At 58.2% G+C, this 69,543-nt stretch overlaps 2 protein-coding genes across 3 annotated transcripts; one reads left to right on the top strand and one right to left on the bottom strand.

The window, feature by feature from the left end:
* Positions 1 to 16,634: 16,634 nt before the first annotated feature.
* Positions 16,635 to 25,275, top strand: LOC144260242 (cytochrome P450 11B, mitochondrial-like). The gene is made up of 9 exons (XM_077808798.1): positions 16,635 to 16,888; positions 18,512 to 18,667; positions 19,276 to 19,475; positions 20,160 to 20,363; positions 21,249 to 21,403; positions 22,659 to 22,825; positions 23,325 to 23,403; positions 24,353 to 24,544; positions 25,162 to 25,275. Exons 1-9 carry the CDS (start codon positions 16,635 to 16,637, stop codon positions 25,273 to 25,275), a joined length of 1,521 nt encoding a protein of 506 aa, XP_077664924.1.
* A 16,097-nt stretch (positions 25,276 to 41,372) lies between these two features.
* Positions 41,373 to 68,289, bottom strand: LOC144260834 (TBC1 domain family member 20-like). Of its 2 annotated transcripts, none has more exons than XM_077809641.1 (8): positions 68,208 to 68,289; positions 59,794 to 59,982; positions 58,321 to 58,401; positions 56,477 to 56,663; positions 45,670 to 45,771; positions 44,501 to 44,642; positions 43,575 to 43,759; positions 41,373 to 42,770 (listed from the first exon to the last, which is right to left on the bottom strand). In XM_077809641.1, exons 1-8 carry the CDS (start codon positions 68,278 to 68,280, stop codon positions 42,521 to 42,523), a joined length of 1,209 nt encoding a protein of 402 aa, XP_077665767.1. In that variant the 5' UTR covers positions 68,281 to 68,289; the 3' UTR covers positions 41,373 to 42,520. The 2 variants fall into 2 exon arrangements, with proteins under 2 accessions (XP_077665767.1, XP_077665768.1); XM_077809642.1 differs by lacking the exon at positions 68,208 to 68,289 and adding an exon at positions 63,806 to 63,947.
* Positions 68,290 to 69,543: the final 1,254 nt, after the last annotated feature.

Below are 69,543 nucleotides of genomic sequence, written 5' to 3'. Positions count from 1 at the left end.
CGGAGGGACAGCCCCGCGCCCACCCTGTAAACCGAGCACCCTGAGTCCAGAGCCTCCAGCCCTCTGGCGGAGCTGGCCGGGGGTACTCTTCCCTCCGGAGCAAGTGGTAAGCTGGCAGCCCCCCTTGCCTGGGTCGTCTGCCCCTCGTCCAGCTGGGTCCCTACCCAGTTAACCCTGGGTAGGTTGGGTCTGCTCAGTCTGTCCCTGAGCCTGGGGCACTGGGTCCGTACATGGCCTCTCTGGCCACAGTGATAGCAGCTCAGGTCACGTTGGTCCCCTCAAGCAGGTCGGAGGGTCCCGACGCCAGGCGTTCCCCTTTGGAGGGGGTTCTCCCTATTTCCCCACTGGGAGGCCCCATGATGACTCTCTCTCTGCATCGGGGGGGGCCTGTTCTTTTGGGACTCCTCCCGGCTACCCCCTGACCGACTGTTCACAAACTCGTCGGCCAGCTGCCCTGCGTGCTGCGGGTTCTCTAGCTTTTTGTCCACCAACCACAGCCTCAGGTCGGAAGGGCACTGTTCATACAGTTGCTCCAGTACGATTAGGTCAAGCAGGTCCTCTTTAGCTTGGGCCCCAGCTGTCCACTTGCCGGCATATCCCTGCATCCGGTTGACCAGTTGTAGGTAGGTGACCTCAGGCGTTTTACGCTGACTCCGGAACCTTCTCCGGTACATCTCGGGGGTCAGCCCAAACTCACGGAGCAGGGTCTGTTTGAACAGTTCATAGTCCCCTGCCTCCGGCCCTGTCATCCGGCTGTACACCTCCACGGCTTTGGGATCCAGTAAGGGGGTGAGGAACTGGAGCCTGTCTGCAGGGTCAACCCTGTGCATCTCGCAGGCATTCTCAAAGGCCGTCAGGAAGCTATCTATGTCCTCCCCCTCCTTCCGCTGGGCCAGGAAGCACTTATCAAAGCTCCCTGCAGTCTTGGGTCCCCCCGCACTCACTGCAGCCGGGGCCCCACTGCTCCTCAGCCTGGCCAGCTCCAGTTCATGCTGTCTTTGTTTCTCCTTCTCCTGACGTTCCCTCTCCTTCTCCTGACGTTCCCTCTCCTTCTCCTCCTGCCCATGTTGACATTGTTTCTCCTCATGTTGACGTTGTTTTTCATGATCCTCCAGCTCCCTCATTTTCATCTCCCTCTCCCATTCCAGCCACATCCGCTCCAGGGATGGGGAGCTCCGCTGGCAGGATCCCCTGCTGGCTGCCGGGGTCAGGGTGCCCTCGGTATTCGCCGGGCTTCCCCCAACCCCTCCCCCAGACATAGGTAGGAAGGGTCTCGGGATGTCCTCGGCAGCAGTCTGACCCCTCCCAGCCCGGTCAGGCCCCAGGGCCCACGCTGCGTCCACTGGGCGGCTTCCCTCAGGGGCAGGGATCGGGTCATCCAAGCGATCCCTCTCCTCCAACTGGGCAATCAGCAGTTCCTTGGTGGAGCTCCCGATGCGCAGCCCCCTATGCGGGCACAGCTCCACCAGGTCGCTCTTAAGGCGTTTAGCGTACATCTCCCTGCTGGCCACTCGCAGGCCGGGCAGCTTTCCACGGTTTCCAGAAAAAACCCCGAGGGTGCCAGTCCTTCTTGAGGTCACCACCTCTTTGCCAGGGTCGAGCTGCAGACTCCTCCACCCCTGGGACCGCTCACTGCAATCCCCCGGGGGACCCTGTTACTGCAAAAGTCCTTCTCTCTGGTCACACACTCCCAGGGGTTAACCGCCCCCTGAAACCGTCTCTCTCTGAATCTTCAGCACGCCTGGTCCCCGTCAATCCCTCTTCGTTTTACTGTTCCCCAGTCACTTACTGCAGGAAGCGCCGCCCACGGGGTGCAGTACATCCCACCGCTGCCACCAGTTGTCACGGAGTGTGGGGGAGTCCAGGCCCTGCACCCCTCTTCCTGGGATTCACTGAGACTCTCAGCCAGCCAGTAAAACGGAAGGTTTATTGGACAACAGCAACACAGTCCAAAACAGAGCTTGTGGGTACACCCAGGACCCCTCAGTCAAGTCCTTCTGGGGGAGCAGGGAGCTTAGACCCCAGCCCTGGGGTTCCCTGCATTCCTCCACCCAGCCCCAAACTGAAACTAAACCCCCCCAGCAGGCTCTCTCCTGCAGCCTCCATTCACATTCCTGGGCAGAGGTGTTACCTCCCCCTCCCCCTCCTGGCTCAGGTGACAGGCTCTCAGGTCTCCCCTCCCCAGGGCACATTCCCAGGTCAACACTCCCCCCTCCCTGCTGAGTCACATCCTCACATCCACCCCCACCCTCCCAGGCTGTACTAGACATCCCAGACTGTACCCGGGACTCCAGCCTGTACCACACACTCCCAGGCTGTACCAGCACCTTCAGGCGGTACCAGGGACTCCCAGGCTGTACCAGCATCTCTGGCTGTGCCAAACACCTCCTGGAGATACCACACACTCGCAGGCTGTGTAACACCCCCCAGGAGGTACCAGACACACTCAGGCTGTCCTACACACACGCGGGCTGTACCACGCAGCCCCAGGCTATGCTAGACACCCCAGGATGTACCACACACACTCAGGCTGTACCAAGCACCCACAGGCTTTCCCAGGCACCCCCAAGAGGTATCACACACCCGCAGGCTGTGTAAAACACCCCCAGGCTATGCCACACACCTCAGGCTGCACGGTAATGGTGACGCACCAGCTATGTGCTGCTTTGTGGGTGCAGCATTGTCATGTTTTCTCTCTCCATATCCTCACAGACAGGTGCATTGGGGGACCGAGGGATGGGGGTGTTGGAGTGACAGAGGGCTGGGTTTGTTGGAGGGACAGAGGGAGGGGTGCATTGGGGGGATGGAGAGATGTGTGCATTGGGGGGACAGAGGGAGGGATGGAGGTGTTGGGGAGACATAGGGACAGATGTGTTGGGGGAATGGAGTGATGGGTGCACTGAGGGGATGGAGGGAGCCAGGGAGGGTCCCCTCTGGGGCACCTGGCACTGGCCACTGTCAGAAGTCAGGACACTGGCCTAGATGGATTTTTGGTCTGACCTAGTAGGGTCGTTCTTTTGTTCGGATGTAAGCAGTCTGCCAGATATTAAACTCTGAACTGAACTGTTTTTACAGACTCTGTCTTATGTTCTCTCCCCGTGGGAGAACTAAGACCATTGCACTGTGCACCTGCCCCCTGCCCATGCTCCTCCCCACCCCGGCTTCCATATTGGATTCCGTGCCCCTGTGGCATCTGGCTGGCAGAGGGTGCTGGCCAGCCTGGTGCCGTGGCTAGTGGAAGCAGCTGTGCAGGCCACATGGTATTTCCATCACAGCAGGGCTCGTTTCTTGGCCCGCCTGTGGAGGTGACATGGGTGCCCAAGCTCTGGCTGAATGGATCCATCCCACCCCGGGCACCAGACGGCAGCCAGGCCTGGCAGCCCTCCCCGTCCCCCCCACAGCCTGGTATTTTTAAAGCCCTTATCTCAGGGCATCGTCCCTCGCAGCCGGAACCTGTTTTCCTTGGCTGTGTCTCTGGCAGGGCCTTGAAACATCTGAGAGCTCCATGACGCCAGGACCCGATCAATGCTGCTGGCCCCTATGGCGGCTCCCACAGCCAGCATCCTGCTGTGCTTGCACCCAGGACCCGTTCCCACCCTCTGCCCCCTGCCCTCACCAGGGAGCTCTCTGTGGCCTTTGGGAGATACACGGCACGACGCGCATCTGCCCCAGCAGTGGGCTGCGTATTATACTGGCCTAGCATGGGGCTGAAGCCAGCCCAGGCCAGGGGTTATTTAAAGGCCTCTTTCCCCCCAAGTCTAGGACTCAATGGCCCTGTCAAGGTTCCTTCCCCACTCTGAACTCTAGGGTATAGATGTGGGGACCTGCATAAAACCCCCCCTAAGCTTATTTTTACCAGCTTAGATTAAAACTTCCCCAAGGTACAAACTATTTTACCTTTTACCCTTGGACTTTATTGCTGCCACCACCAAGTGTCTAACAAATATATAACAGGGAAAGAGCCCGCTTGGAAACGTCTTTCCCCCCAGAATCCTCCCAAACCCTACACCCGCTTTCCTGGGGAAGGCTCGATAAAAATCCTCACCAATTTGCGTAGGTGAGCACAGACCCAAACCCTTGGATTTTAAGAACAATGAAAAGCAATCAGGTTCTTAAAAGAAGAATTTTAATTGAAGAAACAGTAAAAGAATCACCTCTGTAAAATCAGGATGGTAAATACCTTACAGGGTAATCAGATCCAAGACACAGAGAATCCCTCTCGGCAAAATCTTAAGTTACAAAAAGACACAAAAACAGGAATATACATTCCCTCCAGCACAACTTATTTTCTCAGCCATTTAAAGGAATCAGAATCTAACGCATCTCTAGCTAGATTACTGACTAAGTTCTAAGACTCCATTCCTGTTCTGTCCCCGGCAAAAGCATCACCCAGACAGGGAGAGGGGCTTTGTTTCTCCCTCCCCCCAGCTTTGAAAGTATCTTGTCTCCTCATTGATCATTTTGGTCAGGTGCCAGCGAGGTTGTCTTAGCTTCTTAACCCTTTACAGGTGAAAGGGTTTTTCTGCTGGCCAGGAGGGATTTTAAAGGTGTTTACCCTTCCCTTGATATTTGTGACAGGCCCATAAGCCAGGGAGCGGGGATCTCCAGCTTTCTGGGGGTTAAATATTTGTGTCCTGGTCTGGCAGATTGCAAGGCTCCCGTCAGTCCGATTACCCTCTGCCTCCCCTCCGCCATGCTGAGCATCCCCGAGCTGGGAAAGGAGAGCATCCCGCCGCCTCCTGCTGTCAGGGGGAGAGCAGCTGCCAAGGCCACAGCAGACAGGCAAGGAAGCCATGCCCTAGGGGCCAGAGCCAGGGGGACTGGAGGCACCCTGGCTGGGCCCTGCACGATGCTGAGACAGACAGAGAGGTCTGGCTCCTGGCCTCCCACCCCAATCTCCCCTAAAACACCTTTCTCATGCTGTCAGGAGGCCTCGACTCCCTCTGGGAGGCAGGGCCGGCTCCAGGCCCCAGCATTCCACGCAGGTGCGTGGGGCGACAGTGAGAAAGGGGCGGCAGTTCCTCCGGCCGCAGCGGCAAATCGGCGGCAGCTTCTTCCTTTCGCCATCCGTGGCGGCAGTTCTTTTCATTGCTTGGGGCGACAAAACCTGTAGAGCTGGCCCTGCTCAGAGGGACAGGCGAGAGTGAGGCCCTGTGGCCAAGCCACTGGGAAATCCCTGCTGAGAACCTGGCTCTCCCCTCTGTCGCGGCAGGACTTGGCAATACCAGGAGCACACAGCGAAGCTCAGGGCCAGGGAGCTCCCAATTCTGGGCGGGCTTGTGCCAGGCTGGTCCCCTGGCTTCGTTCAAGCTGCCTGGAGGCTGTTGTGATTGACACCAGCAGCCAACAGCCTCGAAGGCCAGGTGGGAGCGGGGGACTGGCGGGCACAGGGCCGCCCCAGGCTCACCCCCCATATGCCAGGGTGAAAAAGCCACGGTGCCATGCAATGCCGGGGGAGGATTGCTCCTGTGCCGGGATGATCCAATTCATGGCTGTGCACACCAGCTCTGTGACCTGCAGTGACACGCGCTCTTACCGGCTCATCGACTGAGTCTGGAGCGAGCGCTTGGGGTACCACCCCTGCCCTTTACAGTCTCTGGGGGGCAGTGAAGCTGGGGAGAACCCTTGGCCTGCGAGCAGCCTGGAGCAGGGCCATTCACCTGGGCTTGCCTGCAAACGGCCTTGCACACCTGTGGGGTTTTAATGAGAGTCCTGGATAGCGAGACTGGTGCATTGGGGAGACGGAGGGATGGGTGCGTTGGGGGGACAAAGGGACGGGTGTCTTGGGGGGACGGAGGACAGGTGGGTTGGGTGACATGGGGACGGGTGCCTTGGGGGGATGGAGGTATGGGTGCGTTGGGGGGACAAAGGGACGGGTGCCTTGGGGGGACGGAGGGACAGGTGGGTTGGGTGACATGGGGACGGGTGCCTTGGAGGGACGGAGGGACGGGTGGGTTGGGTGACATGGGGACGGGTGCCTTGGAGGGACGGAGGGACGGGTGGGTTGGGTGACATGGGGACGGGTGCCTTGGAGGGACGGAGGGACGGGTGGGTTGGGTGACATGGGGACGGGTGCCTTGGAGGGACGGAGGGACGCGTGGGTTGGATGACATGGGGACGGGTGCCTTGGAGGGACGGAGGGACGGGTGGGTTGGATGACATGGGGACGGGTGCCTTGGAGGGACGGAGGGACAGGTGGGTTGGGTGACATGGGGACGGGTGCCTTGGGGGGACGGAGGGAGAGGTGGGTTGGGAAGACAAAGGGACGGGTGCCTTGGGGGGACAGAGGGATGGGTGCGTTGGGGGTACGAAGGGACGGGTGCCTTGGGGGGATGGAGGGACAGGTGGGTTGGGTGACATGGGGACGGGTGCCTTGGGGGGACAGAGCAGTGCTCCCACTCTACACACACTGGATCCAATGCAGCTGGAGCCCAGGCTAGGGAGCCAGGCTGGGGGCAGCCCAGGCCAGGCCAGTGCTAACCTTGCCCCAGAGTCTCAGCACCCAGGATGCCTGTTGTTCCCCAGGGGGGCCAGTCCTGTAGCTGGGGCTGGCGGTGCTGCTGGAGTTCCTGGTTCGATCCCCGTCCGCCGTGCCTCAGTGGATGTTGCCATCCAGGGGTGCCGTGTCCACGTCCAGTGAATTCGTCTCTCAGTCGGGAACCCCTGAAGGACAAGGGTTCCGCGGTGCTGGGGCCAGGGGCTGCTGCCTGCTCAGGCCATGCCAGGCCCCACAGCTCCGGTACCAGCTTCTCCTGCTGTCAGAGGCTGCCAGGCCACGGCCGTGTTGTGGGGAGCAGGCAGATCCCCCTGTACGAGACACTGGAGAACCTGTGTTATGATGGCTCCTGCAGACCCTGCCTGGGAGCCCACCCCCAGGCCAAGGGGGGGACCCCTCCCGCGGGGAGGCTAACACGCAATGCACTGCTCCGCTCACGCTCCCTGGGGCCTGATTCCCCTCGGCACCCCGCCAGGGCAGCACTGGCCCCTCTGGGCGTCACCAGCCTGGCTGGCAGGGAGAGCGCCTGGCAGCTGCCCTTTCTCTTGACCCTGCTGTGGAGAGGAACATTGGGGGGGGGTCGTCTGCACTATGAATAGATCAGAGGGAGCCGTTCGCAAGACCTTGCGCTTTCCCTGCTCTGCCCGGCCTGCAGGGTATTTTTAGCACTCACGAAAATGAGGGATTAATAGCAGGGCTTAGAGCTAGGCAAAGCGCGGGAGGGGCTGTGCGAGCCGCACACACAGAGCTCTGCTGGGGCCCCTCAACCCCCACCTGCAGCCCTGGCTAACCCAGCCCCCCCTTCCCCCCCCAGACACACACACACAGCTCTGCTGGGGCCCCTCAACCCCGACCTGCAGCCCCGGCTATCCCAGCCCCCCTTCCCCCCCCAGACACACACACAGAGCTCTGCTGGGGCCCCTCAACCCCCACCTGCAGCCCCGGCTATCCCAGCCCCCCTTCCCCCCCCAGACACACACACACAGCTCTGCTGGGGCCCCTCAACCCCCACCTGCAGCCCCGGCTATCCCAGCCCCCCTCCACCCCCCCAGACACACACACAGAGCTCTGCTGGGGCCCCTCAACCCCCACCTGCAGCCCCGGCTATCCCAGCCCCCCCCCCAGACACACACACACAGCTCTGCTGGGGCCCCTCAACCCCCACCTGCAGCCCCGGCTATCCCAGCCCCCCCCACCCCCCCAGACACACACACACAGCTCTGCTGGGGCCCCTCAACCCCCACCTGCAGCCCCAGCTATCCCAGCCCCCCCCCCAGACACACACACAGAGCTCTGCTGGGGCCCCTCAACCCCCACCTGCAGCCCTGGCTAACCCAGCCCCCCCCCCAGACACACACACAGAGCTCTGCTGGGGCCCCTCAACCCCCACCTGCAGCCCCAGCTATCCCAGCCCCCCCCCCAGACACACACACACAGCTCTGCTGGGGCCCCTCAACCCCCACCTGCAGCCCCGGCTATCCCAGCCCCCCCCCCAGACACACACACAGAGCTCTGCTGGGGCCCCTCAACCCCCACCTGCAGCCCCGGCTATCCCAGCCCCCCCCCCAGACACACACACAGAGCTCTGCTGGGGCCCCTCAACCCCCACCTGCAGCCCCGGCTAACCCAGCCCCCCCCCCCCCCCCCAGACACACACACACAGCTCTGCTGGGGCCCCTCAACCCCCACCTGCAGCCCCGGCTATCCCAGCCCCCCCCAACACCCCCAGACACACACACACAGCTCTGCTGGGGCCCCTCAACCCCCACCTGCAGCCCCGGCTATCCCAGCCCCCCCCCACCCCCCCAGACACACACACACAGCTCTGCTGGGGCCCCTCAACCCCCACCTGCAGCCCCGGCTATCCCAGCCCCCCCTTCCCCCCCAGACACACACACACAGCTCTGCTGGGGCCCCTCAACCCCCACCTGCAGCCCCGGCTATCCCAGCCCCCCCCCACCCCCCCAGACACACACACACAGCTCTGTTGGGGCCCCTCAACCCCCACCTGCAGCCCCGGCTATCCCAGCCCCCCCTTCCCCCCCAGACACACACACACAGCTCTGCTGGGGCCCCTCAACCCCCACCTGCAGCCCTGGCTAACCCAGCCCCCCTTCCCCCCAGACACACACACACAGCTCTGCTGGGGCCCCTCAACCCCCACCTGCAGCCCCAGCTAACCCAGCCCCCCCCACCCCCCCAGACACACACACACAGCTCTGCTGGGGCCCCTCAACCCCCACCTGCAGCCCCGGCTATCCCAGCCCCCCCCACCCCCCCAGACACACACACAGAGCTCTGCTGGGGCCCCTCAACCCCCACCTGCAGCCCTGGCTAACCCAGCCCCCCTTCCCCCCCAGACACACACACACAGCTCTGCTGGGGCCCCTCAACCCCCACCTGCAGCCCTGGCTAACCCAGCCCCCCTTCCCCCCCCAGACACACACACACAGCTCTGCTGGGGCCCCTCAACCCCCACCTGCAGCCCCGGCTATCCCAGCCCCCCCCCACCCCCCCAGACACACACACACAGCTCTGCTGGGGCCCCTCAACCCCCACCTGCAGCCCCGGCTATCCCAGCCCCCCCCACCCCCCCAGACACACACACAGAGCTCTGCTGGGGCCCCTCAACCCCCACCTGCAGCCCTGGCTAACCCAGCCCCCCTTCCCCCCCCAGACACACACACACAGCTCTGCTGGGGCCCCTCAACCCCCACCTGCAGCCCCGGCTATCCCAGCCCCCCCCCCAGACACACACACACAGCTCTGCTGGGGCCCCTCAACCCCCACCTGCAGCCCTGGCTAACCCAGCCCCCCTTCCCCCCCCAGACACACACACACAGCTCTGTTGGGGCCCCTCAACCCCCACCTGCAGCCCCGGCTATCCCAGCCCCCCCTTGCCCCCCCAGACACACACACAGAGCTCTGCTGGGGCCCCTCAACCCCCACCTGCAGCCCCGGCTATCCCAGCCCCCCCCACCCCCCCAGACACACACACAGAGCTCTGCTGGGGCCCCTCAACCCCCACCTGCAGCCCTGGCTAACCCAGCCCCCCCCAACACCCCCAGACACACACACAGAGCTCTGCTGGGGCCCCTCAACCCCCACCTGCAGCCCTGGCTAACCCAGCCCCTCCCTTCCCCCCCCCGACACACACACAGAGCTCTGCTGGGGCCCCTCAACCCCCACCTGCAGCCCTGGCTAACCCAGCCCCCCCCAACACCCCCAGACACACACACAGAGCTCTGCTGGGGCCCCTCAACCCCGACTTGCAGCCCCGGCTATCCCAGCCCCCCCCACCCCCCCAGACACACACACAGAGCTCTGCTGGGGCCCCTCAACCCCGACCTGCAGCCCCGGCTATCCCAGCCCCTCCCTTCCCCCCCCCGACACACACACAGAGCTCTGCTGGGGCCCCTCAACCCCCACCTGCAGCCCTGGCTATCCCAGCCCCCCCCAACACCCCCAGACACACACACAGAGCTCTGCTGGGGCCCCTCAACCCCGACCTGCAGCCCCGGCTATCCCAGCCCCCCCCACCTCCCCAGACACACACACACAGCTCTGCTGGGGCCCCTCAACCCTGACCTGCAGCCCCGGCTATCCCAGCCCCCCCGCACCCCCCCAGACACACACACAGAGCTCTGCTGGGGCCCCTCAACCCCCACCTGCAGCCCTGGCTATCCCAGCCCCCCCTTCCCCCCCCAGACACACACACACAGCTCTGTTGGGGCCCCTCAACCCCCACCTGCAGCCCTGGCTAACCCAGCCCCCCCCACCCCCCCAGACACACACACACAGCTCTGCTGGGGCCCCTCAACTTCGACCTGCAGCCCCGGCTATCCCAGCCCCCCCCCCACCCTCCCAGACACACACACACAGAGCTCTGCTGGGGCCCCTCAACCCCCACCTGCAGCCCCGGCTATCCCAGCCCCCCCCCCCCCCCCCAGACACACACACACAGCTCTGCTGGGGCCCCTCAACCCCGACCTGCAGCCCCGGCTATCCCAGCCCCCCCCACCCCCCCAGACACACACACACAGCTCTGCTGGGGCCCCTCAACCCCCACCTGCAGCCCTGGCTATCCCAGCCCCTCCCTTCCCCACCCCCCCAGACACACACACACAGCTCTGCTGGGGCCCCTCAACCCCCACCTGCAGCCCTGGCTATCCCAGCCCCTCCCTTCCCCACCCCCCCAGACACACACACACAGCTCTGCTGGGGCCCCTCAACCTCGACCTGCAGCCCCAGCTATCCCAGCCCCCCCTTCCCCCCCCAGACACACACACACAGCTCTGCTGGGGTCCCTCAACCCCCACCTGCAGCCCCGGCTATCCCAGCCCCCCCCCCCGCCCCAGACACACACACACAGCTCTGCTGGGGCCCCTCAACCCCCACCTGCAGCCCCGGCTATCCCAGCCCTCAGCTCCCTCCTCCCCACACCCCTACCTCACTAAGCCCATCTAGCCCAGTATCGGGTCTTCCAACAGTGACCAGTGCCAGGTGCCCCAGAGGGAACGAACAGAGCAGGGAATCACCAAGTGATCCATCCTGTCGCTCATTCCCAGCTTCTGACTGTCAAAGGTTTAGGGACACCCACAGCATGAGGTTGCATCCCTGCCCATCCTGGCCACCGATGGCCCTATCCTCCTGGAACTTATCTAGTTCTTTGTTGAACCCTGTCATACTTTTGGCCTCACAACATCCCCTGTTAACGAGTTCCACAGACTGACTGTGTGTTGTGTGAAGAAATACTTCCTTTGGTTTAAAGAACAGGAGGACTTGTGGCACCTTAGAGACTAACAAATTTATGTGAGCGTAACCTTTCGCGGGCTACAGCTCACTTCATATGGTAACACCCATTGTTTCATGTTCTCTGTGTATATAAATCTCCCCACTGTATTTTCCACTGAATGCATCCGATGAAGTGAGCTGTAGCCCACGAAAGCTCATGCTCAAATAAATTCGTTAGTCTCTAAGGTGCCACAAGTACTCCTGTTCTATTAACCAGTGTGAAGTGCTGGTGTCACGGAGTCCCCGGGCGATGCTCTGGAACTGCTCCCCATGAAGCCAGGCAGGACTCTGGGGAAGTCTCCTCTCTGGGAGCAGCCTGTCTGCAGGACACACAGCTCACACGGCTTCCACCTTCCTGGGTCTGACCTCGGAGCATTCAGCATCCTCTGTCCCTCCGTGCGCTTCCCACAGCGAGTCCGCTCAGGCAGGGTCCTGGGGAAGCAAGAGGGTCCTGCCCCCCAACTCCGCAGTGAGACGTGACTCTCAGCCAGCCAGTAAAACAGAAGGTTTATTAGACGACAGGAACATGGTCTAACACAGAGCTTGTAGGTGCAGAGAACAGGACCCCTCAGCCGGGTCCATTTTGGGGGGCAGTGAGCCAGACAACCACGCCTGCACTTCACTCCATGTCCCGACCAGCCCCAAACTGAAACTCCCTCCAGCCCCTCCTCCTCTGGGCTTTGTCCCTTTCCCGGGCCAGGAGGTCACCGGATTCCTTTGTTCTCCAACCCTTTAGCTCTCACCTTGCAGGGGGGAAGGGCCCAGTCCATCATTTGCCAGGAAACAGGGTGTCCGCCATTCTCTGTGTCTAGACCCCTATGCAATGATCATACACCCTTAGCCCACCCCCTAGATATTAAGAACTGCACAGGGGAAACTGAGGCACCCCCACACTATTCAGAGGAAACATTAAGAACAGTCCCACTTCGTCACAGCTGGCTCCAGTGGAAGCATTACGTCCTGCCCCACAGGGAAGGCCCATCGACACCTGCTGTGCCCCCCACCCCCGCTGAGTCATGCACGTGGTTTCCTCCCATCAGCTGAGTTTGTGGCTCAGAGCACATGGCAGGAGGGGGATAAAACCCCCAGACAGAAGGAAATGATTATACTCCGCTTGGACTCTGGAGTGGCAGGTTTCTAGGCAGAAGCAAGAGATCCCCAGTGCTCAGCGTGGGTCAGCCCTAAAGGACGTATGGAGCTTGCGTGTGACAGATGCTTCTATTCCCTTTTGAAACTTGTGACTGTAACTCGGGTGTGTATCTATGGTTCCCTGCTTAACCTTGTCAATAACTCTCCTGTTTCCTTTTCCTGGTTAATAAAGCTTTAGACAGTTTATTATAGGACTGGCTACAAGCATGGGCTTTGGTGTGAGAGCTAAGGTGCAACTGACCTGGGGTGAGTGACGGGTCCTTTGGGTCAGGGAGTAACCTGACTATTGCCGTATCCTTGGGGTAAGGGCCCAGCTATCACACAGGCAGCTCCCCTGGGTGGCAGGACAGATGGGGGAGCCCACGGGGCCTGGCTGTGACTCCCGGGTTAGGCTGTTGTAGGGCCTGAGGAGCTCACCCGATAGCTGGTTGGTGAAATTGAATGCAGAACTCACAGCCAATGTGGGGTTTGCTCCCTGGCTCCTAACAGCCTGCCCTGAGGCTGGTACCCATGCTTCTGAGTCACTGTAGGCAGCCTGACACCTCTGTCCCCCGTCCCCCCCCCCGCCGGTGCCCCTTAACCTGACCTGCAGTCCCCTACTAACCCGCCCCTGGCCTCCCCTCTCCCAGCGGAGTCCCCCTGCTACTCGAGTATTGCTCCTGGGAACCCAGTGTGAATGCGGCCCACACACATTGCAACGGCAGGGAAAAGCCTGCAGCAGGGGCTGGGAGCAGAGGAGAGCAGATCAGGGCTAAGGAGAGAAGTCTCTGGCTCAAGTTTCTAACCTTCCCCTGATAACTGAACTCTGGGAAAGCCCATTTCGTGGCCCACTATGAGCCAGGCCCTGAGGCCCAAAGGGGGACGCAGCCCAGCCTGACCAGTCCCTGAGACACTGAACCAAAAGCTGGACCCTGAGGAGATGGGTGGCCAAATCCATGGGGGGGGGACAGCAGAGGAGGCTCACCCCCAGGCCCACACACAGAACAAGGGGCATGCCGTGCCAGAGAAGGAGGGGGTGCTCCAGCTGGGGTAGAGTGTGAGTAGAAATAAGGCACAGCGGTTTTCACCCTGTGTCACCTAACCCTGGCTAGATGTCCCTGGAGTCACAGAGGATGTGGTGTGGGGGACAGGCAGGGCCGGGGGATGCCGGGCGAGGAGCGGGGGACGGGACGGTCAGGGTCCAGGGGATGCCGGGTGAGGAGGGACATGGGGGAACGGGCAGGGCCAGGGGATGCCAGGTGAGGAGGGATGTGGGGGGGACGGGCAGGGCCGGGGAATGCCAGGCGAGGAGGGACGGGGGGACGGGCAGGGTCCAGGGGATACCGGGTGAGGGGGGATGGGCAGGGCCAGGGGATGCTGGGTGAGGAGGGATGTGGGGGGACGGGCAGGGCGGGGGATGCCCGGGGAGGAGGGACGGGGCGGGGGACGGGCAGGGTCCGGGGGATGCCCGGGGAGAAGGGACGGGGGGGACGGACAGGGACGAGGGATGCTGGGGCGGGGGATGGGCAGGGCCAGGGGATGCCCGGGGAGGAGGGATGGGGGGGGGACGGGCAGGGCCGGGGGATGCTGGGCGAGGAGGGACAGGGCAGGGGACGGGCAGGGTCTGGGGGATGCCTGGGGAGGAGGGACGGGCAGGGACGGGGGATGCCCAGGGAGGAGGGACGGGGGGGACAGGCAGGGACGGGAGATGCCCGGGGAGGAGGGACGGGGGGGGGGACGGGCAGGGTCCAGGGGATGCCAGGGGAGGAGGGACGGGGAGGGGATGGGCAGGGACGGGGGATGCCGTGGCGGGGAATGGGCAGGGTCCGGGGGATGCCCGGGGAGGAGGGACGGGGGGGCGGGCAGGGACGGGGGATGCCCGGGGAGGAGGGACGGGGGGGGCGGGCAGGGCCGGGGGATGCCAGGCGAGGGGGGGCGGGCAGGGCCGGGGGATGCCCGGGGAGGAGGAACAGGGTGGGGGACGGGCAGGGCCAGGGGATGCCAGGCGAGGGGGGCCGGGCAGGGCCGGGGGATGCCCGGGGAGGAGGAACGGGGTGGGGGACGGGCAGGGCCGGGGGATGCCCGGGGAGGAGGGATGGGGGGGGGGACGGGCAGGGCCGGGGGATGCTGGGCGAGGAGGGACAGGGCAGGGGACGGGCAGGGTCTGGGGGATGCCTGGGGAGGAGGGACGGGCAGGGACGGGGGATGCCCAGGGAGGAGGGACAGGGGGGACAGGCAGGGACGGGAGATGCCCGGGGAGGAGGGACGGGGGGGGGGGACGGGCAGGGTCCAGGGGATGCCAGGGGAGGAGGGACGGGGAGGGGATGGGCAGGGACGGGGGATGCCGTGGCGGGGAATGGGCAGGGTCCGGGGGATGCCCGGGGAGGAGGGACGGGGGGGCGGGCAGGGACGGGGGATGCCCGGGGAGGAGGGACGGGGGGGCGGGCAGGGCCGGGGGATGCCAGGCGAGGGGGGGCGGGCAGGGCCGGGGGATGCCCGGGGAGGAGGAACAGGGTGGGGGACGGGCAGGGCCGGGGGATGCCAGGCGAGGGGGGCCGGGCAGGGCCGGGGGATGCCCGGGGAGGAGGAACGGGGTGGGGGACGGGCAGGGCCGGGGGATGCCAGGCGAGGGGGCCGGGGGGGGGGCCGGGCAGGGCCGGGGGATGCCCGGGGATGAGGGACGGGGGGGGACGGGCAGGGTCCGGGGGATGCCCGGGGAGGAGGGACGGGGGGGGACGGGCAGGGCCGGGGGATGCCAGGCGAGGAGGGACGAGGCGGGGACGGGCAGGGCCGGGGGATGCCCGGGGAGGAGGGACGGGGGGGGGGGACGGGCAGGGCCGGGGCATGCCAGGCGAGGAGGGACGAGGCGGGGACGGGCAGGGCCGGGGGATGCCAGGCGAGGAGGGACGAGGCGGGGACGGGCAGGGCCGGGGGATGCCCGGGGAGGAGGGCCGGGGGGGGGGGACGGGCAGGGCCGGGGGATGCCCGGGGAGGAGGGACGGGGGGGGGGACGGGCAGGGCCGGGGGATGCCAGGCGAGGAGGGACGAGGCGGGGACGGGCAGGGCCGGGGGATGCCCGGGGAGGAGGGACGGGGGGGGGGGACGGGCAGGGTCGGGGGATGCCAGGCGAGGAGGGACGAGGCGGGGACGGGCAGGGCCGGGGGATGCCCGGGGAGGAGGGCCGGGGGGGGGGGGACGGGCAGGGCCGGGGGATGCCCGGGGAGGAGGGACGGGGGGGGGGGACGGGCAGGGCCGGGGGATGCCAGGCGAGGAGGGACGAGGCGGGGACGGGCAGGGCCGGGGGATGCCCGGGGAGGAGGGCCGGGGGGGGGGACGGGCAGGGCCGGGGGATGCCCGGGGAGGAGGGACGGGGGGGGGGGGCCGGGCAGGGCCGGGGGATGCCAGGCGAGGGGGGCCGGTGTGGGGGACGGGCAGGGCGGGGGATGCCCGGGGAGGAGGGACGGGGGGGGGGGACGGGCAGGGCCGGGGGATGCCCGGGGAGGAGGGACGGGGGGGGGGCCGGGCAGGGCCGGGGGATGCCAGGCGAGGAGGGACGAGGCGGGGACGGGCAGGGCCGGGGGATGCCCGGGGAGGAGGGACGGGGGGGGGGGACGGGCAGGGCCGGGGGATGCCCGGGGAGGAGGGACGGGGGGGGGGACGGGCAGGGCCGGGGGATGCCAGGCGAGGAGGGACGAGGCGGGGACGGGCAGGGCCGGGGGATGCCAGGCGAGGGGGGACGGGGGGGGGGACGGGCAGGCCCGGGGGATGCCAGGCGAGGGGGGACGGGGGGGGGGGACGGGCAGGGCCGGGGGATGCCCGGGGAGGAGGGACGGGGGGGGGGGACGGGCAGGGCCGGGGGATGCCAGGCGAGGAGGGACGAGGCGGGGACGGGCAGGGCCGGGGGATGCCAGGCGAGGAGGGACGAGGCGGGGACGGGCAGGCCCGGGGGATGCCAGGCGAGGGGGGACGGGGGGGGGGACGGGCAGGGCCGGGGGATGCCCGGGGAGGAGGGACGGGGGGGGGGGACGGGCAGGGCCGGGGGATGCCAGGCGAGGAGGGACGAGGCGGGGACGGGCAGGGCCGGGCACAGCCTGTTCCTGGCGCTCGGCGCCGCCGTGTCCTTGCGGGGCGGGGCGGGCCCGTCGCAGGGCATTTAAGGGGCGAGCCCGGCGCCGGCTGCGCAGCGAGCCCCGCGGACCGCTCCGTGCGCTCGGCCATGGGCCCGCCGAGCCAGCTCTGGAAGCCGCCCGCCCAGCGCCGCCTCTCCCGCTGCCTCCCGTCGGGGGCCGCCCGCAGCTCCACGGCCCCGGCCCCGGCCCCGGCCCCGGCCCGGCCGCTGCCCTACGAAGCCATCCCGCGCAGCGGCCGCAACGCCTGGCTCAACCTGCTCCGCTTCTGGCGGAGTAACAGCTTCCAGCGCTTCCACCTGGTCATGCAGCGCAACTTCCAGCGCTACGGGCCCATCTACAGGTGCGGCCCGCCCGGCGGGCAGCCGGACTCCTGGGTTCTCCGGCTCCGCGGCGCCCCGGGGGCTGGGCTCCGCCGGGCGGCTGTTCAGGGATCGCGGCTTTGTCCCGCACCAAGCAGCCGCCTCCCCCCCTTGAAGGGGGAGCTGGGCCCGCCCGGCAGGGCCCCCAGGCTGGCTGGTCAGGCGAGTGTGGGGGTGAGCCCCCACCGTGGGGAGCTGCCGGCCCCGGTGGATCAGCCCATTGCTGGGGTCTCTAGGGTGCCCTGCCCGGGCCGAGCTGCTCCCAGAGCCAAGGGATCCGACCCGGCAGCTGCTGAACCGGCCCCCGCTGGAGGGGACAGAGCCGAGCCGGGGGAGCCCGGCTCGCTCTGGGGTGGGAGGCGCCTGACAGCTCCGTGGTACTGGGGATGGCGAAGCTCCATCCGCCGACCTGTGCCCCGGGTTCAGGGCTGCATTTGCCTACAGCTGCTTTCCTGGGTTGCCCACCCCCCTCGGGCTGAGGTGTTCCCAGGGATGGGGGGCTCCCAGCACTTCCCTCCAGAGGGGCCAGCCCCTGTTCCGTTCAGAGCCACTGGCATGACAGGCCCAGCAGGGCCAACCCCTGGAACTCCCTGCAGCAGGAGATCAGAGTCAGACACCCAGGCTGGATATTTTGTAAAGGATAATTCCACAACCATCCCTCTCTGGCCAGAGGGGGGACAATCAGCTCTCATGCTTCAGGGCCTGAGCTGGCCGCAGCTGCGGTCAGGAGACTGAGAGCACTGGCCCCAGCTTCCACACCAGAGCACCCAGCAATGCTGGGAATCCTTTGCCCTGTGCGATACGCCCGTAGCTTGGGAAGAGGCAAGGAGAGGGTGGGTGATGGGATGGGAAGTGCTAGGGGCTGGCAGAGGATTGTCTCTAAGGCACTTGCCCACGGGCTCTGGGTGGCACCGGCTCCATCTGCATGTAGAAGCTACATTTCCAGGAGAAGCAGCAGGACGAAGCCCAGCTCAGCAGCTGCTGGCACCAGGGAGCCTTGGGGAATCTGTCACAGTGACTTGCTCCACTCGGTTACCCTTTGGGAGGCCCCCCACCCGGGCCATATCCCAGCACAACCGGGTGCCCAGCCAGTGCCTGGCCATGGGGGAGCGTGATGGGCCCCTGAGGGGAGAGGGACTCCCTGGAACAGGGCTGCATCTGGAGCGATGGATCCGGAGCACAGGGGAACCCACACTGGGCCTCAGGCTGCGACTGGCGCTGAGCCTGGCAACGGGGTTAGCTGCAGGTGCCAGCTCTTGGGGAGTGAACCCCGCTGGTGCCCACGGGGGCTGGGGCAGGACCAGCAGCTGGGAGAGGGGTGGGAATCCCCTATGGCTGGATTTTTAATCCCGAAGGCCTCCTGCCCTGAACCCTCCCTGGCTGGCTCTGGGAAGAGCTGCCCAGGACTCTGTACCCAGCCCCCAGCCCCTCGGTCCCCGGGAGAGGCTCAGTGACCCTCTCTTCTCCCCAAGGCCCTGCTCACGGGGGTGGGGCAGCTGGGGCCCAGGCTGGGGCGACCTTGGAGCACCCGCTGCCAGGGCTGAGGCTGGGCTCGCTGGGCCGGGCAGCGGGCGTTGAGCTGAGGCCTGGGCTCTTTCGCACAGGGAGACCGTGGGCACCTACAACTGCGTCAATGTGCTGCTGCCCCGAGACGCGGCCCAGCTCTTCCAGTCGGAGGGGATCTTCCCGCGGCGCATGGGCATCGAGTCCTGGGTCGCCCACCGCCGGCTCCGCAACCACAAGTGCGGCATCTTCCTGCTGTAAGGAAGGCTGGGCGGGAGGCGGGAATGGGAGGCAAGGCAGAGGGAAGGGAGTTGGGGAGGGGGGTGGGCAGGGCGTGAAATGCAGGACAGGGAGGAGGGCAGGGGCAAGGCCTGGGGCAGGGAGAGACGAGAGGGGGTGAGAGGCCTGGGGGACAGCAGGAGGGGAGGGGAAGGCTGGGCCCAGGGGAGCTTTCATCCCCCTGGGCATCGCCTGGGGCAGGGAGAGACGAGAGGGGGTGAGAGGCCTGGGGGACAGCGGGAGGGGAGGGGGAGGCTGGGCCCAGGGGAGCTTTCATCCCCCTGGGCATCGCCTGGTAGCTAGGATCTGCTCAGGTGAGAACTGAGCCAGTGACTGGCCACAGCCACGCAGGGACGCTCCGCTCCCTGGAGCCAGGTGGCATGTCTAACTGTGCTCCCACGGGTGCCCCTTTGCTGCAGATGGTGGGGGCCAGGCGCTCAGCGCTCACACTCAGCCCTTCCTGCCCCTGGAACTGAAGGGGAATCTCCTGAGGCTGAGGGCAGTGCAGGGCTGATGATACACACCCCAGGCAGTTCTGATGCCCCCAGCAGAGGGCAGTGTCGCTCACCAGCTCTCCCGCCCCCAGGAATGGGGAGGAGTGGCGCTCGGACCGCCTGATCCTGAACAAGGAGGTGATCAGCCCTGCGGGCACCCGGAAATTCCTGCCCTTCCTCAACGCTGTGGCCCAGGACTTTGTCACCCTCATGCACCGGCGTATCAGCAAGAACACGCGCCGCTCGCTCACCATCGACCTCTACAGCGACCTGTTCCGCTTCACCCTGGAGGGTAGGTGCAGGAGGGGCTCCAGGCCCTCGCCCCACGGCCCTGGTCGTCACGGCATCAGAGGAAGGCCCCGTGGCCAACGGGGGACATGCAAAGCCCTGCCCCTGTGGGGTTGCCCCTGGTGCCCCCAGCCAGGCTCTGCCTGGCTTGTCCCGGGGTCCAGGCTCGCTGGTGAGGACGAAGCTGGGTCCAGTGCACCACATTCAGGAGCTCTGCATACCCTACTCCATCTAGACAAGCCAGGCCCAGGGACTCCTAGCAAACTGCCCCGCACCCGGCAAAGGTCGGGCTGAGTTCTCCTCTGCCCCAGCCATGGGCCTGCAGATCTGTGCAGGGTGGCCTCCTGCCTGCGTCCCATAGCCCAGCCGGATGGACACAACTGTCCACGGCCCCCTTGTGACCCAGGGCAGGTCGGCCCCCCTGGAGCATTGTGGTCGCAGCTCTCAGATGTGGTTTTGGTGTGGAGGGGCCCTGAACACGCTGGCAGGGAGCCGAGGGACAATCAGGGGAAGGTGGGGGTGGCCTTGTGCTTAACCACCAATCCAGGACACCTGGGTTCAATTCCTGGCTCTGCCATGCTGTGTGCGTGGGGGCAGGCTGCACCCGGCTCCCGATCTGTACATGGAGATGCTGATTGAGTGGGAGCTGCAGTTAGATCCATTCACGGTTCCCCTCTCCTCCGGCCAGCAAGCAGCTACGCCCTGTACGGGGAGCGGCTGGGGCTCCTGGAGGAAAGCCCCAACGCGGAGTCGCAGAGGTTCATCAGCGCCGTGGAGACCATGCTGCGGACCACCTTGCCGCTGCTCTTCATCCCGCCGGGCCTCATGCGTTGGGTTAACACCAAGCTATGGAGGGACCACATCGGGGCCTGGGACACCATCTTCAAGCATGGTGAGTCGGGGGCGGGGGGCATCGCTGTACGAAGGAGTGGGGCATCCCTGCGGGTCTCCTGCAAGAGGCCTCGGGGCCCCGCAGCAGGGGCTGCTCTCCTAGGGACGCCCGGCCCCTCCCTGAGAGCCACACGCGGTACAGGTCGGAGGGTCGCCTCTTAGCAATGAGCTCACACCCCGGCCACACAGCCCCCTCCCCCCGCAGGGCCAGGCTGGGGCACTGTGCCCAATGCTGGGGCAATGAAAGAATCCCACGCAGCGCTCCCTGCGGCATGCAGGATTTTCCTTGCGGGTCTGCCTGGGGTCTGCCCACCTGAGACATAACCAGCTCCCAGCAGTAAAACAACTGCAAGACCGTGTCCAAGCACGCCCCTGAGTCGGGCTGACCCACACCTGCAGGAGCACCGTGGGGCTTGCCTGTCACTGCCTCTAGCAAACTCCCCATGGCCCCTTGCTCCCCCACACTCTTCCTCCCCCTTCCTGTGGCAGAAACGGCCAGTGGGGAGAGCCACAGAGTTTGAGCCAGGACTCCTGGGTTCCATTCCTGGTTCTGGGGGGAGCTGGGAGCCAGGACTCCTGGGTTCCATTCCTGGTTCTGGGAGATAGTTAGGGGGACGCTGGGAGCCAGGACTCCTGGGTTCTGTCTGGAGCTTTGCAATTGTGGGATTCTGGACACTTGCCCTCTCAGTTCCTCTTCTCTAAAGTGGGGAAGGCCTCATTTTCCTCAGGGTTTCTGAGGCTCCGGAGGATGGTCCCTGCCTGCTCTGCTCCCCTGGCACCTGGGGCTCTGGTTTGTTTCCTGCCCTGGGGCTGAGGGGGGATTGTGACCCTGGCTGCGCGTCCCCAGCTGGGAGGAGTCGCTCACTGACCCGTGCTCATCCCCCAGCTGATAAGTGTATCCAGAACATCTACCAGGAGTTCTGCCTGGGGCAGCCCCGGAAGTACTCGGGGATCATGGCGGAGCTGCTCATGCAGGCGGAGCTGCCGCTGGACTCCATCAAGGCCAACATCACTGAGTTCACAGCAGGTGGCGTGGACACGGTGAGTACCTGGCACCCTCCCCTCCGGCAGGCTGGCTGCAGCCCCAGGCCAGCTCCCTGGCAGCGACGTGGTTCGGGATCGCGGGCAGCCCAGCCCATCCTCCCAGAGCGCTGGGCCTTCGCTGGCCTGGGCCGCGGCTCAGAGCTCCTGGGGTGTCTGTGCTCACAGCTGCAGCCAGCTGCCCCTGAGCTATGGGGCACCCACTTGGGCCAGCCAGGGGCCAGCCTGGGATCCTGATGGGAAAGGTCCCTGTGGAACTGAGTGGGGAATTCTCTCCCTGCCACAGGACTCTATGGGGTTCCTGACCTGCTGTGGACAGGAACTTGTTCCTTATTGACTCCTCTGGGTCTCTAGTGCTCCCTGTAGCTCCCAGTTCAATCCCCATGGGGCCCTGTTGGCTTCACCCCCACTCAGGTATGGGAGCTCTCCTCATGGGAGAGAATGGCACTGACGTCCTTCCCAGTCAGCTTGGCAAGGGCGCTGCCAGGGCTGCATTGAGGTGGGCATGGCAGGGTTCAGCCCTGGGTTGGGCCTGCTCAAGACCCTCCCGAGTAGCCTGCTAAGCAGCCCCTCAGTGACTAAATCCACAGGACCGAGAAATGCTCCTGGGGGCCCTGGAGAAACCAGAGACCGACTTGGGGAACAATACTAGGCTCAGGCCAGAGACCTGCAGCTAATACTCATGGGCGGGGGGTGAACCAGACCCCCAGTGCGAGGGAGCAGGAACAGCTGAGGGACCAAGGGGGCAGCAAACAGACCCTGATTCAGCAAAGTGGCACAGCGTGTCGGGGGGTTGCATAGGCAGAGAGCTCCCCTTGGTGGGGCTCTGCGAGGTCCCCCCCAACTCAGGGCACCTGGATCCTGCAAGGAGGTAGCCACGCTGGAGAATGCTCAGGGAAGAGCTGGAGGGGCCGGGGGGAAGCACCTACAAGAATGGGTCTGTTGTGACCAAGGGGGTTGAACCCCATGGAGGGAGCGGGGTGATTCAGGGGGGAACAGGCCTAGGGTGCTGAGAATGGGGCAGAGGGACAGAGCCGAGGAAGGTTGAGGCTGCATCTCAGAGAACACAACTGAGACCGACAAGGCTGGGGATGTTTCAGTGGCTGATAATAGGGGGTTGGCCAAGGCAACTGGGCCCCTCCCGCATGGGCCCCTGGGGCCGGCCAGTGAGACCCCCCTGTGGTTGTGCCCAGCCCGCTGCGCCCCCAGGTGAGGCATGGGGGTGGGCCGGCTCTGACTGTCCCCTCTGGCCCAGACCGCCATGCCACTGCTCTTCACCCTCTTCGAGCTGGCCCGCAACCCCAGCGTCCAGACGGCCATTCGCCGGGAGATCGCCGAGGCCGAGTCGCAGGGCCCAAGGGAGCTCTCCAAGGTGCTGAACTCCATGCCCCTGCTCAAAAGCACCCTCAAGGAGACACTGAGGTGAGGGCCAAGGGCACGGCCTCCGGGGCCCATGGGGAGCTGCCCCTGGAGGGGTGGGGGAAAGGAGGGTGGGCTCTGCTGCCCGGGACTCCAAGGGCAACTTCTCCATCATGCCAGGCACTGGGTCTGGGGCTGAAACGCCCGCCCAGGGAGTGCTGGGAACGTGACTCTCCGGGCGCAGGACTTGGGGGGCCAGCCCGGCCAAGCGGTCCCTACAGCAGTGGGGTCTGGCCAGGCACGAGGTGGGGAGAGGGCATGGACACTGCCGGGCACAGATGGCTGGGGGATGATCCGGGATGAGGAGGGCAGCCGGAAGCAGGGAACGCTGGGTCCGTGGGGTTCAAAGCTCAGCAGCAGTAGTGGGTGAATGAAGGGCAGAGGAAGTGACACGGGGCTCCCCCAAGGGGCCATTTGCCCTGAGCAGTGTCGGGCCAGCTGTCTAGATGGCGACGAGGGAGGCGCAGGGGACAGGCAGCTGACGGTGCGGCTCTGTTGGCAGGCTTTACCCTGTGGGCATAACGGTGCAGCGCTACCCAACCAAAGACGTGGTGCTCCAGAACTACTGCGTGCCAGCTGGGGTGAGTCCCTGCTCCTCTGCCCCCACCCCCATTCTCTGCAGCCGGGAGGTGCCCTCTTCCCATCACTGCTGGCCCCTCCCTCAGGAAGGGGGGACACTCACTGGCCCGGGGGTCAGGCCGGCTGCTCGGACGCCCATGCAGATCACAAAGCTGAACTCCTACTCCGTGCTTAGAAGAGGGCTGGGGGGTCTGGAAGGGAGCATCACAGCCCATGCCCCATCCACAGCACTGCACAACTGCCCCAGCACATGATGGGCTTCTCACTCTGCCCCCTGATGCCGCAGGTACCAGCCGCTACAGGAAGCAGGGCACCAGAACTGCCACGTGACGGGGTACGGCAGGGACGGAGCCCTTCGGCATCAGCATTTCCTGATTTGCCACAAAAAATCCTGGATTTTGATAAAACCACTATTCATGTTTTGCCAATTTTTTTAACCTAAATTTTGACTTTTTCGGGACTCGAGCAATATTTCACAGGGGAAGTGGACGGGGCCAAGCTGAAGGGCTGGCAGGGTCAGCGGGGGGCTCTCTCTGCCAGGGAAGCCAGTACCCTTGGGGTGCAGCCTTCTGTTACCCTCCTGGCCCCCACCCATCAGTACAGCCCCATCCACCTTCCCTGCCCAGTGGGGGGGTGACGGCCAGGGAGGGGAAGCTCCCACAACAGCCACATGGTGAGTTACCCTCCCCCTCTCCCCGCTGCCCTCATTTTTGGGTTTTACTGCTACGTGGCAGGGAAATGAAAGAACTCCAACCCCAAAGGCCTCATGACCTCAAGGGCCCGTGGGCTGGGGGGAGAGGTCACCCCGTGACTTCTGTTTGACAAAGCAGCAGCTGTTGCAATGATGGAGGTGTAAACCAATCAGCTCTCCTTATGCAAGTGAGCTTACGTCTGATTGGTGGAGCCTAGTGGCCACCCAGGTCCGTACCTCTCCCCTCTGCTGCCCCGCAGACCCTGTGCCAGGTGGGGCTATATGCCATGGGCCGGAGCCCCGAGGTGTTCAGCAACCCAGAACGCTACGACCCCCTGCGCTGGCTGAGCAAGGAGGATAACAGCTTCAAGGCCCTGGCCTTTGGCTTCGGGGCTCGGCAATGCATCGGCCGCCGCTTGGCAGAGACCGAAATGATGCTGTTCCTCATGCACGTGAGTCGGGGAGCAGCTATGGGGAGAGGTGCCAGGGCTGAAAGCTGCAGAGCCAGGCGGCCTGGGGGCAGGCCTGGGGCTGGCCCGAGGTCAGGGGCCTCTCACTGTACGTTGGCCAAACTTCACACAACTCAACTTGTTTGTTGGTACTTCAAGAAAATGAGAAAGTTTTTGTAAGACTCTGTGACCTTCCCACACAGCTCGGCCACCGTCCCTCAACCCCAGCCTGCTGTCCCCTGCTATCCCGGCCCTGGGCTCCCCTCAGCTCCGCACTATGTACCTCAGTCCTGACTCCCAGCCCCCTTACCTGTTCCAGGGCTCTGCTCTGCTCCTCCTCCATCAGAAGTCAGGTTATTTAGGAGCTTGACTTCTTCTCATTCCATCTGCCCTGGACCGAGCCGGCCACGTGGCCTTTTCAGACACCGTCAGGAGAGACCGACAGAAACAAGCCAGTAAATGCCCCTGCACGACCCCATCCCAGCCCCACGGCCTGCAGCGTCTGGGTCTCCCATCCCCACGCACAGCAACCCAGCCCGCCCCGGCTGTGGCTCAGGCTAGCCGGCCAGATCCCAGCCCAAGCTGCTCCGGTGTGTCACCAGCTACCCGTCTCCTTTCAGGTCCTGCGGAACTTCCGGATCGACACCGTGTCCAAGGCAGATATTAAAACCGTCTTCGGCTTCATCCTCATGCCGGAGAAGCCGCCTCTGCTCACGTTTCGGCCCATCGACTGAGCCCCTCGCCCTGGCTCCCCACCTGCTCCTTCCCCACCCTGGGCGTGGGGGAGGGAAGGAGGAATCCAGCAATGGGGGGAAGCAGGACCCCTCTCCCAGGCAGGGCATCTAGCTGGCAGCCTCCCACCTCCCAAATGTGCCGGGGCAGCCTGGTACAGAGAACAGCCACCCCACCTTGTAACAGAGAAGTAGGTGCAGACCAGAGAGCCTGTGGGCCTGCCCCTGGATCTCGGCCACACGCGGGGATTTGTAGTCTCTAGGGGCTACATAGTGTGGGAGGAGGGTGGCCAGGGGCCACAGTTCAGCCACCTCTGTCCTAAGGGCATCTAGTCCCCCTTTGCCCATCTGCTGACAGGGGAAAGGGGTCTCCTTCCCTGGGAGAGACACAGCACTCGCAGGAGACCCCACCAGCAGCGTGGAACCATAAAGCCATGGGACGGGGCAGGAGAAGGAGGCAGGCTCTGTTGGGAGAGGAGGGGGCAGAGGTGCCAGCTCCCAAATTTCTCTTATTCAAATAAGTGGCCATCTCCCACTTCATGTCAACGGGTCTGAAGCCAGCGAGATGTGGGAGGGAGGCTGCCCTTAATAAAGATGGCTGCCATCTCCCATGCTTCTGTATGAGGTGAAGCTGTGCCACTGGCAACGGGACACAGAGACTGTGAGGAGCAGCAGAGACCCTGGGAAAGGGGGATGGGGAAAGTGAGGGGAGGAAGATGCGGATTTACGGGGTGCAGGGGATGTTGGGTGCAAGTGGGAGGCTAGGAGCTGCAGGGGAGGTGGGGGGCAGGGGGAGGTGCAGGGGAGGTGGGGGGTGGGAGGGAGGTTTTGGGGCTGCAGGGGAGGTGGGGGGCAGGGGGAGGTGCAGGAGAGGTGGGGTGGGAGGACAGTGGTGGGGTGGGAGATGGAGGGGATCAGATAACAGCTCCCCCAGCCTGCATGTGGGGGGAAGTGGTGTCCCCTCCGAGCAGCCAGGGGAAGACCGTGTTACAGCATCAGCGGCTCTCAATAACTGATCTTGAGTCCCGGGATTTTGCTGCCTGCAGGAGGCGCTGTCACGATGCCACGAAAAGCTCATTCGCACCCAGGACTTTCAGGGCTAGGCAAGCGGGCAGAGCTCCGGGCGAGAACAGCAGGGCTGAGGACTCAGATCTGACCTGCCACGAGCCCTGCTGTGGTGTGACCCTCTAGCAGAGAGAGGGGCCTGGCAGGGGTGGGTGGGGGGTTGCTGAGACCCACCCACAGAGGAGCCCCAGGGCAGCAGGAGGCAGAGAAGCGAAGACAGCGCTAGGAAGTGGCTGGCTGCCCCCAGCTCAGGGGTGAGGAAGTCTCCAGCCAGGAGAGATGGCTGGAGCAGTGTGTGCAGTGACGTTTGATAGTTCAACCCAGAATTCTCACCCGCTGCCCAGCAGAGGAGTGGAGGGGCGTTAAAAAGGCAAAAGACAGGACCCAAAGCATCACAGGGTTATTTTTTATAAGTCATGATTTTTTGGGGCCCATCTCCATGGCGTTGGTGGATTGGACTCGTGGTTTTTGATCGCGGGGGGCTGGCGGTCCCCACGCAGGAGCACAGCAGCTGCCTCTGAGCAGGGCCCAGCCTCCGCTTCCGCTTCCCCATCTCAGTGCGAACACTCTGGGCTGCAGAGCAGGGGGCCCCTCACCCCGTCCGCCCCGGCGCCACAGCTCCTGGGGGGAGGGAGGGCATGGACGGGGGGAAGGGGTCCGAGGCTGGGGCTGCAGCTGGGGCCAGGAATGGAGCCACGGCCAGGAGCCACGGCCGGGAGCCGCGGCTGGGAGCGCGGCTGGGGTTGACGCTGGAGCGGGGCTGGGTGGTGCTCCCTCCCCACCCCCCATGGGGGCTGGCCAGGCCCCACTGCACCCCCCACCCCCGAACGTTTCTCTGCACCCCCCCGGGGGCTTGCCCACAGGTTAGGGACCTCTGCTGTAGAGCAGGTGGTAGCCTGATCCCTGGTGGCCAATGCTGCCAGCCCTCGCCCTGCTCGTCTGCAGCGTCTCTCCTCCTCTCCTGGGCCTCTCCTGCCTGCCCCAGGCCGTTGTCTGCTATCATGAGGCTGTAATATAAATAAGTATCTTCTCCCTTTGTTAAACTGTTCATCCATTTTGACGAAGGCCGAGGTGTGTGAATTTGGCAACCGTGGCTTAACGGATGGATAGAAATAGTTATTCTGCGTTTGGGTTTCTTTTCTAACTGCAAAGAGCTACGGTGCTTTACTTTTCACCGAGCCGCACATAGGTGACCTCCAGTGATGTGAGGCCCCAGAGAACTGGTTTTTAAGAGCTGGTGTTTGTTAGAATGCGATTCGGCCATGCCCTGCCAGTAAACCGAAACGCAGTGGGAGACGGAGTCATTAGACTAAAACAGGATCGCTTGCAATACACTCCCTTCCTGGGTGGGGGTTAACACACGGTCTAACTAGAAACTATTCTTCGTTCTTCCACCTCGCATTAATCGTAATGCACCAATGGCTGGCTGGCTGGAGGAGTTAACAGTAAAAAGAAAAAGTACAAATACCTAAGGCCTGGTAAAGGCAGATTTCAAGTTGCTTCACTGAACGATCTTTTCTAAAGTACTTGACCGCGAAGGGTACTCTGGTAAGATGCAGGTGGCTGGCGTAGAGTAATGTGGGAGCTGCACCTCTCTCGGAATTCAGCATAGACGCTGCCTAGGCCGATGGGGGGATTCTCCCATCGGCAGAGTTAATCCACCTCCCTGAGCGGAGGTAGCTAGGTTGATGGAAGAATTTTTCCGTCCACCTAGCACTGTCTGCACCAGGGGCTGGGTCAGTATAGCTACATCTCTCTGGGGTGTGGATTTCCCCCCCACCCCCCCTCCCCGGACAGGCACAGCTATACTGCTGTAAGTGCCTAGTGTAGACCAGGCCTTACTCTGCCACATGTATTTCCCCTTATCTGAATACTCTACACCAGGGGTCAGATTTCATCGTACCTCTTGCATGTGTTGATAGGTGATTTGCTGTAGACACTATACTGCCCTGGAATTCAGGAGGTTGCTGTTTCTTAGCTATTTTGCTTAAGGCTGAATAATAAACTTTGAAAGCAAGATAGGTACGCCGGCCCTTGCCTATGCTCCCAATAGAACGTGGAACGCTTCCAGGTCCCTATTCCCCGGGTAAGGAAGCCCTTAAGAATAGGAAGACTTAGTGCGGTGTAGTGCATTACAGGGCCTGGGAAAGCTGCCTGCACAGGGCATTGTTTGAGAAGAGCAGTTCCTGAATAACTCCCTGTGTAGATAAACCCCCAAAGTCAAACCGGGAGCTCCTGGCCTGCACAAACAAGTGTGGTTTGGGTTTGGGTTTTTTGGACAGCAGGGTTAGTAAGTATCACTGGTCCTTGGCAAATGCTACTTGGCAAAATCACTCAGGGCAGTATCTTTACATAAATCTATAAAGAATTCATAATCTGACCTGTTCTCCAGGTTGTGCCAGCAGTATTTTAGGTAAATATTTGAACTACGTGAAGGCAATGATGTTTACATAAGCCAGTGACTTAATGCACATGGACAACTGACCTTGTATCTTGTCCTCCGTTATCCCTTTGTATCGGTCGAGTTCCCGCCTTCGGCAGGGTTGGTGCTGGCTCCGTCTGTGTGGGGCGGAAGATGAACTAGGGCGGCTGTTGTGATCACAGCGGATAGTGACCCCAATGCAATGCCGCTAGTTCGGTCAGCAATAGTGCAGGGCTGCAGTGCATAGATCTTCTGACAGCCATGGGGAGACATGGCTGGACGTGGCCAGCTACTGAGTGAGCTTCTGTCTGCAGAGAACAGTTGAGGTTATCACTTGGAATGCAACTATTTTTATTATACAACCTGTTGGAACTGCAGAGTAAAACAACAAAGGCCTTTAAACGGCTATTTTGCATGCAAAGTAATAAAGTCTGAAGATGAGTGGCCAATATTCTGCTGATTAAAGATTAACACTTGGAGAAGTGACCTCAGCTGAGCCTCCAATATCCAAAGGACATGATGAAATTAGTGCATTATGATCGGAGCTCATCATCTGAAAGTCTCTCTTGACTGGCTTGGCCTGCCTAGGGTAGAGTTTGCACATGGGAAACAATAACAGGAAAGCATGTGATTCCGTCGGACGCGCTCCAAGACTGTAGCTGGTACATACAACTGCACAACTGGAGTTTCCTTTCGTCGTTAGGCCGTGCAGCTCTAAGCAGCCTGTCTTGGACACCATCGAAAATAAAGTGAATGTACCCAGGAGTTCCCTTTCCCTGCTTCCAACACTGAAGTCGTGTAGTGAGCTCCAAAGAATATAATACTTTGGGCAGCTGGATGTGGTCAGATCTCTTCTTTCCAGAACCTCTTTCAGAGTAGTGTGTATATTTCAGGGTTGCTCTGAATTTCCTTATCAGGGCCCTGCTTGTGACTCTCCAGACACTTGTGGTTCCCCATCCCTGCGGCTTTTTCTTTTTTTTAACGATGATCACAGTCCTGGGCCTGGCTGGCTGAGCTGGTTTGCTGAATGGGACTCATGGTAGAGGGAGGTTCACCAGGCTGCAGGGCAGCCTAAATTCTTGGTCTTTTTCTGCCGCTGGGCGCTGAAGGGCAGGGTTGCAATGTACAGGTTTCCTTTACCATGTTACGAATGATGCTTCCTGAGCTGGCAAAGCAGATACAGTATCGATATAACATTTATTCAAGCCTGAAATTAAAAATAAATTAAAACTAGCCTAGCGGGGGGCTATGTTAATAGGGCTCGTGCTTAGGAATCGAGCAAAATCCTGCCCTTGCTTGAGGCAAGACTTAGAAAATAGAGCTTCCTAATGACCGTGTGGTGTTCACTTGCTACTTTCCCCAGCTGGTTCAGTTTTCTGCTGGACAAGCAGGGCTCCCACTCTCTCCTGGCCCTGCTTCCGGACTAGAACTCTTGCTTATTGCAGTGGTTTTGTAGTTTTGTCGGTCCCAGGATATTAGCATATTAACATCCTGGGCCCAACACACCTACAAGTACAATGCTAGAACCAGGGGAGAGCCTGGATTTTGTCGTCTGAATGGAAATGCCACAAGGTGAAGAAAAAGGAAGCAAAACTTACCAGCGACCTCGACTTCCTGAGCAAATGTAAGAAACAGAACAAAACATCCTCCCGGAGGACTCACCATCGCCAGCCCTCTGACCCCTGCCTACAGCTCTTGCTTCTCTTCCAGCATAAGTGAATGGCTACCTCCCTGTGGCTACCACTTACCACCTAGTTATAGGTGAGAGTGCATAGTTCTTCCCCTGCGTTTGGGCTGGGTCTACATTACAATGTGTTGTCAGCATGGCTGGTTGGGCGGCGGGGGCGGGAATAACCACACTCCCTGGCTGCCATAGTCGTGCTGGGAAAGCCCCCAGTGTAGACACAACTATGCCAACAGAAGAGTGCATCTGTCGACAGAGCTAACATCGGGCGGGCAGGGGCTGCCTGCCGTGACCCCAGGGCGTGCATGCCAGCCTCAGGGCAGAGTGCTGGGAACCCGGCACCAACCCCCCATTGGCTGTGAGCTCTGTATTCGATTTCACCAACCAGTTACCAGGTGTGCGCTCCTCAGGCCCTGCAGCAGCCTAACCTGGGAGTCACAGCCAGGCCCCGTGGGCTCCCCCATCTGTCCTGCCACCCAGGGGAGCTGCCTGTGTGATAGCTGGGCCCTTACCCCAAGGATACGGCAATAGGCAGGTTACTCCCTGTCCCAAAGGACCCGTCACTCACCCCAGGTCACCTGCGCTTTAGCTCTCACACCAAAGCCAATGCTTGTAGCCAGTACTATAATAAACCACACACAGATTTATCCGTAGGCAAGGGAAACAGGAGAGTTATTGACAAGGTTAAGGCAGGCAAATATACATATACAAATGAGCTACAACTGTAGGTTTCGAAAGAGAATAGAAGCTTCTATCACAAGCAAGCTCCATACATCCTTTAGGTCTAACCCAGGCTGAGCACTGGGGATCTCTTGCTTCTGCCTAGAAACCTGCCCCCCACCCTGCCTGATTCCAAGCAGCAATGAGATCCCGTTTCTCCCTGTCAGGGGTATTTATTCCCCACCCGCCATTTCCTCTGAGCTGTGAAGTCAGCTGATGGGAGAAATCCACTTGCATGACTCAGCTTCATGGGGGTGGGGGAAGAGCAGAGCAGCAAAGGCTTTTGTCCTCTCTAATGATCCACAACGGTCCGGCTGGTGTCAATGAGCCTTCCCTGTGGGGCAGGACGTAACACCTTCTGCTGGAGCCAGCACTTCACACTGCTTAATGTCTCTCTCCTGCCTGGTGAGTTGCACGGTCCAGAGGCTTAGACGCTCAAACATTCCCTTGCACTAGGGGATACAGATGTTAGAAGTGAGATTAATGCCAGCAGCAACTCATAGACTTTAAGGTCAGAAGGGACCATTATGATCGTCTAGTCTGACCCCCTGCACAACGGAATCTCACCCACCCACTCCTGTAACAAACCCCTCACCTATGTCTGAGCTACTGAAGTCCTCAAATCGCGGTTTATAGACTTCAAGGTTCAGAGACTCCTCCAGCAAGTGACCCATGTCCCACGCTGCAGAGGAAGGCCAAAAACCCCCAGGGCCTCTGCCAATATGCTCTGGGGGAAAATTCCTTCCTGACCCCAAATATGGCAATCAGTTAAACCCTGAGCATGTGGGCAAGACTCACCAGCCAGACGCCCAGGAAAGAATTCTCTGTAGTAACTCAGATCCCACCCCATCGAACATCCCATCACTGGCCATTGGGCAGATCTACCGCTAGTAGTTGAAGATCAATTAATTACCAGAATTAAGCTATCCCATCCCACCATCCCCTCCATAAACTTATCAAGCTTTGTCTTGAAGCCAGATATGTCTTTTTCCCCCACTGCTTCCCTTGGAAGGCTGTTCCAGAACTTCACTCCTCTGATGGTTTGCAATCTTCGTCTAATTTCAAGTCTAAATTTCCTGAAGGCCAGTTTATATCCATTTGTTTTGTGTTCACATTGATACTGAGCTTAAATAATTCTTCTCCCTCCGTGGTATTTATCCCTCTAATATATTTATAGAGAGCAATCATATCTCCTCTCCGCCTTCTTTTGATTAGGCTGAACAAGCCAAGCTCCTTGAGTCTCCTTTCATAAGACAGGTTTGCCATTCCTCGGATCATCCTAGTAGCCCTTCTCTGTACCTGTTCCAGTTTGAATTCATCCTTCTTAAACATGGGAGACCAGAACTGCACACAGTATTCCAGATGAGGGCTCACCAGTGCCTTGTATAACGGTCCTAACACCGCCTTATCTTTACAGGAAATACCTCGCCCGATGCATCCCAAGACCGCATTAGCTTTTTTCACGGCCATATCACTCCATAAAGGCTAAACACAAAGCACATTCTTGGACTCCTGACACCTGCTTGAACAATTCTAACAGGCAGGTGGGCCAGCCTGGTTCCAGAGACATATTTATCAGTGTTGAGTTGACACATGGGACCTTGGCATGAGCTGGCACCCGATCTTCAGCAGACCAATCCCGGCACAGCATTTGTAATATAGACCAGGCCTTAGTGGGACAGACGTGCAGGACAGTGCTGCAAAATGCTGATTTTAAAAAAGGTATTTTAGTGATAACTTGCTCTCTGCATATAATTGGCTGGTATGTATCCATTTTGAACAATGGAAAACTGTCCTTTAAAAATGTTAACTCTCCTCCATCACACATACACCTGTAAAGGTCTGTGGGGTCTTTCTGGCAGGTGCAGAGACATCACTGGCTGTTCTGCTAATGTTTGGCACCTGTTCCAAAGCAGGGTTCCAGGTTTATTAGTATATGGCCTACCCCCTATTGCGCCTCCTAGTCGGCATGCCCCAGCTAGCTTCCCCCCAAAAAAACTCTTCCCTTAGCTCTGCTCCGACAAGATGTTGAGGTCAGTGAGGCTTTTTACCACCGTGGGAGTTGGGTTGGACCTTTACTAAACAGGGTCTTGCTGCCGGCCTACCCCCAGTGCGTTTAATGTGCAGTTAGGGTAAGCCCACACACTGGTATGTGAACGAGTTGGTGATCTGACTAATGACTGAGCCCTGGGTCAGGTCGATGCCAGGCAGCTGATATCACCCTAACTCTGTTAAGGGGTACACTAAGATTTCACTCCTGCCAACGTAAGGTGCCCACTACAGCGACATAATAACCCCACTTCCATGAGAGGCGTAGAGTCAAGGTCAATATAGTTAAGTCGATGCAGTGTCAGTAAAGATGCTGCCTTGCTTACATCGACTGTTGCTGGCTTTCAGACACCGTCCTGCAAAGCCCCACACTGACAGTTCATAGAGTCATAGAAGATCAGGGTTGGAAGGGACCTCAGGAGGTCACCTAGTCCAACCCCCTGCTCAAAGCAGGACCGATCCCCAACTAAATCATCCCAGCCAGGGCTTTGTCAAGCCGGGCCTTAAAAACTTCTAAGGATGGAGATTCCACCACCTCCCTAGGGAACCCATTCCAGTGCTTCACCACCCTCCTAGGGAAATAGTGTTTCCTGATATCCAACCTAGACCTCCCCCATTGCAACTTGAGACCATTGCTTCTTGTTCTGTCATCTGCCACCACTTGAGAACAGCCGAGCTCCATCCTCTTTGGAACCCCCTTTCAGGTATTTGAAGGCTGCTATCAAATCCCCCCTCATTCTTCTCTTCTGCAGACTAAACAATCCCAGTTCCCTCAGCCTCTCCTCATAAGTCGTGTGCCCCAGCCCCCTGATCATTTCCTTGCCCTCCACTGGGCTCTCTTTAATTTGTCCACATCCCTTCTGTAGTGGGGGGACCAAAACTGGACACAGTACCCCAGATGTGGCCTCACCAGTGCCGAATAGAGGGGAATAATCACAGTTCAATCAGTGCAAGTGCTCCTAGCGAGTTCACACACCATTGACACAAGGAGCAAACTGTAGACACGCACACAAGCAATGTAATTAGTGCAGCAGCTGTACGCCAACCTAAGTGAGGGCAACTTAATTTTGTAGCGTAGCCATGCCCTCGGGTGTCTAATGTGGAGATGGACTGACGCACAGAGCTGGATGAATAACTAAAATAATGAATTTACACATAAGTGGTAGACAAAATACCAAAATATCCTCAATAAATGTCATTTACAATGAACTGCTTGACCAGCTTCACTCATTAATTAGTTCCAAGGGTTTTGCTTCGGTTCCTGGTGCGACGAAGCAGCTCCTGTCTGGGATTGCTGGTTCCCTCTGCTCGCGCCAGCTGCTTATTCTCCACCATCACTTTTCTGGAGTGGGCTGGAGTTTTTGGCCGGAGGGAAGGTTTGGATTTTATATCTTTAAGAAAGATAAAACTTTCCAATAGTCTGACTATGATTGCAAGGTGCTCCTTGGAGGCCTTTTCAAGTTTCCAGAAATGCTGATCCGTCTCAAGTCTCGGTTCCTGGGGAAACCACCTCTGCCTCCCTCCTGGTCTCACTCAGGGCCCCCCTGCTCAGGTTTCAGGCCTCAAGCCATCAGCACAGACTGGGGCAATTCTCCCATTCTCAAACCAGAGCCTGGGGGGGCAGCCCTATGTATCATGTGTGCTTTACCTCAGCAGGTCTGACCTGGGTGTAGACCACGCAGGCCTCTTCCCTCAGAGGGTAATGCCAGTGGGTGCTACAGTGACCAAATGGCCTCCTTTAAGCAAAAGAATCGTTTATTGTGAACAAAAGTATTTCAGAGAAAATATACGTTACTGTAACGATGCTGGTTCTGGCGGGACCCAACGGAGAGTGCCAATTCAGGACACATTGCTTCAAGCAGGGCAGTTACAGCCCAAGGCTGGCGTTTTTCCACCTCTAAGGCAAACCAAACCTGCCAGACAGAGCAGACTTTGGTCTCACCCCACTGGCTAAATACAAGTCACACAAGCAATTCCCTTAGACACTCGTTTCCCAGTATCCCCACCATTTATGGGGACAAATGGTTATGAAAACCAATACCCCAGTAAAAGAGAAAAGGTTCCCTCGATCCCAAAGGATCAAGCCCCAGACCCAGGTCAATGTACAAATCAGATCTTACCCACAAATCACGCTGTTGCCAATCCTTTCGAATCTAAAATCTAAAGGTTTATTCATAAAAGGAAAAGGATAGAGATGAGAGCTAGAACGGGTTCAATGGAATCAATGACATACAGTGATGGCAAAGTTCTTAGTTCAGGCTTGCAGCAGTGATAGAATAAACTGCAGGTTCAAATCAAGTCTCTGGAGTCCATCCACAGCTGGGATGTGTCCTTCAGTTCTTGGTTCAAAGCTTCAGTGTAGCAAAGTCCCTCCAGAGGTAAGAAGCAGGACTGAAGACAAGATGGAGGAGCTGCAGCAGCCTTTTATAGTCTCTTGCCATGTGGTCTGTCTTTCTTTGTCCCAAAGACAAGCTGCCCACCACATGGCCTGGAAAAACCTCAGATGTCCCTGCACACCTTGCTGAGTCCCAAGGGGTGTCTGCCTTCTCTCAATGGGTCAGTTGTATCGCTGATGGTCCTTAATGGGCCATCCAGCAGGCTAGGCAGAGCTGACCCCAAACTGTCTGGGGTGTCCCCCAGAAGCAGAGCACAAGTTTGAACTACAGACAGTATAGAGCCAATATTCATAACTTCAACTACAAAAATGATACACACATATAGACAGCATAATCCTAACCAGCAAACCATAACCTCGTCTTAGATACCTCATTTGACCCCCTTTATACAAGATTTGGTGCCACGACAGGACCTTGGTTGCAACCATGTTCTATAGGGTCCCAGATCATGTCAATAACGTCACAGTTACACACAATAATGCAGGGTATGCACAGAGCTGCTTCCTGGGTGTCTCCCTCTTTTCCATGCGCGGGAACCTTGGAAAGATGAACTCCCTCTCGACTTTTCATTAGAGACTTTCTCTGCTGGCTTTTCTCCCTCCCAGAGCTCCTCCCTGGGCAGCCCCTGGTGACTCATGCCCTGCTAAGGACTACGGTCACCTTTCAATTCTTTATAACCCTTTTGGTCGCTAGCCTCCCAGCCTGGCAAAACAGCTGTGTCACTTCAGACTGGCGCCAGAAAGTCTTTCAAGTGTGCGTGTGTGTTTTTATCTAGGAAGCCGCTGTCACCTGCCTGTCCAGACCCCCCTGAATTTGGAGCATTATAGGCATATAAATAAATATTTTACTAGCCCAGTGTGCTCTCACGTTCCCTCACTGACCCAGGTTACATGTAGTGCTCAGAACATTATTACCTAGTTGCTAAGTTTCTAGCACAAGGCAAGGGATGGAAATTCTTTTAAAGGTTCCAAAAACGATCACATATCTTAGCCAACATTAGTAGAATTTTAATGGGAACCATAAGGGCGGCCAGTTCAAATCAATTATTTAAAACAAAACAAAACCCCTTGTTTTTATTTTCTCCATTCTTAATGCACTTGTTTCTTGTAAAGTGGATTCAGTGCAGTCAAAAAGGAGCAGAAATTCCTAAAGGCTCACGCCACAGCAAAGGCACAAATTAACTAGCACTCTGTAAAGGCACATTAAGGGTATCCACAGCTCCAGAACTCTCCAACAACAATAAGAGGAGGTGGGGGGCGGGCTCAGTCCCTGTGTAGACGTTCAGTCCTTGGCCTCTTAGCTGAAACGTCAACAAGGGTCTCAAAGAAGAAGGCCATATTGGTTAAAAAAATCCTGGTTGAGTGGGAAAGTAACAGCAGCTAGAAAACATGTGACAAAGCGCAGAAAGGGGAAGTTGATAAAGAATATAAATTAGAAACTAGGAATTTTAGAAAATTTATAAGGGAAGCACAAGGACACAAGAAGAAATCTATGGCCAGCAGAATTAAGGACAATAAGAAAGAGTATATTAGGAACAAAAATAATTGTCCATTCATTACTAGATGGAAATTGTAGACTTATCAAGAATAATGCAGAAAAGTGTTCAATAAATATTTTTGTTCTGTCAAAAAAAGATGTAGTCATCCCATATAATGCTCTTTCCAGTCCACTAGTCTCTCAGGAGGATGTTGAACAGTAGCTACTAAAGTTAGGCATTTAAAAACCAGCAGGTAATGTGCATACAAGAGTTTTAAAAGAGCTGGCTGAGGTGCTCACTGCATCTTAATGTTTTAGAACACCAGGAAAGTTCCAGAAGACTAGAAGAAGTCTGATGTATGCCAATATTTAAAAAGGGTAAAAGGGATGACCAGGGTAACGAGAGGCCTGTCAATCTGACATCTATCCCAGGGAAGAGAGTGGAGCAGCTGATATAGTACTTGATTAATAAAGAATTAAAGGAGCATGTTATAATTAATGCCAATCAACCTGGGTTTATGGAAAATAGATCCTGTCAAACTAACTTGATATTTTTTTTTATGAGATTATAAATTTGGTTGAAGAAGGTAAGAGTGTTGATGCAACATAAGCAGACTTTTGGGCATTCGCTTGATACATCCTGACATTTTGATTAAAAAACTAGAATGATATGAAATGTAACTTGGTACACAGTGAACGGATGGAAAGTTGGCTAACTGATAGGTCCCAACCAGTAACTGTAAACGTGGACTCATCCTTGAGCCGGTGGGTTTCTAGTGGGGTCCCACAGGGATCGGTTCTTGGCCCCACAGTAACATTTTTATCAATGAGCTGGAAAAAAACATAAAATCATTGCTGATAAAGTTTGCAGCTGACTCAAATTGGATGAGTGGGAAATAATGAAGAGGACACGTCATTGGCCCAGCGTGATCTGGGTCACTTAGTAAGCGAGGCACAAGCAAACAATGTGTGTTTTAATATGGTTAAATGTAAACGTATCCATCTGGGACCAAAGGCTGTCAGCCGTACTTACAGGGTAGGGGACTCTTTCCTGGAAAGAGTGAATTTGTGTGGGGGGGTGGAGGGTGAGAAAACCTGGATTTGTGCTGGAAATGGCCTAACCTGACGATTACTTTAGATAAGCTATTACCAGCAGGACAGTGGGGTGGGAGGAGGTATTGTTTCATATTCTCTGTGTATATATAAAGTCTGCTGCAGTTTCCACAGTATGCATCTGATGAAGTGAGCTATAGCTCACGAAAGCTCATGCTCAAATAAATTGGTTAGTCTCTAAGGTGCCACAAGTACTCCATTTCTTTTTGCGAATACAGACTAACACGGCTGTTACTCTGAAATCTGAAAAAGATGTGGGGTGGTGGTGGATAACCAGCTGAATGTGAGCTCCCAGAGTGATGCTGTGGCCAAAAGGGCGAATACGATCCTGGGAGATTGTCACGGAGTGTGGGGGAGTCCAGGCCCTGCACCCCTCTTCCTGGGATTCACTGAGACTCTCAGCCAGCCAGTAAAACAGAAGGTTTATTGGACAACAGGAACACAGTCCAAAACAGAGCTTGTGGGTACACCCTGGACCTCTGAGTCAAATCCTTCTGGGGGAGCAGGGAGCTTAGACCCCAGCCCTGGGGTTCCCTGTGTTCCTCCACCCAGCACGAAACTGAAACTAAACCCCCCCAGCAGGCTCCCTTCTCAGCCTGTCTTCACATTCCTGGGCAGAGGTGTCACCTCCCCCTCCCCCTCCTGGCTCAGGTGACAGGCTCTCAGGTCTCCCCTCCCCAGGGCACATTCCCAGGTCAACACTCCCCCCTCCCTGCTGCCTCACATCGCTCCAGAGATACACACGGGAATCTCCAGGAGGGGCAGAGCGGTTAGGTCACCTCTGTATATGGCCCTGGTGCGAGAGCTGCTGGGGTCCTGGGTCCAGTTCTGGCGTTCACGGTTCAAGAAGGACGCTGATAACTTGGGGAGGGGTCAGAGACGAGTCACGGGAACAATTACAGGGTTAGAAACCGGCCGTACAGCGAGACTCCAGGAGCGCCGTCTGTTTAACGTAACAAGGAGCTGGTCAAGGGGCGACTGGGTCACAGTCTAGGTGCCTGCGTGGGGAACACACATTTGATCGTGGGCCCGTCAGTCTAGCAGCGAGAGGTCTGACGCGAGCCAAAGGCTGGACGTTGAAGCGAGACAGATTCACGCTGGAAATAGGTCGCAGGTTTTTGACAGGGAGAGTAGCTCACCACTGGAACAATTTCCCAAGGGTCTTGGCGGATTCTCCGTCACTGACAATCGTTGAACTCGGCCGGGCTGTTTCTAAGAGCTCCGCTCTAGGGATGATTTGGGGGCAGGGCTCTGGCCTGTGTGCCACCGGAGGTCAGAGGAGATGAGCCCCACGGGCCCTTCTGGCCTTGGCCTCTCGGTATCTATGGGAACCTCCCCTGCCGGGCTGCCAACAGGTAACGGCTGTGGCCATTCTCTGTGCCAGGTCCTTGCAAGCCAGGGGCCGAGAGCCCATGGGGCTTTGGGTGCCGGGTGCAGGACAGAGGCTTTCAGCTCTTGCCAGACGGCTGGCAGAAGGAGGCAGCACCAGCGAACCCTCCAGCCTGGCTGGCACCCACGGAGGAGAGCAGGGCTCGGGGCTGTGTGTGTGTGGGGGGGTAACTGGGGCTGGAAAGGCCGGTGCACCACAGCTCCCTTCGAGGCAGGACTGCAAGACAGCCACAGCCTCGTCCGCACCCCTCACCAGCCATGCAAACCCTGCCCCAGGCTGCACCCAATGCCCCTCCCTGACCCCACCCTCCTCCTTCCACCTGCACAGTGACCCCTGCCAGGACCAGGGCAAATGCTCCCCTGGCACAGCTGTGCCCCATGGGGTGCTGAGACCCCCAGCTCCCCCCACCCCCAGCCCTGCTCGGTGAGGCCATGAGCCCAGCTGGCTGTCCTGTAACACACGCCTGGACCCCGGGCCTCTGCTCAGGGCCCTTCCTCCACCCGGCCCCAGGCAGCTGCAGCCTCCACCTCCTGGCACGGCTCACAGGCTGCCCTGCAGCCCCACTGCACCCAGAGGCGCCCTGCGCCCGAGACTGCCACAGGGTCAGACTGGCCCAGCCAGACCCTCACCCTCTGAGCCATGGGTGCACGGCCCCCATGACATGCCAGCAGGGCAGGGGCTTGCCTGGGGCACCCATCCACCAGCGCAGCTCTGGGCAGCTGCTCCTGGCTCTGCTCAACCCGGCTCTGGGCTCACGCCGCTGTCCTCCTCCCAAGTTTAAACCCCACTCACCCCAGCCGGACACGGCCGCCCCAGGGCCAGGGGGACTCGCCTTTGATCGGGGCTGCCAGACGGAGGAGCCCATGTAGCCCATGTAGAAGCACCGCTGGGTCAGCGCCACCCAGTGGCGGGGCTGAGAGCCACCCCGGCACATTGCACTGAGCAGGCCTGACCTGTCGGAGGGTCCCACGTCGAGGGGACGAGGAGCCACTAATGGCCCAGGCCCTGGAGCGGGGGGGTGGGGGGGGTCTGCTGTTGGGGATTCCCAGGGTTCCCAGGTACCGTTCCCCAGGGTGCAGCCAAATGCTGGTGTCGCCAAGGCCAAGTGCCACAGGCCGGGGGTGGGGTAGCTTCCAGGGCGGCTCCAACAGTCCAGCCCCGGAAGCCCCTCATTTCCCTGGTGACCCCGGTGCAGGAGGGGCTGCTGCCCCCCCAGCCCTGTGCCAGTGGTGGAATGGTATCTCCTGCCCTTCGTGCCAATCCCCAGTGGTGCCTGTGAAGTACCCTACACCGTGGCACAGGGTCTCCAGCACCCACGTGTGGCACCGGGCACCACAACCCCCTAATGATCCAGCACCATGCAGGGCCTGGCTTCACAGCTCCCCCCAAAACGCCACGGGAGAAGCACTGAGCTTCAGCCAGCAGGGAGTGTATCCACCCCAGCCCCCCAGCCCAGCTCTTCCCTGCCTGCCCAGGGGCAGCTCTCGGGCGGCAGGCAACTCGGGCCTAACTGGCAGAAGTGCTGGGCACCCAAAGCTGCCATTGACTGCACCTGGGGATGGGGGTTTGCTTAGCCCCGAGGAAATCGAGCCTGGGGGGCTCACACTGAGCTCCCCTAACCCAAGCACCCAGGGAAGCCGGCCGTGCGGCCTCTTGCTCTGCCCAGCCGCAGAGGCTGTGAGGGGAGAGCAGAACCCAGCTCTCCTGCAGCCGCACCCCCGGCTCGAACCCTTGGAACTGCTTCCCCCAAACCCACCCCCACCCCAGCCAATGAGACACAGGGGGTCAGGCTCACACACTTTATTCACACACATACCCAGTGCGCCCCAGGCTGAGCCTTTCCCAGGCAGCACCCTGCAGCGGGGGGAGCCCAGCCTGCCCCGCTTGCTGCTGCCACCTCTGGGGACTGGCAGGGGGAGGCGGGTGCCCCTGGCTGCTTTCCCAGTGCTGGGGGAAGGGACAGCTGATGTGCTGCAAGGGCTTTATGTGGAAGAACTAAAGTCGAAGCCCTGAGAAAAGGGCCTGCCCCAGACTCTGGGCACAGTGTCCCTCCATGCTGGGCGGAGGGGCAGGGCTGGCAGGGCCGAGGCGAGAGCAGAGGGTGGGTACAGAGGAGATGCCAGGAGGACCCTGGATGCAACGCCGGCAGCGGGAGAGAAGCAGCAATTTAGGCGAGGCCTCTCCCCTGGCACAGCCTGTGCGGGGCGCCCTTCCTCGCTGCCTTCCAGGCTCCACCCAGGCCTGTGCGCCCTCCCTCCTCTAGGGATCCCTGCCTGCCGCCATTCCTCGCACCCTGCCCCGGCCCGCAGCACCCCCCAACCGCTCTGCTGGGACAGCGCTTCCCGCAGAGCCCCCAGCCGCTCGCACCCTCCTGCTAGCGGAGGAGGGGCTGCCTGGCCCCTCCGGGTGGGGACGGCTCTCTCCTTGTGTCCTGTGCACAAACACGCAGTCAGCTGGTACTTAGCAAACTCCCACCCCACGTGCACCAGCACAGCCCCACGGGGCAGAGGCTGGGAAAGGGACCTAGGAAAACTCTCGGGGGCCATGGGGGGGGCCTGGAGATTAGTGCTCTATTCCCCTGCAAGCGCCCCGAGGTCACCGTTCTACGCTTCCCCAAGAGAGCTGGCGTTGGGCCTGCCACAGCCCTAGGAGAGACCCAGCGGTCAAGTCCCAGCTCTCGGCCAGGGTGTAACCCCAGCCCTCCCCGCTGCAGGCCACGAATGGCTCAGGCAGCAGCAGGAAAGGCCCAGCCCAGTTCTGTGCCGCTGTGGCTAATGCTTTGGCTACTGGCCACTCTGAGCTGGGCGCAGCCTGTCGGAGCTCGGCTGCCCTGGCGTTTGAGACAGTCCAATAAATTAAGACGGAGGCGGCCCAAGGGGGCCGCCCCCCCACCAAAGGGCTGTGGCTCCAGGGCCCGGTGTCCACGCCGGGCACTAGAAGAGCTGCAGTAAGAACTCCGGTGCCCACTCCAGGGCAGTCTGTGTGACGGCCAGAGCCGCTGCCCCCAGCGTGGCCGAAATCCCCCACACGGCCGCTTTCACCAGCGGGCTGTGCCCGGCCGTGGGCAGGAGAGCAGCAGCTTCGGGGTGGGCGCTGTCCTGTTGCTTCTGGCTGCGCAGCACGGAGTCCGGGCGCTGGCGGGAGGCGGCCAGCTGGAAGGCGGTGAAGGTGCCTATGGAGATGCTGGGAACAGACGGGGAGGGAGCTGGTTAGCACAGGGATGAGTGGCATGCAGGGTTGGCCAGGGCCCGGCTGGGGCTCTGCTCCCTAATGCCGAGGTGCGAGGGCAACTCTCTTCCCAGGCTGCATGGCAGGACCTGTCCTCCTCGGCTGCACTGCCATGTTAAGAGAAGGCAGGGGGGCATCTCTGAGCGCAACCCCCAGTGCAGGCCTCGGCTCTGCCGAGCTGGACACCCTGGGTTACTGCCCTGGGTGGGAGGGAATCAGACCTGCTCCAATGTCCGCCATTACCTCGCTGCCTAGGGGCTGGAGACCCACAGAAAAGCCATTTACGCTCGTCCTCCCACAGCCAGGGGCCTTCCGCTCCGGCAGCGCCAGCCTGTGCCGTAGTCTTGGAGCCGCTCAGCCCCAGGGCTGCATGGGGGGGTTGGCCGGACGTGTGCGACAGCGGAGTGGGACGAGCTCACCGCCAGCCTGCCAGACACCATGAGCTAAGAGGGGTGCCCAGTCCCCCCACTGCAGCCGCCAGCATGCCTGAGAGCTTGGCCAGACCGCCTGGTTCTCTCACTGCTCCAAGGGCAGAGGGAAAAATCGACAAGGCGTTTGGGAACCCTGGCCCCTGGCAGCAGGGATGGTCGGGGAGTGGGGCAGCCAGCTACATGACAAGGAAAGAGAAGAGCTGCACCTTTAACCAGACACTCCTGCCAGGGCCCGGGGCAGCCCCACACCTAGGAGACCACTGGGGGCCAGGTGCAGGTCCAGCAGCAATTGGCCTCCCGCTCCCCCCGCAGCCCTGTCCTCCCTCACCTCTTGTGGTGCTGCAGAGCCGCCTGCTTGGCCAGCTCGGTGTGTGGGTGGCGCTGGAAGAGCTGGAGGGCCCGGGAGATGAGGCTCTCGTACGGGAGGTTCTGGGGGATTTGGGACAGAAGCTGGTGGACGCTGGGCATGTCGCAGTCACACGCCAGCACCTCCTCTTCCCGGTGCAGGACGATCTGCCGGGAGAGCACGCCATGGTCACATGGGACACATGCCCCTGCAATAACCCCCAGCCCCGACAAGGGCTCTCCGTGGGCTGCCCCTGCCACGCCCCGGTCAGACGGTTCTAGGTTTTACACCATGCCCAGCACCTTACCACGCCTCTGACAAAACAGCCACCTCTGGGGTGGAGCACAGCAGCTGTTTCACAGAGAACAGGACAGTGCACACCAGTTTGAGACAGGAAGTAAAAGAGAACCCCGTGACCAAGTGAAGTTGCAGGGGGAGCTGCGAGCCACAGAACACAGTCACCCTCCTGGGAGTTGGGCTGGGACTCCACGTTAAGCAACTCAACTGGCTAAAAGAGCCAGAGGATCATCCGTGGCCAGGAGCAAAGGCACAGGGACCTCGCACCACACCGGGGCGCTGGGCTCAGCGCTGGCTCCCCCTCTGAGTTACTCACCCCCTCCCTCCAGTAACTCAGCGGTCTCCCATCCAGCTACGGACCATCCCGGCCGGCTTAGCTTGTGAGATGGGCCAGGGGACAGAGCTGCGCTCGCTGGCCTGCGTTCGAGGGACGTCGGGCTGGGGGATCGCAATGGGCCCTTCTGGCTTTGGAAGCGGGGGAGGCAGGCTGGCAGCCGGTCACCTTCCCCTGCTAAGCCCCCCATGGAAGTGGGGTGCCAGGGGACAGGACTCCCTCCCAATTCCGCTCCCTGGGGCGGGGAGCCAGGGCTGAGGACTGCAGGCAGACGTACTGCGGCAGCGAAGTAGACAGGCAGGAGCGGGTGTGAGGCCAGGAAGAAGTCGTAAAGGCGCAGAACGTGGGGGAAGCTGGTGAGGACGTGGCCATACCACGTGATGAGCCAGCTCAGGGCAAAGATCGTCCCCACCTCCGCTCTGCAGACATGGGAGAGAGGGTCCTGCTCAGACGCTGACTGTCTCCATCCTGCCAATACCCCCAGTGCCGCCCCCGCACCCCAACCCTGACCCGCCGCCCCCAGCTTGCAGCCTTCTGCCCCATCCCCCAACCTCGACCCGCTGCCCCCAACCCTGACCTGCAGCCCCCCCACCCCCAACCCGCAGCCTCCTGCCCCATTCCCCAATCTCGACCCGCTGCCCCCCAACCCTGACCCACAGCCCCCGGCCCCCACCCTGACCCACAGCCCCCCACCCCCAACCTCAACCCCTACCCGCAGCCCCCGCTCCCAACCTGCAGCCCCCCCAACCCCACAGTTCCCCGTCTCCCAACCCTGACCCACAGCCCCTCAACCCGTCTCCCAATCCCACCACACAGTTCCCCGTCCCCCAATCTGGCCCCACAGCCCCCCGCCCTCTAATCCTGCCCCAGAACCCCCCAACCCTGCCCCACAGCCCCCTGCCCCCAATCCCAACCCACAGCCTCACATCCCAACCCCAACCCACAGGTCTCAGCCCCACAGTCCCTCACCCTCACCCCACAGCCCCCCAACACTGCCCCACAGCCTCCTGCCCCCAACCCGCAGTCCCCTACCCCCAACGCTACCCACAGCCTCCAATCCCACCCCACATCCCCCCTCCCAACCCCAACCTGCAGCTCACTGCCCCACAGTCCCCCACCCCCAGCCCCCAATCCCAACCCTCTGCCCCAACCCGCAGCCCCCCGTCCCAACCCCTACCTGCAGTCCCCCGCCCCCACCCTCCAATCCCGACCCACAGCCCCTGCAGCCCCAGCTCCTCCCCCACACCCAACCAGTTGATACCTCCCAACCTGCAGGACCCAACCCAATTATTTCCATCCTCGGCCCATCTTGGGGGGTGGGGGTGGAGAGGGGTGGGCTCTGGGCAGATCAGTCACGTTGCTGCTGGGCCTGGGAAGGAGGCAGAGTTGCACGGCGCACAGCCCCTGCCCGCCCCCAGCCCAGCCCAGCCCCACGACTGACGGTACCTCAGCATGAAGTCATGGAGGCAGAGGCTCTCCCGCTGGAGGATGGGCATGAGATAGTTCAGGATGTGCTTGGTGCTGTCCATGGTGGGGTCCATGAAGTCCCTGCAGATGGGGAGAGGTTAGAAGAGGGTGTCCCCAGTGAGGCACCAGGAGTGCGGACGGGCTTGATCACCACGCCCCCACTCAGAGCATGCTGCGACCGGGAGCCTCCCCACTCCTCCCCGCACTGTAGTACAGGCAGGGTGGATAAAAATCAATGATTTAAAAAAAAAAAAAAAATCAGGTTTTTTTGATAAAATATTTTTTGACGAAAAAACCTACCTAAAGATAGTTTTAATTAAGATACATTATAGCTCAAATATATCATGGATTATAGGATTATAAATTCTAATTCTATAGTTTGAGACAATATATTCATGTAATGTTTAAGAAAAGTTTTGTAAATGAGTTCCAATAGTTCATGGATTAGGGACCCAATCTGATGGGGTTCCACAGGCTTCTGTATAGATTATTTAGGGTAAATCTTTCTATCTACCTAATAGGACTCAGTGCTCAGTCTGGAAGATACCATCAGAGATGCTTAGTTTAGCAGTTCTCAAACTGTGGATTTGTGTCTCCAGAGATAACATGCTTGTTAACAGCAAAAATGTTTTTAAATAAATAAATAAATAAAATATAGAGGTGAGAAATAACAGAGCTCAACCCTATTGTCCATCAGGAAATGTGTGTACACAGAGTCAATCCATTGCCTCTCTTTAAAAGGGCAATGTTTCAAAAAGTTCAATGAATAGAAGATTGTTGGGGGCAGAATAGATCTGGACAAGGAGAAAAAGTCTGGAGATAAATATGAGACGGGAGGGACAGGCAGTAGAAACAAAAGTAAAACTATTTGAGCAGCATATTCCAGAAGGCTTGAGGTCTTTCTGAGTGTAGCCTTCATTGATTTGAGATCTACCAGACCATTCTCTCACTAGAAGGGAAAACCTATAATGGCATCAGGAGGTAAGACAGACCCAGTTATAAAAATATTGCTCGGGCATGTAGGAATGAAATCAGGAGGGCCAAATCGCACCTGGAGCTGCAGCTAGCGAGAGATGTCAAGAGTAACAAGAAGGGTTTCTTCAGGTATGTTGGCAACAAGAAGAAAGCCAAGGAAAGTGTGGGACCCTTACTGAATGAGGGAGGCAACCTAGTGACAGAGGATGTGGAAAAAGCTAATGTACTCAATGCTTTTTTTGCCTCTGTTTTCACTAACAAGGACAGCTCCCAGACTGCTACGCTGGGCATCACAAAATGGGGAAGAGATGGCCAGCCCTCTGTGGAGATAGAGGTGGTTAGGGACTATTTAGAAAAGCTGGACGTGCACAAGTCCATGGGGCCGGACGAGTTGCATCCGAGAGTGCTGAAGGAATTGGCGGCTGTGATTGCAGAGCCATTGGCCATTATCTTTGAAAACTCGTGGCGAACCGGGGAAGTCCCGGATGACTGGAAAAAGGCTAATGTAGTGCCAATCTTTAAAAAAGGGAAGAAGGAGGATCCTGGGAACTACAGGCCAGTCAGCCTCACCTCAGTCCCTGGAAAAATCATGGAGCAGGTCCTCAAAGAATCAATCTTGAAGTACTTGCATGAAAGGAAAGTGATCAGGAACAGCCAGCATGGATTCACCAAGGGAAGGTCATGCCTGACTAATCTAATCGCCTTTTATCATGAGATTACTGGTTCTGTGGATGAAGGGAAAGCAGTGGATGTATTGTTTCTTGACTTTAGCAAAGCTTTTGACACGGTCTCCCACAGTATTCTTGTCAGCAAGTTAAGGAAGTATGGGCTGGATGAATGCACTATAGGGTGGGTAGAAAGCTGGCTAGATTGTCGGGCTCAACGGGTAGTGATCAATGGCTCCATGTCTAGTTGGCAGCCGGTGTCAAGTGGAGTGCCCCAGGGGTCGGTCCTGGGGCCGGTTTTGTTCAATATCTTCATAAATGATCTGGAGGATGGTGTGGATTGCACTCTCAGCAAATTTGCGGACGATACTAAACTGGGAGGAGTGGTAGATACGCTGGAGGGGAGGGATAGGATACAGAAGGACCTAGACAAATTGGAGGATTGGGCCAAAAGAAATCTGATGAGGTTCAATAAGGATAAGTGCAGGGTCCTGCACTTAGGACGGAAGAATCCAATGCACCGCTACAGACTAGGGACCGAATGGCTAGGCAGCAGTTCTGCGGAAAAGGACCTAGGGGTGACAGTGGACGAGAAGCTGGATATGAGTCAGCAGTGTGCCCTTGTTGCCAAGAAGGCCAATGGCATTTTGGGATGTATACGTAGGGGCATAGCGAGCAGATCGAGGGACGTGATCGTCCCCCTCTATTCGACATTGGTGAGGCCTCATCTGGAGTACTGTGTCCAGTTTTGGGCCCCACACTACAAGAAGGATGTGGATAAATTGGAGAGAGTCCAGCGAAGGGCAACAAAAATGATTAGGGGTCTAGAACACATGACTTATGAGGAGAGGCTGAGGGAGCTGGGATTGTTTAGCCTGCAGAAGAGAAGAATGAGGGGGGATTTGATAGCTGCTTTTAACTACCTGAAAGGGGGTTCCAAAGAGGATGGCTCTAGACTGTTCTCAATGGTAGCAGATGACAGAACGAGGAGTAATGGCTTCAAGTTGCAGTGGGGGAGGTTTAGATTGGATATTAGGAAAAACTTTTTCACTAAGAGGGTGGTGAAACACTGGAATGCGTTGCCTAGGGAGGTGGTGGAATCTCCTTCCTTGGAAGTTTTTAAGGTCAGGCTTGACAAAGCCCTGGCTGGGATGATTTAACTGGGAATTGGTCCTGCTTCGAGCAGGGGGTTGGACTAGATGACCTTCAGGGGTCCCTTCCAACCCTGATATTCTATGATTCTATGATTCTATGATTCAGTTTGGGAATATTTGAATGAAGTTCCTCTACCTGTGGATAAGACAGGCATGCGTGCAAAATGCAAACAGTGTGTAGATGGAAGGGGATTAGGCTTGTCCGAATGAAACAACATCAGGAGAAGTGTTCCTTCTCAGGAGGAAGCTGCATTGAAGATGATGAAAGGAACATGTCGGAACATGCAGGATCTTCAGGTTGGTAAACTTTTTTATTTCATACTTCTCTCTCTCTGACTTCCTTCTGGACTATTATTGAATTCTCATATTTGAGCAAAAAATACAGTTGTTACTCTATGGTACTGTCATTTTAGATGCAGCTGTGATAAAAAATAAAGAGCTGAAATAGGCAGATCTTCCTTTTACAATTTCACCTTTACAGTAGTGCTGAGTGTCAGCGAATGCAATGAGTAACAAACACTAAATGAGCAGTATGGTAATAACTAAATAACTGCATTGACTTATTTTGTTTAGGAGAATCCATCCTTAACATACAGGATTCTGAAGACTCTCCACCTTCAAGATCACCATCATTTTCTATAGTTTCAGAGTTCTCTGCCAACGACAGTGTTTCAGTCACATCATGCATGTCTCACAGCTACAGTATAGCACCTGTAGCAAAGAGAAAAAAAACCTCCATCGTCCAGAAACAACCATAGGTAAAGTTAGTGATAAGAACCAGCAGATTACAAAAAGAGGTAATTAATGAAAAAATTGCCCAATTTGTTTATGTAACAAAGTCTCCTTTCCGTATCATTGAGAACCCACACTTCATTAACATGGTTCAGTCATTAAGACCAGGATACAGATGCTCCCTGGGTTATGCAAGACCCGACTTACACAAATTCGACCTTACGCAAAAAGTCCCATAAGGCATAAATAAAATTTTCGAGTTGCGGAAAATATTGCGTAGTTTATGGAAATGCAAAGTACTGTAGTGTGGAGGAATACAGCAGCAGCACCTCCTACAAGGGAAGGCTTTGCGCTCTCACAGCCTCGTGTTATTTCAGTGATACTGTATTTCTGTTATTTCACCCTATTATTTCATTCAAATCATGCCTGGAAAGCGACCAAATGATAGCAAGAGTGCAGGACCAACTCGTAAGCGAAAGAAGATTGATTTAGAGCAGAAAATGAAAATAGTGAAAAAGTATGAAGGCAGACAAAGCCTGCCGTCAATTGCTCGTGAACTCGATTTGGCTACCTCAACTGTAAAAAGTATTTTGAATGATAGTGCACGTATAAAAGAGCATGTGAAAGGCTCTGCTCCTTTAAAATCAACCGTCATAATGAAGCAGCATTCTGGAGCTATCTACAAAATGGAAAAGTTATTAACAATGTGGATGGAAGATCAGATTCAAAAACGTGTGTCGCTTAGCTTCATAGGTATTCAAGCGAAGGCTAAGAGTATGTTTGAAGTCATAAAGAGAAAATACAGTGATCCTAATGCAAAGTTTGTGGCTAGTCATGGGTGGTTTAATAGATTTAAACAACGTGCAAATTTTCACAATGTAGAAGAGAGTGGTAAGGCTGCTAGTGCTATACAAAAGCAGCTGAAAAGTATCCCAAAGTGTTACAAAAACTTATAGAAGAATGTGGTTATACAGCCCAGCAAATCTTTAATGTTGATGAAACTGGATTGTTTTGGAAAAAAAAAATGCCAGACAGAGCAAACATTTCAAAAGAGGAAAAGACAATGCCAGGGTTTAAGGCTGTGAAAGATAGGCTAACGCTTTTGCTTGGAGGTAATGCTGCTGGAGATTGCAAATTGAAACCATTGCTTGTTTATCATTCAGAAAATCCCCGTGTGTTTAAAGGCATAAGTAAGGCTACCCTTCCAGTTCATTTCCGTTCAAATCGAAAGGCTTGGATCACAATGACACTTTTCGAAGACTGGTTCATATATTTATCCCCGAAGTGGAAAAATTCTGCAGAGAAAACGACATCCCATTCAAGATTATGCTTATCGTCGATAATGCTCCTGGACATCCCGCACATTTAGACAACTTTCACCCTAATGTAAAAGTTGTGTTTCTGCCTCCTAACACGACTTCGATCCTACAGCCCATGGATCAGGGGGTCCTTGCTAATTTTAAAGCCTATTATTACCTATAAAGAACATTTGCACCGGCAGTAGAAGCAACTGACAGAGAGATTGGCAAGACTTTACGCGATTTTTGGGAATTGTATAACATTTACCAAGCCATCTTAAACATTGCTAAGGCCTGGGCAGGGGTTACCCAAGTTTGTTTGAATGCCGCATGGAAGAAAGCATGCCCACAGTTCGTACACAGCTTTAAAGGGTTCGAAAAAGAGGAAATCTCGGAGGAGGTGGCAGATGACATAGTGAAGCTTGCCGAGCAACTTGAGCTGGAGGCTGATGTTGGGGGTGTGGATGAGCTTATTGAATCCCATGGAGCTGAATTATCCAATGAGGATCTCATGGAATTTGAAGCGGAGGAAGAAGTTGAAGAAGTAGAAGAGCCACGACACTTCAACACCCAGGAGATGGCACTTGCATTTTGTGAGATTGAGTCTGCAATGGCAAGGTTTGAGAAGATAGACCCCAATTCCTCATGATTCTTGAAAGCGAACAAAGGCATTGACGAAACGCTGGCCTGTTACAGACAGATATATGAAGAGAAGAAAAAGGCCACTATCCAGTCATCTCTCAATAAGTTTGTAAGGAAGGTTGAAAGGTCTGCAATGTCCATATCTCCACAGCCTTCCACCTCCAAAGCCCCTTCTAATGACCCCAATGATGTAATGCCTGTCTCCTCCTCTCCTTCCTCATCTACAAATTAAGCCCATTGTCATTCACCACCAAAACACAGCCTTCAGTGTGCCAGGATAACAGTAGGATTAAGGTAAATGCAATATTTTTGTTGTAATTGTTTTTTATGCTTGAACAATATACGTTTCCAACTTGCATAACCCGAATTTTACGTAAGGCTTTTCGGAAGGGAACGATTGCGTAAGTAGGGAAGCGTCTGTACACTCCACCCAACACAGCAGAAGTTGCAAGAAAATTGCTGGATAAAGTGTCTGAAAGAGAAACTGAGCAGTGTGCCAAAAACCTAGACGGTGAAATTGTTAACATGAGTCTTGATGGGTGGAGCAATGTCCACAACGATCCTGTTGTATGTGCTTGTGTGACAACAGAAGAAGGGAATGTCTTCCTTACAGAAACAATTGATCCATCAGGAAATGCTCACACAGCAGAATACTTACAAGAAGTAGCAGTAAAACAAACTGAAAAAAAATTCAAATGTCTACTACACAGCTTGGTCACAGACAATGCTGCAAATGTATCCAAGATAAGAAGAAATTATTTAGAAGAGAGAGTCCCAAGCTAATAGCATATGGCTGCAGCGCTCGTTTGATGCACCTCCTAGCCAAAGACGTCAGTGTTCCAGAAATAAAAGTTGAAATTGCAAAATACTTCCGTAACAACCACTTTGCAGCAGCTGCTCTGAAAAGAGTGGGAGGAACCAGGCTCACTCTCCCACAAGACGTGCGATGGAACTCAGTCGTGGACTGTTCTGAGCACTGTAACAAGAACTGGCCTAATCGGATGACAGTTTGTGAAAAAAATCGTGAAAAAATAGATGGCCCTGTCATAGCCTAAGTTCTCAACATTGGGCTTAAGAGAAAAGTTGAACACGTGCTGAGCACCCTGAAGCCTGTTTCCAGGGCCTTGAACAAAATGCAGGGAAATCGCTGTTTTATTGCGGACGCTGTTGAAATCTGGAAGGAACCGAGCAAGATCTTAAAACAGAGAAATATGCAATGACAGAGTCAAATTACAAGCATTAAAAAAAAACAGATGGGACAAGCACCATCTCCAGCTCATTTTCTTCCAAATATTCTCAATACTGGGTACCAGAGTCAAACCTTAACTGCTGAAGAAGAGGAGTTGGCAACGACATGGACATCCAGCAATCATCCCTCCATAATGCCAATTATAATAAACTTCAGAGCTAAGGGTGAACCATTCAAGAAATATATGTTTGCTGATGATGTTTTAAAGAAAGTCACAGCAGGGAACTGGTAGACGTCACTTAAGCACTTGGATTCAGAGACTGTTGAAGTGATCATCTCACTTTTACCAGCAGTAGCTTCTTCTGCTGGTGTAGAAAGAATATTTTTCTTCCTTTGGACTAACTCATTCCAAATTGAGAAGTCATTTGGGACCTGAAGAAGCAGGAAAGCTTGGTTTTCTTTTCCAGATTATGAACAAACAGGAAAATGAAGGTGAAGACGACTGAGTCAGCTGCCGAAGCCAATATTTTAAGTTTCTCATGTTGATCTGGCTGACACAGTCAAGTTAATTTTTGGGTTGTTTTTTTTTTTTAAATATTTCATTGAACTATTTTACTTAAAAACAAACCAGATTTTAAAAAAAAGTGAAGGTTTAACTAAATTCAAAAATTCATATACTTGTTTTGTTAAAATATTATATCTTTGCGGTTGAAGAAAAAAAATCCAGAATACATAACACTGTTGTTTTAGTGAAATAAAACAATTTAAACGTCTGTCTGGTGATGTTCTCCTCCTAATACAGCATGGCAAGAAAATCCTCCAAATATTAATGATTAACCTGTTGGATTGGAGATAGTTCACCTCCCAATGACTTCATAAACATCAGCCTCATTTACCTTTGGTAAATGAAATAACCAAACAATTATTCATTTTCTGATGTAGCTGTAAAACTCTTCTGAAAAGTTTTCAAAATAAATCACTTTAAAAGTGTGTACCTTCTAAAAATGAAACCTACTTCTCTCTCTGAGTTGTGAAGAATATGTATTAAGGTTATAACAACCAACAAGAATGGACATTTATGTAGAAATCCATGATTAAATCGAGTCTTCCTGACTTTTGATATAAATCAATTTGATTTAAATCAAATCCACCCTGCTTATAATGAAACAAACAAAGGTTTATTTAGGAAAGAACAGAGATTCAACTAAGAACACAAGAAAAAGATGGAAACAAACGATGACTGTACAAAACCAAACCACAAAACGTGCATGTGGGTCTGCACTTAGTTACAGTTACCTTTCCTGCCTAACACAATAGGCTGTTCTCATGCTCCAAAGTTCAGTCTCCTCACAGAGACAGCTGGCTTCCTGGGAACCAGCATCCAAACATTCAAAAAACACCCCACCTCCACAAGATGTTTCCTCAGTGAATTAATCCAGAGGCCCTTCCCGCACTACGTGTTACAGTGACAGTCTATTGTCTTTACTCACACAGGGCGATCCTGTTCCTTTTTTACCTCCAAGTGGTTGATTGTTTGCAGTTGTCTCTGATGGTTTCCATCGATTAGCCTTGCTCCATTCCAAGGCTGACAACTGAGCCTTGCAGTACATCACCAGCTAACTAGGGAGCGATGACAACTCCCTCCTGCTTGAGTGGGCCGTCACCAAGACACATTATCCCCTGGTGAGTAACTTCTTCTCCAAGCCCATAAAGCACACAGTCAATAGAGTTACATTAGTCCCTAAGTATTACTCGTATATACACCTCACAAGGATTATGAGATGTGGTAAGTTACAAGCTTGCCATATACCCCTCACGGATAAAGACCCTGCAAGACATGCGTTTGGTATAGCAAGTTTGTCAGGTCTGAGAAGAGACTTTTTGAAAAGAAGAGGGGACCCTTCGCTACGGGTCACAGAGGTCTCAAATAAAAGCCACTGCTGCACCAGTCATCATAGAATCATAGAATATCAGGGTTGGAAGGGACCTCAGGAGGTCATCTAGTCCAACCCCCTGCTCAAAGCAGGACCAAGCCCCAACTAAATCATCCCAGCCAGGGCTTTGTCAAGCCTGACCTTTAAAAACCTCTAAGGAAGGAGATTCCACCACCTCCCTAGGTAACGCATTCCAGTGCTTCACCACCCTCCTAGTGAAAAAGTTTTTCCTAATATCCAACCTAAACCTCCCCCACTGCAACTTGAGACCATTACTCCTCCTTCTGTCATCCATCCTCTTTGGAACCCCCTTTCAGGTAGTTGAAAGCAGCTATCAAATCCCCCCTCATTCTTCTCTTCCGCAGACTAAACAATCCCAGTTCCCTCAGGCTCTCCTCATAAGTCATGTGTTCCAGTCCCCTAATCATTTTTGTTGCCCTCCGCTGGACTCTTTCCAATTTTTCCACATCCTTCTTGTAGTGTGGGGCACAAAACTGAACACAGTACTCCAGATGAGGCCTCACCAGTGTCGAATAGAGGGGAACGATCACGTCCCTCGATCTGCTGGCAATGCTCCTACCTATACATCCCAAAATGCCACTGGCCTTCTTGGCAACAAGGGCACACTGTTGACTCATATCAATATCCTTGCAAAACGCATGCACAGATGCTGCGTGCGGGGGTACGCTCCTAAGGGCTGTGTCTAGAGACGAGCCACTGGCAGAGGTGAAAAACAGGTTTTCGGTCAGACAAGGAATGTTTCTCTAGCAGGCTGTTTTCATGTACTTTAAGCAGCGTCTGGTTCACAACCTCATCGATCCGAGCCGAATGCTAATGCAGGATCGGGAAACCGTCAGAGAGAGAAAAGTAACAGGAGGAAGCAAGTGGCGGCTATGTTCATTCCCTCTGGAGCCCCTGGCACTGGCCACTGTCGGAAGACAAGCTACAGGGCTAGATGGCTGGGGGAAGGGATAGCACAGTGGTTTGAGCATTGGCCCGCTAAACCCAGGGTTGAGAGTTCAATCCTTGAGGGGGCCATTTGGGATCTGGGGCAAAAATTGGGGATCGGTCCTGCTTTGAGCAGGGGGTTGGACTAGCTGACCTCCTGAGGTCCCTTCCAACCCTGGTATTCTAGGATTCTATGGACCTTTGGTCTGACCCAGTCTGGCTGTTCTTATCTTAAAATGCACCTCGAAGCTTTGCTCTCTAGGACATTTGGGAGACAAAGACGACATCCTGGCATCCTTTGCCTGGGAAGTAAACAGGCAGCGATTTGCTTCATGACAGTGGGGTCTCAACCAGGCCTGGCTGAAAACGCTGGTGAGAACCTTGGGCGAGATAAGCTGCTGTAGACCGGAGGGTAACCTGGTCGCTAAGTGCAGTCTCTAGGAACTGTGCTGTGATACTGTTTTTCATGCAACCGTTTGTTTCCAATATTCTTACTTGCTGTCCCCTGAATCTCTGTCTTTGATGATAAACTTATTCTTGTTTTCACTCTAAATACACCCAGGTGCTGCGGGCTAAGCACAGTGCTGGCCCTCAGCTGAGCCGTACCAGCTGGTGAGTCCTGCGTGCGCAGGAGGGCTGGTCACTCTGTGAGTGCCCAGTGGCTCGGGGCTGGGCCCTCCAGAGGGACGCTCTGAGGACTCGGGGGTGGGCGTGTGCCTACTGCTCCCTGCGGAGGGAGCGGGGCCTGCGGAGGCCTGGCAGGCAGTGCTTGGTGGTTTTGGGGAGCTGATCCCCAGCAGGCCCAGACAAGACTTCCTCACAGCCCTTAGACAGACACGGCTACAAGGGCCAGAGGACCCAGCGCCGCGGCAGCAGCTCCCCTCCCTGCAATGAGCTCTCCCCAGGGGATGCCCCTTCTGAGCTGGAGCAGCCTGTCTCTGGGAACCCAGCCTGGCGGGTGTGGGGAAAGGGGCACTGCTAGTCCCAGGGAGACCCTGTGAGATTCCAGTCCAGATCTCTCAAGAGCCAGACTGATGCCCCAGTGGTTAATGCTCTGCACTGCAATGCAGGAGACTCAGGCTCAAAGCCCCCCAGGGCCGCAGTGAACACCGCGGGGGACAGGGCTGGTGCCCCAGGGGTCCCTGGCCGGCACAGTGCCCTGCAGTGCCACACTGACTCCCAGACCAAGGCACAGGCTGGCCGAGGGGACGTCCCACCCCCCTCCAAGGCAGCCCTGCTGGCCTGATACCGGAGATGGTGGGTGGAGAGTTTCTCCAGCAGTGCGCTGCCCATGCGCTCGCCGGCCACCAGCAGGAGCGTGACGGCGATGTCATGGTAACCCTGGTAGTAGTGCAGCTCGGGGTGAGCCCGCAGGATGTGCAGGATGAGGTCGATGAGCTGCTCCTGCAGGACCTGGCGCTGCTCGGGCCGCATGCCTGCGCAGAGATGGAGGGTCAGAGCCCCAGGGCACCGTGCAGTGCAAAAACCCTGCCCCAGCACCTCCCACCCCGCCAGCTCCTCAGAGCCGGCCCCCACTGGAGTCTCCAGCTCCCCCACCCTGGCTCTGCTTGAGCAGGGGGTGTGGTGGGAAGACTGTCAGACAGGAGGCCCCTGCAGCGGTCCCTTGGGCTGACTGCAGACCCCTCTAAACCCCTCTGGCCGTTGGTCCCAGCCAGGTCCTCCTGACCGCGTGCGCTGTGCCTCGGGCCCAGGTACCCGGGCTCCACGAGCTGCCCTGTCCCAGCTGTCTCAGCGGGTCCCAAGCGGAGATGTGGTCTCTGCTGCAGCTGGGCCTGCTTCCTTTGAGGATTAGCACCAAGGCCATGAGCCAGCAGCCCCCAGAGTGCCAGGAGCACAGCAGACTGGAACCAGCAATTAGGAGCTGGGGGGCCCCGTATCGTCCCTCCCCATCCTGCTGAGCCAGCCAGTCCCTCATCCAAGCCCGGGCTTATGGAGAAGAAGAAGAGAGGCCTGGAGTGGCCAGCGAGCCCCAGTGCGAGGCGCACGTGGGGCGGGAGCGTGATCGCCGCGTTTGGTATTGTGAGTTGGTCAGGTCTGAGAAGAGAACTGTTAGCAAAGAACAGGGACCCTTCGCTCTTCCAGCCTGACTCGCACACGGAGCTTCCTCACCACACCTTTTTCAGCTGAGCGGCCCCCACTGGCCCCATGAAGCCAGGTGAGACTGGTGCCCCACCAACCCCCCCCAAATATCCCACCACCTGGCTGGCCAGATTCACCCTCAGAGACAGCAGAGGAGCGACAGGGAGAGGAGGGAATGAATCTCTAGGCAAGGGATGTGGGCAGGGGGCTGCTACAGCCAGACGCTCGGGTGCGGGGCTGGGTTAGCGGATGTTCTAAGGCAGGACCTTGGAGGGGGAGCACAGGATCCAGCAAGGGGCACAGGTACCTTCCGAGGCAGGTGGCTCCCCTCCGGCACCAGCTCTGCAGGGCAGAGCCAGGAACAGGCAGGACAGAAAGAAAACACAGTTACCAGGGAGACCCCCCGGCAGCATGTTCCCCGCTGCACTGGACCCAGGCTGGGCTCTGCCCGGTGAGGAGGGGCACGTGCCGTGGAGCCTAGCCATGCGTGCGGGTGCACGGGACGAGCCTCAGGAACCTGCGGGCGTGTCGGGAGCCCTGGGCCCTCGCTGACTCTTGCAATGGGGAAGTGGGGAAGCACTTAACCCTTCCCTGGCCACTCTGAGCTGAGAGCAACAGCCCAACACAGGAATGAGGACACGACCTCTGGGAACGCTCCACCCCACCCTTACAAAGCTACCTGGCCCCACCTCACACACCCCTGGGCAGGAGCTGGCCTTGGGTCTCCATCCCAGCAGTGCAGCCTTTGGGGAGAGGGGAAACGAACACCCCTTCTCCCCTCAAATCCTCCTGCCCCCCAGCAACTTCAGCCACCCTTCCCCACAGCTTCCATGGGAGGGAGGTGGAGCCATCAGGCCTCTGCCCCCTGGGACTAACCGATGCCCGATCCCAGCAGACAGAAAAGCTCTCCCCAGCTGCCACCACTTCAAACCAGGAAGGGCCTGCGGGAACCTCGCTGCCCACAGGCACGCCCGGCACCAGGGCACGTCTCACCTTGGGGGAAGCGGCGTGTGGAGCGGTTCACGTCCAGCTGCACTTGGGTGTAGTCCTTGTGGTTCCGGCGGACAGCCCTGCCTGGGGGGAGAGGCCAGTGGGGTCAGGGGCATGCTCAGGGCTAGCAGCAATCCTGGCAGTCCCACATACCTCCTCAAGGAGCTGCCCGGCTGACATGGGGGTCTGCAGCATGGACCCCAACTCAGACCCAAGAGCTGCAAGAACAGGACGATAGCAGAGGCAGCCCCTCCTCCCCACTGTCCTGTATCTCTCCTTGGCTGGAAGGACTGGTTCAGCCTGGCATCGGAGAGGTGAGAGCTTGGGTACCCCGTCTGAGCCTTTGCCCTCTAGGACAGGATCACTGGGTTAGGCACGTCCAGCCAGTCACATGGCCCCTGCTCAATGCCCCCCCAGACAGCTCTGATTGACAGCTCATTGGAGGGCCGGTACCCATACAGCACTGGGCTGGAGAGCAGGGAGCTGGCAGCAGTTCCAGTGTCACAGTGGCAATGACTGCTCTGTGCCCATCACCCTAGCCCCAGGGCATGCCAAGGAGATGAGGAGCAGTCAGCTAGTGGGCAGAGCACACAGCTGGAGCTAACAAGGCAGACATTAACCCCAGCTGTAACAGGAGCCTGGGCAAGTCTCTGGCCCGGTCCCCATGTTCCTCAGGCATTAGTCCATCTCCTGGCTCAGGGTGTGCAGAATGGGGGTCACAGCTCCACTCCCAGGGCGGCGAGAATTAGTCAGCACCCCAGTCAGGCTCAGTGTCTGAAGTCAGCAGCTTCTCGTCCACTATTCCCACTACAATGACGATGAACCACTGTGAGGCAGCAGGGAGGGGGGAGTGTTGACCTGGGAATGTGGCAGGGGAGTTTCACTGGGGATGGGAGACCTGAGAGCCTGTAACCTGAGCCGGGAGGGGGAGGTAACACCTCTGCCCGGGAAACTGGACAAAGGCTGCAGGAGGGAGCCTGCTTGGGGAGGGGAGGGGAGCCTTGGCAGCCACACATATTTAAACACCTTCTGGACACACCAGCCCACAACCTCCCATGTCTATCATGAGGTGCCACCCACGGGGGCTACAAGCCCCAGCATGCAGTGCTCTCCCAGCGTCCAAGCAGGATGAAATGTAAGCACGCTACGAATATGAATTAACCCCATGGAGATCTATACGATCCCCATTACAAAGGGGATGCTGATGAACAGAGGGGCAAAGTGATGCGACAGCAGCAGAGGCAGAGAGAGAACCCAGGAGTCCTGGCTCCTAGGTTCCCTGCTTTAACCACTAGCCTATAGTGTCTCTGCATAGAACCAACCATGCAAGTGAGACCCAAGCACTTCCCGCTCATGTGACAGTCAATCAGAACTCTCCCCCGGTGCCCGGAAGCCCGTTAAGGTGCTGGCCAGCCCAGCAGCGAGGCCCTGGGGCACAGACGCGCCCCTGTATGCCAGGGAGCTGAGCCCCCCTACCTGGCTTGGGAGGCAGGTTGTACACGTTGACGCTGAGCAGCTTCGGCCAGACCTTCCTGCGGATCTCATCTGTGAGCAGCCCCCCCTCGCTCACAGCTGCCCCCTGGAGGGTCTCCACAGCCACAGGGTCACTCATTAGGGCCTGGTGGATTAACAGCAGCTTCTGCTTCCTCTTCGACCCGAGCAGCTCTGCCAACAGGAGAGAGATGGTTACCGTCTATGCCCTGCCCAGCTCCCCACGCTTGGCCGTCGCCACCTGTATCCTTCTCCTGGCTTAGCCTTCACTCGAATCCCTCCCTACATCACCCAGCGTGATCCTCCCAGGGCTTGGGGCACTGGGCACACGCTCAGCTCTGCCACCTACCTAGGCCTGCAGACTCCTCAGGGAGGGGCCTGGGACTCCACCTGCGGGATGCACCCAGGGAGAGGAGAGACAGAAAGCGGCGCAGCCAGTTTCCCCAGATTCAACGAGGATAAAGGCAAACGAACAAGCCTGGCGAATTAGCCGAACTCCCAGCGGCTCAAGGGGAGACAGACCAAGGGCGCAGGAAGGCAGAGCTCCTGAAGAGGCAGCGAGTAGGTACCAGTTTGGTTTCGTCTCCCATCACAAGAGCAAGCAGCCCAGCGTAGCTGTGGGCGCTGCACGCGCAGGGACCAAGTCGCAGAGCAGGGAGGGGAAGCTCCCACCTGGGGCACTGCGCCCAGTTCCAGCCACTCCATGCCCAGAAAGAAAGCGACAAACTGGAAGGAGCTCAGAGAAACGGGTGACTGGAGGCTCCTTACTGGAGAGAGTCTGACACGAGCAAGGCTTGGCTCAACGACAGCTGTGGGGCCATGGGGCAGAGATGGGGATGTGAGGCCAAAAGGCCAGGGGACACTCCAGCTAGCACAGAATGCTGCAGCTTGTCTCCTCAGCGACACTGGCTACCACGAATGCAGCAGGCCCTTCCTCCGCTGGTCTCGCAGAGAACAGAGTCTAGCTCAAGGTACTGCACGGCCTAGCAGTGGGGAGTCTGAATGGAGTCCATCGTGGATAGCGCCCGTCCTCTGGCCCCAGGGGACCTTTCTGCCATCAGGCGGCAGAGATTTCCCAGGGGCCATCCAGACTATGCAACGGCCGCCTCAGGGACAAAGGGTCACCCCAAAGCTCGCCAGCCCTGCTCCCTGTGCCAGCTGAACATGGGCCAGATGGGACCGCCGGGGTCTCAAGTCCAGCCCCTGCTATTGCAGGTGACCCCATTGTGTGATCCTGACAGGACAAGTTCCCACCAGCAGGTCTGCAAGAGAAAAGCTGCCCCACTCCTCTGATCGAGCTGTCCAGGCACGGCCACAACAGCAGAGAACCAGAGAGCCCTTGGCAAAGCCCCTCGCAGGAGGTTGTTATGAAAACAAAGCAGACAGGGGAAGACACAAAATCTTGTGGTGAATCAGAAACTAGCCAAGGCTGAAAACAAGGATGAGGAGGAGTACGTGGGCAAAGGGTGCGTGAGCTCTCTGGGGCAGGGACGACCTTTTCTGCAGAAAAGGACCTGGGGATTACAGTGGACGAAAAGCTGGACATGAGTCAGCAGTGTGCTCTTGTTGCCAAGAAGGCTAACGGCATATTGGGCTGCATTAGTAGGAGCATTGCCAGCAGATCGAGGGACGTGAGTATTCCCCTCTATTCGGCAGCGGTGAGGCGACATCTGGAGTCCTGTGTCCAGTTTTGGTCCCCCCACTACAGAAGGGATGTGGACATATTGCCCTCCGCTGGACTCTCTCCGAGGAAAATTATTGGGGGTTGGAGCACATGGCTTATGAGGAGAGGCTGAGGGCACTGGGCTTGTTTAGTTTGCAGAAGAGAAGAGTGAGGGGGGATTTGATAGCGGAACTACCTGAAGTGGGGTACCCAAGACGATGGAGCTCGGCTGTTCTCAGTAGTGGCGGATGACAGAAAAAGAAGCAATGGTCTCAAGTTGCAGGGGGGGAGGTCTAGGTTGGATATTAGGAAACACTAGTTCACTAGTGGGAAGCACTGGAATGGGTTCCCTAGGGAGGTGATAGAATTTCCATCCTTAGAAGTTTTTAAGGCCCAGCTTGACAAAGCCCTGGCTGGGATGATTTAGTTGGGGATTGGTCCTGCTTTGAGCAGGGGGTCGGACTAGGTGACCTCCTGAGGTCTCTTCCAACCCTGATCTTCTATGATTCTATGACCTGTGCAGCCCCATGCCAATGGGGCTCTGGTCCTGAATGGTGATTCTGGGTTCTGTACTGGGACCAGCATTTAATTATTCATTACACAGGGAAAAAAACGACATTAAAAAGAACATTATTAAGGTTGCCAAATCAAGCACTCAAAAATTACAAAAAGCCTTAATTCGGCCCCCTTTGTGCATCTGCATTACAATGCAGTCCTTAATTATGTGATCAGATACTATTTGTTCCCCAGGATTCCTGCCTCATTCAGTTCACAGGATGGATGATGCTCATTTATTCTCATCCGCCACTGTGCAGCCCCAGGCCTTATTCACCCACAGCATCTGAACCCTGCTCTTCAGCACTATTGTTCATTTCCTCTTGGGCTTTTCTAAGGCCCTCAGCACTATAGCATCCGAGTGCTTCACAAACAATTTATCCTGGGAAACCGGCTATCACCCCATTTTACAGATGGAGCCCTGAGGCACAAAGGGATTCATTTTGGGGTGGCCAATCTGAGACACCTAGGACCTGATTCTTCAGAGTACTTAACATCAACAGCACTTTGTATGTTCAAAGCACAGCTCCCGTTGAGTGCTCAGTGCTTCTGCAAACCAGCCCCCAGGGTCTCAAGTCAGGCACGCAGAAAATGAGGCACACACAGTTAGCACCCACCTGTAAAGAGCCTGGTTTAAGTGACTTGCCCAGCAGCACACAGGAACTCTGTGGCAGAGGGAGGGATAGAATCCAGTTCTCCAAGGCAGCATTCAACCGCCTTAACCATGAGACCAGCCTCTCCGCCTGCATTCCCCTGCCTCCTTCACTACACACCTTCCAACTTCTGCAACAGATGAGGCAGCTGCCTTCAAGACACAGCCCTGACTGCATCCCCAAAGCAGGTCCCTCCTGTTCACTGAATTGGGGGGTAGGGGCACTGAGAGCACAGGGGAGACAGTCCCCCTGTTCCCAGTTGTGGTCTCTCCAGCCTCAGGGCTGGAGCATGCTCAGAGCTGATGGAATCTATGGAGCATGTGTGAACTACAATTTCTCAAAGGCTTGTTACTTGGCCAACTGTGGACGGATTGACACAGGGATGGCAAAAGGCACCACGCTAACGCAAAGTCCAGGCCCACGCCCAATTTCGTGTCCCTGCTCCAAAGCATGGAGGTGCCAGAGCTTCTCAAAGGCACGGTCGCCAGGACTGTAACATGGGCTGACCCATTGTAGCTGAAATTTTCAAAATAAAATAATAATAATTAGCCTGAGGCAGACACCTGGCTTGAAAAGCTTTATCCCAGCCAATTAAAGACTGGGAAAGTTATAAGCAATTGAAAACAGGGTGTTATCATGGGAAATGTCGGGCATCCATAATAACGGCAGATGCTCCAAGCCCTGCCCAGAAGGATGTGGGAAAGGGAGAGGGGAAGTCTGCAGAAGACACAATTATTTTAGTTTGTCGAGAGTGGAGACGGCTGAGGAGCTTCCGAGACTGACCCAAGCAGTGCCGTGGCCAGCGGATTCACTTGTAACCAAAGCGCAGTGATGCCCCTTTGGAGTGACTAGCCTGAGCTCCTCGGGCCGCTCTAACAGAACCAGAGCGGCTCAGGCAAGGGGCCTGGGCAGCACGCAGGACAGGAAACAAAGGTCCGGCTCAACGGGCAGCAGCAATCCAGAGACAGACAAAACGTCAGGGTGAAGAATCGTACAGAGGCTACCCCCCTGCCACTGCATGAATCAATGGGGCAACCTGCGCTGGGATACTGGAGCAGCTCCAGCCATGTTAGGGATGTAGCAGAAAGAGGGGTGGGGGAGGGTGCAGGGGAGTGCCGGGTATTACCGAGGGGCAGGTTGGCTCCCTTCAGTGTCCCAGGGCTGGTGTGAAGCCTGCTGTCTCACCCGCATGCAGCCAGCTTGGCAGGTTTCACAAGCACACTGACTTCCCGGCAGGCTCCAGCAGCATCAGCAGCTCACAGGACGGGCTGGCAAGGGGAGGTGGAGAAGCAGATGTTGGGACATCCACCCACCGCAGCTGTCACCCTCCCCTCCGTGCACCTGGCCCCGCAACTAACCCCACCACGGGACCCAGGAGCAGCCCTTCTGCGCAGCCCTCGCTTGGGCAGCGGCCACAAGCCGGGACGGGGGTGAACACAAGCAGGAAGGCTCCAGCAGGGCAGCTGGATGCCATCCCCTGCTCAGGGATCGCTCCCTAGAGGATGCCTTCCAGACTCTTAGCCCCTCTAGCCTGAGGCACCCCAAGTGACGGGGTTCCCCTGCGTGGGGAGGGGCTCCACAGCCTGAGCCAGCTCACTGCAGGGCAGCGATGGGGCTCCCAGCCCTTCCCACAGGGAAAGGGCTTTCCATCTCAATGCATCTCACCTACCTATATTCCATCCCCTTCCTCCTGACTCCACCCTGCTCCTCCCCGCACTCCCTCCCTCCTTCACCCCTTGTTGGCTGCCTTCGCGGGGATAGACGCATGGGGCGCTTTTAATCTGGCCATCCAGCTCTGGCTCTCCAGGCCCTGAGCATTTCTGTAGCTCTTCTCCGAATTCCCCGCAGCTGGCTTTCTAGGGGCCAGCGCAGAACGCACTATTCCAGGAGCAGAAGACCCAGAAGCCACGTCAGGGACTCTCTCCTCCTTGCTCCAGGCTGGAGACCTCTCCCCACGATGGCATCACCACCGATATCATTGCGAACGTCACCCCACACCTCAGCCCTGACGCCTCCAACTGAGTGCTCCAGGGACAAGGGGAGGGAGCAGACTCGGACACAGACGTGGCAGAAAGGCGCAGCGGGTTTGGAAGCCACTCCCCACCGTTTTCCCCATTACCGGCCTCCCATAAATCACCACTAGAAACCAGAACATTCAGGGCTGGCGCGTCAAGGCTATGACACCAGTCGCACGTCACCAGCACCTGCATGGGTCAGGCCCTGAGCTTCACAGCGCATCAGACACTTCCCAGGGAGCCCCAAGAGGTCGAGTGCTCAGGGACCAGTTTATGCAGCAACATGTTTGCCCAGCTAAGCACAGGTCTGGAGCATCCTCTGGCGCGACGGGATGCAGAGACAGGAAGCAGAAATGCTCTATAAAGAGAAGCCAGCAATTCAGCACACTCCACCGTTCTGTTGGGTGCACCCTGGCTCTCCTTCCCTCCCATCCCGGGTTCTCCCAGCTGTTCCACAAAGCACCTCCCTTAGTTTCTTTTCCAGCAGTGAAATTACAACCCTGGCCCGTATTCCAGGCAGCGCCCCTCTGGCGCCAAGGGGTTAATGCACCCAACTGCAACCCTGAGGGTCGCCGGTTCGGCTCCATGCCGCACTGAAAGGTCACCTCCAGCTCACTCAGCTGCGAAGTGGGTACCCGGTCCATCGGGCTGGGGCAGTCAAAGGCAGCGGACGTGACGCTGGCACAATTGCCTCCGTGTGCCGCTGGCTGTGAAACGGACAGGCCTCAGGCACGTCGGCCCGATGAGCCACGGCCCCCCACCTTTCCTCCTGCAGCTCCTGCCTGAGCCCCAAGGAGACAGGCGGGGTCCTGCCAGCACTGCCTGGCCACAGCCTTTCCACCCCCATCACAGAGCAGCCACGCAGGGAACGAGGCTGCTCCCTCAGGAGACACAGCAACGAGGCCGAAACTCCCAAGCACCCAAACCCTCCTCCTCTCCACGCAGAGAGCGCGGACCCACCCTTGCCCAAGAGCCTGGCTGGAACGTCCCAGGGAGCTGCATCGTGAACTGCCAGCCAGGCTGGGAGCAGGGCACATGCAACCCTGCGACTCCCTTTGCCGCTCTGCACAGTTGCCCTGAAGAGGCCTCAAGGCCAGAAGGGTGAAGCGAAACCGGGGGGCAGCACGTTTCCCAAGCCAAGGGCAGGGGGGTCAGACACAACACGCTAGCTCTGCGGCAGCTTTGGGAAGCCGCAGATAATAGAATGCCAGTTCCTAGAGCTATCATCCACAGATCTCACAGCGCTTCACCGGGTCCAGTTTACACAGATGGGGAAACTGAGGCACGGAGCAAGGAAGTGACTTGTCCAGGGTCACCCAGCAGGCCAGGGGCAGAGTCAGGAACTGAACCAAAGTCTCCTGAGTCCCTGCCGGGTGCCCTACCCACTAGGCCACCTTGCTTCCCATCGGCACAGGGCAGCCAGTCACCAGAGCTGCCTCTCGGCAGACAGCCCAGCACTGGGCTGCGCTCTAAACACAGCACTCAGTCACCAGAGCTAGAAACCCCAGCCTGGGCCTGCCCAAGGGCTGTCCCCAGTCCCCAAGCAAGGCCAGCAGTGGCTCCCAAGGAGGACACAAGAAGCCAGTAGCGGGCACTCACGGGATAGCCTGTCCCAGGGGAAGTGCCTCCCTAGCCCCCACCAATTAGCACTGAATCATGCCATGTCGTGGGGGAAGGGGTCTACAGCTCCCTACAGCCCTGACAGCCCCACTGGAGAGGGACGGGTGGGGCATCCAGCTAGGACCATCCCAGCCCCACCGCCGGAGCTGCACCTGCGACACCCACCCATAGACTTTAAGGTCAGAAGGGACCATTATGATCATCTAGTCTGACCCCCTGCACAACGTAGGCCACAGAATCTCACCCACCCACTCCTGTAACAAACCCCTCACCTATGTCTGAGCTACTGAAGTCCTCAAATCGTGGTTTATAGACTTCAAGGTTCAGAGACTCCTCCAGCAAGTGACCCATGTCCCACGCTGCAGAGGAAGGCCAAAAACCCCTAGGGCCTCTGCCAATCTGCTCTGGGGGAAAATTCTTTCCTGACCCCAAATATGGCGATCAGCTAAACCCCGAGCATGTGGGCAAGACTCACCAGCCAGACACCCAGGAAAGAATTCTCTGTAGTAACTCAGATCCCACCCCATCGAACATCCCATCACAGGCCACTGGGCATATCTACCGCTAGTAGTCGAAGATCAATTAATTGCCAAAATTAGGCTATCTCATCCCACCATCCCCTCCATAAACTTATCAAGCTTTGACTTGAAGCCAGATAGGTCTTTTCCCGCCACTGCTCCCCTTGGAAGGCTGTTCCAGGACTTCACTCCTCTGATGGTTGGAAACTTTCGTCTAATTTCAAATCTAAACTTCCCGATGGTCAGTTTATATCCACTGCAGCATGTCAAAGAGCAGCATTCCCTTCTGCCCTCCCCCCCCAGAGCATGGGGGTCCCCAAGGGTCAGTGCCCCCCAGCAACTCCCCCCCACCCCAGAGCGCCCTGAGGGGTCAGCACCTCCCCTCACCCCAGAGCACAAGGGGCCCTCAGGGGTCTGTGTCCCCCAGCACCTCCCCCCGCCCCAGAACATGGGGCCCCCCCAGGGGTCAGCGCCCCCCAGCACCTCCCCCCGCCCCAGAACACGGGGGCCCCCCAGGGGTCAGCGCCCCCCAGCACCTCCCCCCGCCCCAGAGCACGGGGGCCCCCCAGGGGTCAGCGCCCCCCAGCACCTCCCCCCGCCCCAGAGCACGGGGACCCCCCAGGGGTCAGCGCCCCCCAGCACCTCCCCCCGCCCCAGAGCACGGGGACCCCCCAGGGGTCAGCGCCCCCCAGCACCTCCCCCCGCCCCAGAGCACGGGGGCCCCCCAGGGGTCAGCGCCCCCCAGCACCTCCCCCCGCCCCAGAGCACGGGGGCCCCCCAGGGGTCAGCGCCCCCCAGCACCTCCCCCCGCTTAGAACACGGGCCCGCCCCCAGCACCTCCCCCCGCCCCAGAGCACGGGGGCCCCCCAGGGGTCAGCGCCCCCCAGCACCTCCCCCCGCCCCAGAACACGGGGGCCCCCCAGGGGTCAGCGCCCCCCAGCACCTCCCCTCGCCCCAGAGCACGGGGGCCCCCCAGGGGTCAGCGCCCCCCAGCACCTCCCCCCGCCCCAGAGCACGGGGGCCCCCCAGGGGTCAGCACCTCCCCCCGCCCCAGAGCACGGGGGCCCCCCAGGGGCCAGCGCCCCCCAGCACCTCCCCCCGCCCCAGAGCACGGGGCCCCCCAGGGGTCAGCGCCCCCCAGCACCTCCCCCCGCCCCAGAGCACGGGGGCCCCCAGGGGTCAGCGCCCCCCAGCACCTCCCCCCGCCCCAGAGCACGGGGGCCCCCAGGGGTCAGCGCCCCCCAGCACCTCCCCCCGCCCCAGAGCACGGGGGCCCCCCAGGGGTCAGCGCCCCCCAGCACCTCCCCCCGCCCAGAACACGGGCCCGCCCCCAGCACCTCCCCCCGCCCCAGAGCACGGGGGCCCCCCCGCTCACCTCCCCGCCGCCGGCCCGGGGGGGGCCGCTCGGCCGAGCCGCCCCCGCGCTGCCTCGGGCCGCCGCCACTCATCGCCGCGGAGCCAACTCACAGCACCCCCCCCAGCCGGGCGACAGAGCCCGCCCCCCCGCCGCTTCCACCTCCCCATTGGCGCTGCCTCCGCTGCTCATTGGACAGAATCGCCGTCGCTCAAGTTCCGGGCGCAGGAGTGGGAGGGGGGAGGAGGCGGGGCGCAAGGCGCGCTGGGAAATGTAGTTCACGGGGAGCTGAGGGCCTTGGGCTGTGTCAAAGAAGGGTGGGGGGCATGGGCATGGGGGGGTCTGCATGGGTGAGGGTGGGGATGCAAGGGTGAGGGTGCAGGGAGGAGGGTGTGTGGGGTGGGCGGGATGCAGGGGTGGGAGGTGCATGTGTAAGGTGGTCTGGAGGGGTGGGGTGTCTGGGGATGAGGGTAGGGGGTGCATGGGTCAGGGGGTCTGCGAGGCTAAGGGTGGGGCCTGCGTGGGTGATGGTGCAGATGATGGGGTCTGTGGGGGTGAGGGGCATGGGGTGAGGGGTCGTGTGTGGGGATGAGGGGAGGGGATGCATGGGTGGGGGGTACGTAGGTGAGGTGGTCTGGAGGCATGAGGGGTTCTGCAGGGGTGAAGGTGTGTGGAGTGGTGAAAAGGCCTGGGGTGAAGAGGGTGCACAGATGGGGTGGGGGCATGGGTGAGTGAGCAGAAGAAGGGGGCAGGTTCATGGGTGAGGGGGTCTGTTTGGGGTGCTCCCTATGGTTGACGTTTGGGTTTAATGATTTAGGGCCCCTATAATTATAGAAATCCATAACATGCAGTTCTTCAACCTCCTGCTTCAGGGTTTAAACCAGTCTCTGGGTAGCAGAGACCAGGATGAGAGTTATGTAGGGGGCAGATCAGTCCACATCTGCTCCTGCAGGCTTCTTACACCTTCTGCCGCAGTGTTGGGCGCTGGACCCTGCCCTGTCAGAGACAGCAAACTGGGCCAGCTGGACCTCAGGTGTGCTCTAATCTGGCCATTGCTACGTTCCTCTGTGGCGTCTGCACATCTGAACAATTCTGGCCCAGTGCCTGAAGTACTGCCCACTCTCATCCTGTTAGCACAAGGCTCAAACGATTCAGTGTGTTTTCCAGCAGCCCCAGCTCCCGGAGTCATGTGATTACATGAGACTCCCAGCTTTCATTTTTAAAAAAGAACAGTTTCTAGCCCTGCTCGTTGTGTAGAAAAACTTGGAACCATGACCCCTAAGGGCTCATGCCCGGCAGGCAGAGAAAAAAAGTTTATATTTAAGATCTCATGGTTTTTAAGCTAATCCCCTGATTT

Source organism: Eretmochelys imbricata, chromosome 2 (genome assembly GCF_965152235.1).
Source record: "Eretmochelys imbricata isolate rEreImb1 chromosome 2, rEreImb1.hap1, whole genome shotgun sequence".
NCBI lineage: Eukaryota > Metazoa > Chordata > Testudines > Cheloniidae > Eretmochelys > Eretmochelys imbricata.
The sequence above is the reverse complement of the archived record's forward strand: the minus strand, read 5'-3'. Positions and strand labels throughout refer to the sequence as shown.

Coding starts and splice junctions, on each gene's coding strand:
- LOC144260242 (XM_077808798.1), top strand. CDS start 16,635: ATGGGCCCGCCGAGCCAGCTCTGGAAGCCGCCCGCCCAGCGCCGCCTC. Junction 18,668..19,275: donor AAGTGCGGCATCTTCCTGCT/GTAAGGAAGGCT, acceptor TCCCGCCCCCAG/GAATGGGGAGGAGTGGCGCT. Junction 23,404..24,352: donor ACTACTGCGTGCCAGCTGGG/GTGAGTCCCTGC, acceptor GCTGCCCCGCAG/ACCCTGTGCCAGGTGGGGCT.
- LOC144260834 (XM_077809641.1), bottom strand. CDS start 68,280: ATGAGTGGCGGCGGCCCGAGGCAGCGCGGGGGCGGCTCGGCCGAGCGG. Junction 59,983..68,207: donor CCCGGGCCGGCGGCGGGGAG/GTGAGCGGGGGG, acceptor TCCTGTTGGCAG/AGCTGCTCGGGTCGAAGAGG. Junction 42,771..43,574: donor GCTCTGCAGCACCACAAGAG/GTGAGGGAGGAC, acceptor GTCTGTTCCCAG/CATCTCCATAGGCACCTTCA.